This window comes from Amphiura filiformis, chromosome 4, assembly GCF_039555335.1.
Source record: "Amphiura filiformis chromosome 4, Afil_fr2py, whole genome shotgun sequence".
Taxonomy (NCBI): Eukaryota; Metazoa; Echinodermata; class Ophiuroidea; order Amphilepidida; family Amphiuridae; genus Amphiura; species Amphiura filiformis.
The window spans coordinates 58,933,631-58,991,033 of NC_092631.1; the positions used below are offsets into that span (position 1 = coordinate 58,933,631).

General features: G+C 36.0%; 3 protein-coding genes across 3 annotated transcripts in view; all 3 read left to right on the forward strand.

Moving 5' to 3' along the window:
• The window catches only part of LOC140150281 (uncharacterized), a 15,935-nt gene extending 8,709 nt beyond the window's left edge, over positions 1-7,226 (forward strand). Inside the window, exons 3-4 of the mRNA XM_072172286.1 lie at positions 4,955-5,091; positions 5,511-7,226. Of these exons, the coding sequence (XP_072028387.1) occupies positions 4,955-5,091; positions 5,511-6,444 (1,071 nt within the window). The 3' untranslated portion in view covers positions 6,445-7,226. The remainder of the gene's footprint in view (positions 1-4,954; positions 5,092-5,510) is intronic.
• A 5,721-nt stretch (positions 7,227-12,947) lies between these two features.
• Positions 12,948-35,953, forward strand: LOC140151133 (uncharacterized). Its single transcript, XM_072173355.1, is given in 2 exon segments — positions 12,948-13,493; positions 33,078-35,953. A coding segment is annotated over 1 exon segment (2,328 nt). The 5' UTR covers positions 12,948-13,493; positions 33,078-33,535; the 3' UTR covers positions 35,864-35,953.
• LOC140150282 (uncharacterized) lies at positions 35,876-47,108 on the forward strand (the record flags this gene model as incomplete). Its single annotated transcript, XM_072172287.1, is given in 4 exon segments — positions 35,876-36,608; positions 37,202-37,275; positions 46,006-46,480; positions 46,483-47,108. Coding segments are annotated over 4 exon segments (1,908 nt in total), but the record flags the coding sequence as incomplete, so codon positions are not given.
• Positions 47,109-57,403: the final 10,295 nt, after the last annotated feature.

Here is a 57,403-nt window from a genome sequence, read left to right on the forward strand (position 1 = left end):
TAGCATATCCCGCTTTTATATTCTCATTTTAAACAGCAACATGCAAATTATACTTTCATATTTTCAGACTTTCAGATTTTCAGATTTCTTTCAGATACCAATTCACAATTGCATTAAATAAACATGATCCCTTCTGACAATGCTTGTGAACCGGATATGGAAGTGATGCATGATCGATTTTTATTATCTAATATTGAATAAAAATCCCTTTAAAAGGGATGTACCGGCAAAAGGATGAAATGCAATGAGTAACATTAGATTTCGTTTTTAAAATATAAAATAATAGTCAGTAAAAATAATTTTTAAGTGTAAAGATTATGGTTGTATTTTGAGCCAAATTCCATTTGTTGCTATTCTCTCAACATCAGTATACGTTGTTACATAAATTTGAAATAAGATGAAATAAATTCCAAACATTTAATAACATTTAGCACCAAATGTGATCATTTGGTATAGTACCAAATGTGATCATTTTGATGTAATCCCTTCTACATCCTTAAGAATTTCGGAAGCGGTTTTGCCCAATAGTTTATGTATTCTTCTCTCACTTACGTCAAAACTGTCTATATAGTATAATTGTGATTGCACAAATGAAACTTGTCAAAGCAAACAACATTCGCATCTTTTAGTATAGATTAATTCATAACAATCTAGTTTTGTTGAAAATTTAAACACACAGAATATTTTAAAAACACTATATATCAAGAATTTTTGGAATATACCGTATATGATATAAACAACAAATATATTATAGGCCTACACATACTGAAACCCAAAGCTATTGTATTAATTATGTTAGCATGGTTAAAGATTAGTGATATACGTATAGGAACATAATTCGTTACATCTGCATTAAAGCTCCGTTTTTCTGATTTATATCATCATTATTATAGACCAAAATATGAAGTTAATCAACTTATCCAAAAGAAGGTATAGTAATTGTTAATCATGTGTGCGAATAGGTTTTGATAGCAGACTTTTGTTTAAGGGCATAACATTACACCCTCTTCTATCATAACATCTAATTATTATCCTATGAAACTCCTATTAAAATGTAGAACCAATTGTCCTGCCAATTATTCTCTCCCACCAATTACCAATTAATTTTCATGTGTAAGTTTTCTGGAATAGATGTGTAATGACATCAAAACATTTTCATTAACTTATAGCAAGATCGCTGCTAGATAACCTTGACCCTGCTTGAAAAGCACTATGACCACAGACTGACACACAGATATTGGAACTTGTACTGAGTATTATATTGTCCCCTGTGCTTTATACTTTAATAAGGTCAATGTGCATGGTAACAGGACCAGCGAATTTGCCAAATTTTTAATTTAGAAAGAAAGTTCCTAAAATATATACTGATTTTACCTTAGTAATGCAAAATCAACACAAAACTTCGGTTGTCTTCACACACCAATTTTGGTATTTCTATTTGCCTTGACAACTTGATAATTTTTTGACAATATTTTCTGTTTTATTCTTACCCTATCTAATAGAAAGTTAGAAACAACAACAAACTTGAGCCAATTAATAAGTACCGGCCAGCTGTGGCTGGCTGGTACAAAAATAACTCTTTGATGTTTTGCAAAACTTCATTCTACAAATCACATACTTTGTAAACTTGCTTGATTTATTGTTTTAATGAATTATGTAGGCCTACTGATGAACGTTTTATAAAAGTGTTTTTGTTACAGCCTTCTTTACAACATAACTCAAGAACCACAGGACCTACAAAAGTATATCTGAGATATTTGAATTCTTCTACATACTCAGCACTACTTCATTAGATAAATTGGTGGATGTTATAATCTAAGTGCGGTTAGGTTTGCGCCAGGTTTCATTCCTAGCTCCAGGTTTGGCTGCAACCAGCCTAGTTGATGCGATCTGGTTGTGATGATTCACCATGGCAGCGAAATTACAGCGCTTTGATCCCTCCGAGATCTGGGAAAGGCGCTATATACACCGAAATTTATTTATTTATTTATTTATTTATTTATTTATTTTATTTTTTTAATTTAATTATTTATTTATTTATTTATTTATTTATTTATTTATTTATTTATTTATTTATTTATTTATTTATTTATTTATTTATTTATTTATTTATTCATTCATTCATTCATTTATTTATTTATTTATTTATTTATTTATTTATTTATTTATTTATTTATTTATTTATTTATTTATTTATTTATTTATTTATTTATTTATTTATTTTTTAATTATTATTATTATTATTATTATTATTATTATTATTATTATTATTATTATTATTATTATTATTATTATGGAATATCACCTCTTTTAAAAGATCTCCAAAATAGACAGGTTCAAAAGTTTGTCATAGATCGATCAATCATCGATCGTGATAGATAGTTTATCCTTCATCAATTATTGATCATGTTATTTAAATAACAATAATAGTTGTCATGAAAGTCAAGTGGGATATGAATCTAAACATGCTGTTGTCAAGCGGTAAATAACAGCTCAAGCTGTCCCTGTCTTTTTGTACCGGTAGTAACCCGGGTCCCGTATACGGAACTGAACTTCAACTGAGCTGTCCGAGTGTCAGACTGAACTCTACTGCTTTGCGGTATATGATTAATGATTTGCGGACATGCGTTGATCGTGATTGGTAGAATATAGGTCAAGATAATTTTGATTATTCGGACTAGGTGCGGTGAGCATGGTGAGTAACTAATACATTGGCTTTAAAACCAAACTGAGCATAAAACCCGAACTACCTGTAGTTGTAGTAACTACAAATTTCGAACATTTGAGGACTTGTTTGAGGTCGGAGCCGTGAGTTCCAATTATTGGAACTAGAAATACCTGTGTTTCGGACCGTATCCACTGTCTATGATGTTTTTGGTTTTGCTATCACTGCTGATGATGATGATGGTGATGCTGCTGATGATGATGATTAGATCATCTATCAAGCCAGAGCTAATTAACTTAAAGGAGCCTATTTCGTGATCCTAGCATCCTTGTTTTATGACATTTTTCAGTAGATATCCACGAAAAAAGCACATTCTCAAAATTTCAGTTGATTCCGGTTTTGCGTTTGCGAGTTATCCATGATTATGTGTATAACACTGCTCCAGACAATGTGTTGTACCAGAACGAAATTCAAATTTCACGATATCTTTGCTAAACGAATTAATCTGCAAGAATTTTTTTGTATGTAAACATTTATGTAGCCAGAGATTTCCAGTGATACTTTTTTTTAGAAAGGTGGGGGGATGATGCTGTGGATCATGAAATGCCCTTTTAAGGTCCCTTTTGCATGTGTCATAGCTTTTCAAACCAGATGATGTTGTGTTTCTGCCAGTGACACACATTTTGGGACTACCTTTTAATTTATCTTCGTCTTTTTCCTGAAATTCCTGTATACATGCTGTGCAGTATAATGTATGAGCATTAGTCTGGTATCTACGGGAAGTTAATGATGACCCCCCAGGACTCTAACAAACCAACTCTTTTGCTTCCTTTTATGGTCCTAGAAGGTGTTAACAAAACAAAAAATTCCCGGTACTCCGGCCATATTCAAGGTTAAATGTCAACACAGTGATCGAATTTCAAAGTTGCTCAAATTTGGTTAACAAGCACACCAACTTATTCCTCTCATTGCAAGGATTCAGAAAAAGTATAGTTTGACCTACCTGTGACGGCGTGACGACAAAATGACGACATCTCATGTGTACTCGCAATTTGCGAGTCGCAAAGGCTTATGGGATAAAAGGTCAATTATTTTACGTGCCGTGATATCCCATTGAGGGTACATACCACTAAATCCGACTGTGAAGCGGTTTTCGGCAAAAGTTTATCATGTTAACTTTGCGTAAACATTGTGGTAAATTGGTACAATATTAACAATTTTAGTGTTGAAAATCGTGTTTTACTAGAACTTGTGAATGTGACCTCTACAAATTTAAATTGGTAAAGAAAACGGGGAAATTTGAGTGATGTTTACGATTATGTGCGCATGAACACACGAGGTCAAAACGCGGTTAGCAGTCGGATGTAAACACGGGAATATCTGGCCTTTTTTTTCATAGCGCTAATTTTCTCAAAAAGTAGACGGAAATGTTGAGTCATTTTCAGATATGTTATGATAGAAAGATTTATTATTATCTTTTCACTCATTACAAGATACAATTTGAAGGCCTAGAAACTTTGTGCTGGTGACTCTTTCAAGAGGAGTGACTTCACTTTCATTTGAGTCAAGACAAAGACGTAGAAGGTAGTCAGAGCTTACCACTGCCAAGTAACATGTAGTTGGTTTTTTTGGCGTCCACGGATAGTTTGTTTACTTTAAACCATCTGTCTATATGAGTAAGCTCTTTATTCATTACTGACCTCCTCAAGTTGGCTGTGTGAGAAAAACAAGTTAGTATCATCTGTAAAGGATATACATGATATAACATCGAGAAAATTTGTAACGAGATGGATATCATTAACATACAAAATAAAGAACAGTGGCCCCAATATTGACCCCTGAGGCACGCCACAAGTGATATTTTTGCTCTGTGATGAAACACCGTTGTAAGTTACAAACTGTTTTCTGTTGCACAGATAGTCTTTGAACCAGTCATAACATACACCTCTGAAGCCATAATGCTACAGTTTACTATACATGCTATAGTTTACTAAGAATGCATAATTCTGTTCTGATTTAAAGATGATATCAAATATATATATATTTCAAAGTTCAAGGTAACTCGACTTATGGCCTACAACGCGACCCCTACTTTGCACGCAAAGTCTATGGAAAGCTATTTTATGGTATGTGTCAGCTATAACGCAGAACACGCTCAACTTCAAAGCTTGTGCCGCCACAGATATTGGAAGTTCCAATATCTGTGGTGCCGGAGACTGGAAGTAGATATAAAAGACTATAGTATTAACTATAATCGTGTGCATTTTTACTTTTGTTTCCATCGTACAGACAATGGCAAATAGACGTCCACATGAGAGGGACTACTTAATGCCGCATAAATGCAAATATTGCGGGAGATTTTACTACCAAGTGCTAAAATATTTGTCTCATAAAAGACGCCATGAAATGGGGATTCGTCCTTACTGGTATAACTACAAGAGCAACATGAGCAAAGCGAGAAAAGCCACATCCATATTCAAGGTTCAGAAGACGAAAAGTAGTTCATGCAATATGCAAAACTTGGTAGAAAAAAAGATAAATAAACAGCAGAAGAGAAGAAACAAGGCAGAACTTGACAAAACGACAAAAACGAGTGAAGTTGAACCATTCCAACAGCTTAAAAGGAAGTCACAAGATGGAAAGAAAACTTTAAATAAGAATGCAAAGGAAGGAGTCCATATTTCTAAACTCAAGAGGAGATGTGGAAAACGGGATCGGAAGGGTACACCCATTCATCCCGGTAAACGTACCGACCGGCCAGGGAATTACGAGAAAAATTCAAAGTCTTCTGTCTCACCAAGGAAATCGTCCATGAGTCGAGAAAGAAGCTTCTCAATGGATAAAGGATTAAACAAAAAAAACATTTCAAATGTACATTTTGTAACAAATGTTTCACAATCTCAAGTGATTTAAAAAGACATGAACGTATCCATACCAAAGAGAAACCTTTTAAATGTACATTCTGTAACAAAGGTTTCACAACGTCAGGTAGTGTGAAGATACATGAACGTGTTCATACTAAAGAGAAGCCTTATATGTGTACCATTTGTAACAAAGGCTTCACAAGCTCAAGTGATTTAAAAAAACATGAACGTATTCATACTAAAGAGAAACCTTTTAAGTGTACATTCTGTAACAAAGGTTTCACAACGTCAGGTAGTGTGAAGATACATGAACGTGTTCATTCTAAAGAGAAGCCTTTTATGTGTACCATTTGTAACAAAGGCTTCACACAGTCCGGTAATTTGCAGACGCATGAACGTACTCATTCTAAAGAGAAACCTTTCAAATGTACATTTTGCAATAAATGCTTTACACGGCTAGATCACTTGAAGCAGCATGAACGCATACATACTAAGGAGAAGCCTTTTAAGTGTACATTTTGTAACAAAGGCTTCGCACGTTCAGAGAGTTTGAAGATACATGAACGAACTCATACTAAACAGAAGCCATATATATGTTCATTTTGTAACAAAGGCTTCACTCAATTAGCGCAATTGCAAAGCCATGAACGTATTCATACTAAAGAGAAACCATTTAGTTGTACATTTTGTAACAAGGGATTTAAACAGTTAGGTAATTTGAAGATACATAAACGCATTCATACCGGAGAGAAACCATATAAGTGTACATTTTGTAACAAAGGCTTCACAACGTCAGGTAGTTTGAAGATACATGAAAGTATTCACACTAAACAGAAGCCTTATATGTGTCCCATTTGTAACAAAGGCTTCGCAACACCAAGTTGTTTAAAGAGACATGAGCGTATTCATACTTAAGAGATACCTTTTCAATGTACATTTTGTAACAAAGGTTTCACACGGTCAGGTAGTTTGAAAATACATGGATGTATTCATTCAGTAATCATTCTAAAGAAAAGCCTTATATGTGCCCATTTGTAACAAAGGCTTTGCACTACCAAGTTGGTTAAAGAGACATGAACGTACTTAAGAGATACCTTTTCAATGTTCAAGGTTTCACATCGGCAGGTAGTTTGAAGATGCATGAACGAATTCATACTAAAGAGACGCCCGTATGTATAGTGTATATGTGTACCATTTGTAACAAAAGCTTTACACAGTCAGGTACCTTGAAGATACATGAACGTATACATACTAAATTCTTGTGTACAATACATTTTGCAATAACATGATAAAAGCTTTACACGGTCATGAACGTGTACATACAGGGTGTCCCTGAAAGAACTGTATCGTCGGGAACTGATTTTTTTGGGTACTTTAACGCATAAACCAAACGTAACTAAACAATTGATACTGTTAAGGAATATATTATCAGCTATCACATACTTTTTAAATTTTGACAATCGACCGCTCCGTTTTTGAAATAAAAGAATCTTACGAAACTACCTAATTTTCAATCCATTCCACGGAGTCAAATATCTATCAATGACAATAGACGCATCAAGCGCTGATGATGCACAGTGAGCATCATCAGCGCATTAATTAAAATTAATAGTTCGTCTAAAAGCCCTTCCCAAGTTAAAAACCTAATATGGAATGCGGTTTTTTTTTAAATTATTTTATTTATTTATTTATCATTTTATCTATGACAAGAATATACCACATTTTCATCTCCCAAGGAGGTTGCACTGTGGTCAAGATGAATTATTTTTATTGAGATTCTTTAGGCTATTTTTTGTGTGGTGGATCGACTAAAAAAAAGAAAAAAAATGAAATTTACTCAATCCAGCGGTAATAACGCAAAAAACAACAACAAAAAAACAAAAAACGGGCGATTTTACTAATGCGCGCGGGGCTTTGAGATGGACTGTCCTTAGCAATCTGAATATACATGTAGATCATCGATTGATATTTGAATCCGTGGAAAGGCTTGAAAATGAGAGTTTCGTAAAATACTTTGGCCTATATTTCAAGAACGGTATAGTCAATTGTCAAAATTCAAAAAGTATATGGTAGCTGATTTATTCCTTAACCACACCAAGTGTATAGTTATGTTTAGTTGTGGCGTTAAATTACCCAAACAATTAAGGTTCCGACGATACAGTTCTTTCAGGGACACCCTGTATCAAGGAGAAGCCTTTTCGGGTAACATGAGCGTATTCATACAAGAGAGAAGCCTTTTAAATTTACGATATTTTTTAACAAGGGCTTCAAGGTTTCCAGTTATTTGAAGATACATGACCATATTCACGCTAAGGAGGGGCCCTTCAAATGTACATTTTGTAACAAAGGCTTTGCGCATTCAGGTAATTTGAAGGAGACATGAAAGTATTCATACTTAGGATTGTATATAATAGTTCATTTTGTAACAAAGGCTTCACTTCGTCAACGCAGTGTTAAGGTACATGAGCTTTATCATACTGGAGAGAAGCATTTTAAATTCACCATTATGTAACAAAGGCTTCACACAGTCAAGTGATTTGAAGATACATGAACGTATTCACATTAATAAGAACCTTTTTAAATGTAAATGTTGCAACAAGGGCTTCACAAAGTCGAGTAGTTTAAAGCAATGAGCGTATCCTACCAGATACACATGTATATCTGTCTAAAAAGCACTGTAGTTATAAAAAAAAAGGGGCTGAAATTAATAACCAATAAATAGAATACATGGTATGTAACGTTCAATCTGTATCCACCAGAATTGTGTTTGTAAGCATTCTGCTCAAGTAACATAAGTATGAAAATCAACATTACTTTATACGTTTGTGAAGATTATCATTCATAGTAAACAATTTCCCACCTCTCAAAAATGGAAGTCCAATTGCCTAGATTGTAGCTCAAATATTATCATTCTTTCTTTCTTTCTTTCTTTCTTTCTTTCTTTCTTTCTTTCTTTCTTTCTTTCTTTCTTTCTTTCTTTCTTTCTTTCTTTCTTTCTTTTTCTTTCTTTCTTTCTTTCTTTCTTTCTTTCTTTCTTTCTTTCTTTCTTTCTTTCTTTCTTTCTTTCTTTCTTTCTTTCTTTCTTTCTTTCTTCCTTCCTTCCTTCCTTCCTTCCTTCCTTCCTTCCTTCCTTCCTTCCTTCCTTCCTTCCTTCCTTCCTTCCTTCCTTCCTTCCTTCCTTCCTTCCTTCCTTCCTTCCTTCCTTCCTTCCTTCTTTCTCTCTTTCTTTCTATCTTTCTTTGGTAAGATACAGGGTGTATCATAATAAGGTGTACAGTTGGAAAATGCATGCCACTAGATTGAAAAGTATGAGGTATATCTTTCTTTCTTTCGTAATATACAAGCAATTAAGATCCGTCAGGCTCCCAGCGTAAAAGTGTTCAAAAAGTTATTAAAAACTCATCTTTTCCCCGAAGAATAGCTTTCTTGGCATATAATTATTTTTAAATATTTTTGCTTTGGTATAATAATGGTTGTAATTAATGCTTGATTCGGTAATATTGAATTGATGTTTTTATTTACCATTTTTTACTATGTCATATTTGCATTGTATTTTATATTCTGTATATTCTTTCGTGTTTTTGAGCAAATAATAATAATCATAATCATAATAAGGTATACAGTTGGGAAAATGCCACTAGATTGAAAAGTTTGAGGTATTTGGTCAAGATGCTTTAGTTGTACCTGAATCAACATCTTGTCCTCCCACAAAATCACTGGCGTGTGACCATTAAGCACTCAGTGGCTATATCTGTAAGCGGTGTAAAAATGCAGCTGTGCTAAGTCAATTAAAATAACATGAAAATCAGTTTCACCACTTTCTCAGTAATTGACAGAACGCCTTGCAAATTGTTTGCCAATCGTGTGATTGCTTTAAAGCTCCAAGTGGAATGGCCTCTAAGATTTTACACCTCTGGATTACTTCTGGTGAGGCCATCTGAAATCTTATTTCAAGTCTTTGAGCATGCACAAATAGGTAATCGTATTATAATTGTGAAAATAATTTCCTGCAATCAATCTAAACTTTAAATGGTGAAAGAATACATGTTTTTTGTTCATTACTTTTTACACCTTTCGACTGTGATTGATCTTTATTATTTTGCGTAACATTGGCCCTGTGTTGTTTACTTTAATAATTACAAGAATTGGCAAAATAAACATTTAATTATAGTTGGAAAATAGGTCAATATAATTCAGGGTTGGCATTATTGGTAATTCTATCATTGATAACTCATTTGGTTCAAAAATGTGCAGAAAATAATTAAAAGTGCGGAAATTTTGACTTCATAAAAGAAGGAATTCGGGCAAAAGAAGGAAAAAGTGGCATCTCTGATACCGGTAATTACTGCATGGGAATACTTGTAAACATTGAAATTACTAGTAAATACCTGGTTTGGCATTATCCTCATCCAAAACAGGTATAATTAAATTTATATTTATTTAATCTGTGAGTGATGTGTGGTGTCTGCAGAAGTTACACAGTAAAAGTCAAAACATTATTTCACTGTAATACCAAATAAAAATATTACCCCCATCTACGTAGTCTTACTGCTTTTTCCTCCCTAAGAGTAATGGTGTGAGTGATAATTAATATAAGATTTTAACTGTCCAAAGTGAAATATAAATATGCAGTATACAATTTTTCTTAAAGGTTGCTACATGAATAGTATAAGATACATTTAGCATGTTTAGGGGGAGAGTAAGGCCAAGGTTCACTTTTACATCAAAGCCAACTTCTACGCAAAAACAGGACTACATTTCCAAAAAATCAAACGCATGGATACCATTAATTAAAGCTGCCCACCCAGTAAATTATTTTCCCTAATTTGACATGTTTGAGGGCAAAAATAAATTAAATTGCCCACCCAGTAAATGATCCTTATTTACCTCCCTGGACCTTTCATAAGACGTGGTGTGAATACCATGTTGATGAGAACCGATATCTGCATACAGCACACTGCGTCATCATCCCTTTATCTTCGTGTCAAAGTACGGCGAATCCTCTCGTTTTTCAAAAGCTACGCATGGCGATTTTGTTCGAGATAGGCCGAGCGACTCAGGCTAAGCATACCATTTACATGATATGAGATACCATAGCCCTGCCATAGAGCCTGCCGCTTAGTTTTTATTCTACGATTTGCGCATGATCAGTACCACATATGGTGTTACTATTATAGAAAATTCGATTTGTTTTCAGGTAAAACGCAGGCTTTGTTTCCAGTAGGGCCTACACTAACTCGAAAAGCAATACACTAATTAGCGGGGCCTTGCTGTTTGCTGTGGATATCTTTAACTGCATTTTATAAGTAAAGATTTTTAAATCCAAAGTAAAAATTGAGATATATTCAACTATTTGAGAAATGAATTATACAAAGGAACCCGTGTAAAATCCAGCTGCTGTATCTATAATACAATGTACATTTATCGACTTTCTTTATCTGCGTCAATAATAGAATATGGATTTCAATCGAATTGAATACATGTCTCCATTTTGAGTTTGTACTACACCTCTGAGCGACAAAGCGATCGATTTCTAGCCAATCAGATACGGTAGGCCTCCTTTTCTTGCGTTCGGTGAAATACCAATCGCCCGTCGAGTATTAAGTTTATATTTATAACACTGGCTGTTGACACTGTGCAGCATATACAGAGGAATGGTGGTGTGGACGACTAAAAGTGGTCAAACGTGTGCTTTTCTTGTTGCTTTGATTTTCATTGACCTCGCGCAACTGCATTTTTACTCGGCTCACAACAATAGTCATTGAGTCCTTATTAATGGCCACACCACAGATAATTATTGTTCTGATATCTGTGGTCACACGCAAGAGAATTTACTGTTGTGGGAGGATAAGATGTTGGCAAGTATAGCATTTTGCGGCAGGTTCGTTTTGCATACCTGCATACTGCATATTTCTAGAGTTTCTTAGTGGCGAGTTGTAAGCATCAAATATTGCAAGTTTGGGCATACGTCGTAAACAAAATATAAACACATATGATATAAATACTTTTGTTTGACCCTGGCCAGACATCTCAAAATTTGCGAGTGATGCTATAAATTAGATTGGATGACTGTGCAATGCTCGAGCTCTGTGTTATGAGTGTAAATCAATTTTCTAGGTGTCTGCATCTCAATTTGGAAAAACATTCAGTCTTAAATGATTCAGTCAGCATCACCTTAACATGAACTATTTCTTGGCAAATATTCTCCAAAACAAAATATACACATTGTTTATGTCAATTATGAGTGTAGATTTGTGACATCATATCCCATAATGCATATCTTTGGATGGTCTATGCTTATACCCCGGTACTACACAGTAAGGTGGAATGTCCCACTGAATGATGGGACATAATATGAAATCCAGATTTGTGAGCTATGACTTGACACCATACAGACATCTAAATATAGTTTGTGTTCAAAATATAGGCCTATAACCTGAACCCTAACATTTGGTGAAGCAGTATTGGGGGAGGGGTATAATTTAAACTTAGTATCATAGGCCTATTAACATGGGGACGAGGTATGGTAATTTTATACATGGATGAGTGTACATGAACTAGGGTTTTTTTTTAATGTAAAATTTGCAATATTAGTATATAGTTTCAATCTTTTCCTAGTCTTTAGGAAAGTCCTTTATTAGGAAGGTCCCTTTTATTTTCCCTTCTCAAACATGTGATTTTTTAAATGAGGGATAAACCCCTTAAAAAAGACTTGGAAGTGATTCTTGTTACTTTAATATTAATAAACTTATTTAGGTCTATGTATGAAGTTTTCCCAAAGCATTCCAAAATATTTGAAAAATTTAGAAACTAAAAACAATCTGACAAATCTCAGAAATTGAGGAGTGAGGGTACGAGAACCAAAACATTGATTTTTTTTAAATCCCAAAATGGTGCCATGCAATTCATACTGAAAAGTAAACATTTTTGTTTTTCAATTCTAAAGGGGCTCATCAGTAAAGTTACTTCCTGTTTTATAGTTGAGAACAAATAATACAATACATTGCTTGTTTGCAATGATACATTTTAATACAAAAACGAAATGGTAGATAAACCATACACATGTGGTTTAGAGGAAAGTGTTTGTAAGTTTGATTAATGATCATATAGCCTTGGGGAAGTCCAGTGAAACTGTTAAGGTGACAGTGCATCTACTACATATCTTGGGTTCTTTTTTCTCCAATTTATATTATTGAAGTTAAAACATAACACTCATTAACCTATCAAAATGAAAAATATCAAGAAATTAAACTGAAGTGCATACACACCCATCCACCCCTCTCCATACACGCCACCACCACAAAGTTCGCACCAACTTCCCCAAAACATGCTCTCCTATGTAGCTTTAATATACTCGCCACTGAGAAACTCTAAAAATATGCAGTATGCAGGTATGCAAAACGAACCTGCCGTAGCATTTTGACCAAATACCTCGTACTTTTATCTAGTGGGGAAGTTTTTCAAACTGTATACTTAATTTTGATACACCCTGTATGTATAAACAGACTGTAGGCTGCAGCACATGATAACAAAATATAATTATAATATGCTCAATTTAAGGTTACTGACCGGAAGTGATGATCCTACGATTTCAGTTCAGTATTCCCATGCACAGGTGTTCCCTGTTTGATGTTTATGTTGCGCAATTGGAAATTGTTTATTTCCGGTCCGATTGATATCAGCCTACGAATCGGTAACCGGGATCGGTAACAGCTAATAAAGCCATGCAGGACATCACCATGCCAGTATAGGATTTATAGGTCTATGTAGGCTACATGTATTTTAGTCATACGCATTACTCTTAGGCTATGCTCTGATCTGAAGTGGTATGCTGGTAGGGCATGAGTAGGCTGAACTTGAATCTACACATCATATAACCAGAAGGGAACGGAGTTGTCGTGACTACAAGTTTGGAACGAACTGTGTCCTACAAAGTTTTGTAATTTCGACATCGACAAACAGCGGTAAGTCACGTTGTTTCAAACACATCAGGGCTATTATTTGTATTGTTGTTGCCATCTCGGTGCATAGGAATAAAGTGACAGTCTTAAATAATTCATAAAATTAGATAATTCAAAGGAGTATTTCGTGATCCTAGCCCCGGATCCTAGCATCCTCCTTTTATGACATTTTTCAGTAGATATCCATTACACCACAGAGAGGCCTATTGGAACAACAATATCTGTGATTACACTGCTCCATAGACAATGATTTCACGATATTTTTGCTAAACGACTTTATCTGCAAGAAGTTTTTTGTACATACAAATTATGTAGCCAGAGGTTTCCAGTGGTATAAAAATCTCAACTTTTTTTGAGAAAAGTGGGGGGGGGGGTGATGCTGTGGATCACGAAAAGCCCTTTTAAAACATGAAAACAATTAATGCAAACAATACCCTAAAAAGGTTCTTTCAGGCAACTGCGCGTATAGTATAGATTTAAAAAATTTGCATTTACTTATAGGTACTGGATCGGATGTTTCGGGTGCAATAAAGGAATAAAAAATTAAAAATGGCGTACTCTTTGCCATCCCCTCCCCCCCAATTTATATATAAGACAACCCTTTGCCTAATGTGAAACGAACATAATTTCAATGTTTTGGGAGAGTTTTATATCGCAAGACAGGTAAAACAAATCTTAATATAACACCCCAGCAAACACAAAAAGTTTTTCGACATCATTCGCAAAAGGTTATAAAAGGTTGTCAGAAAACATTTAAATGTCGGGTTATATAAATGGTATATTAAGGGTATATTAAGAGGAAGACCAAGGAAGAGGTGGGCAGATGGAGTAAAGGAAGTACTCTCAAGTCATGGGATTACCATGAGTGAGGCTACCCGAATCGCCCAGGAAAGAAAGTTACATTTCCCCACGACGATGAAAGGCAAAAGTGGTGGATTAAAGTAAAGTAAGTAAGTAAGTATTAAGGGTATAAAACGTTTTCATAACATTAAAAACATTTTTGATAATCTACTGCCCAGCAAACACAAAATGTTTTACAGAAAACGTTTAAATGTCGGGTTATATAAAGGGTATAAAAACGTTAAAATAACATTCCAAAAACATTTTTAAAAACTTGATACAAAACATTCTAAACAGAATGTTATTTTGGGGCTGAAAAATTATTTTGCGAAAAATGTTTGCCCACAATATTTGCAATAACGTTTTTAAAACATTTTCATGACCTTTATATAACCCAACATTTATTAAAACGTTTTGAAAAAAAAAAATGTTAAGGACATTTCTGTGTTTGCTGGGTGCAAACATTTTAACATAATGTTATTTAAGTGTTGACAAAATATTTGGCAGAAAATGTTTGCAAAAATAGTTAAAAATAATATTTTGAAAAATTGTTAAAAATATTGTTGTAGTGTGTTTTCATACAAAACGTTTTAAAACGTTTTCATGACCTTTATATAACCCGACATTTTAATGTTATTAAAACGTTTTTACCTAAACCAAAAGCCAAAATAAAACTTATATAAAACGTTTTAAAAACGTTTTTGTGTTTGTTGGGACGTAACTCGCCTTTTCGTGCTTGAGCTGCCGAACTAATAAACGTGATATATAAATATCTACCAAAAAGTAATTACCCCCTTTAAAATGACCCAATGGGCCCTATTCCAAAACGGTTGATCGCATATGCAAAATGTGGGATATGCATGCATTCGAAGCAGAATTTATCTGGGCGTTATGACACCTCATTTGTTGCAATGGTCCTAATATTCAATGATATTGATGTCGTAGCGTACATTTAAGTGAAGGTACCCCAAGATTTGAAAGTTTTTTTAAATAGTAAAATCCTATTGCCTTGTATTCAGTATCATTAAAGGAAATCTGCTCAGCTCTCATTATATTATCTCTTTTTGAATGCTCTTGGAGGGGATCAAAACCTACATGATAATCAATAACAATTGTCATTTTTCTGACTAACAAGGTCCTAAATCATGGAATGGCCTACTAAGGCTAGCTTCAGACTCCGTATTGTACGTACAATATTGTATGTACAATACTTTTCGTGACGTCAAAAAGTATATTACACGTGCAATAAATATACGTGCCACGACGAGTTGAATCATATTAAATAACGCGCTATAACCCTGACGGTTCATTGTTTGCTAAATCCAAGCGAGGTCACCAGAAAATCTATGCAAGAGAAATTTCTACTGCTGCTGAAGAAAAATCCTAGAGTGCGTTTGGAAGTTTTTTCTGCGCTTTACCAGTAGGCCTAATAAATTCATAAAAAAATAAAAATCAAATAAAGATTTAGGGCGAATGTTTTTACTCACTGCTCATCTGATCCACTTTCCCAGGAAACTAAACACCGATACTCCTTAGTTTTTCCCTGACTTTCCAGACATAATTATGAGTAAACATCAAATTAAATGTTTACAAAACAATCAAATATAAATGTATATACATTCGTTTGCATTTTGTGCATAAATATTAATATTAATAATGTACAAACATTAAAAAAGGGGCCTAAGAGTATGTCTATTTTTAATCATATACTAATTCCGCCATAACATGCCCAAACATATTTTGTATTATATGAAATCGTGTATGGAACCCAAATTCCAATCAAAAATAAAAACAAATTTGTTATCAAATACACTAGGCCTATACATTGTATTACAGGAATTTAATAGTTGGTGCATTTTAATAAATCAATAGATTAACACGGGTAATTGACGAGAAATATTTGGCAATACCGGATTTAAGACAGAGCCAGTGGATAAAGAAATTAATTAAAATTAAAACAAATTAAATGAGAAAATGAAAGCAAGGACATTTGGTGAAGTATTGTTTTAGAATGCGAAGGAGTCCTAAATGTTATCCTGGCCCAGGACACTGATTACTGTAAATTCGATCCATAGTTATAGCATTCAACATTTTCAATGTGATTTATGCCTATTTTTAATAAAATACCGAAATCCGATGTATCAACGTTGTATCGTGCACAAATTATGATTCGAGACTATTTCATTTGACACGGTTGTATGGATTTCAAAAGATCGGTCCTATAATAGATATCGATTAGAGAATTACAGCAAGAGGCTTTGAGGATGCCGTAATCCTCTTGACAATCAACCAATCAGAGAGACATATTTCAGAAATATATTCGTAGAATTGAAACTCTTTCAACTCTGAAATATATATTTCAAGTAATCTCGTTTCACATTTAGCAGCACTTTGGCTTGCAATAAAGCCACGAAGGGGCGGTAATGCTAATATGCGATTTCAGTCAAATATTGGTGCAAATATACGATTTCGGTCAACTATTTGGCTATCCTTTGCCCAAAATTATGATATGTTTATTAGTAACAACAACTCTTAGGAGGGTTTTCGAGTAATTTTAGCGAAATAATGAGGTAAAATAAAAGAAAACCCTCTTACAATTTTGGACGCTTAACTGTGGTGTTCTAGGTGAATTAAAATATCACAATTAACAAGTTTAATTCAAAATCGTTGTCCTACAAGCACATGTTAAATGGCTCGATTCATATTAGGTATAAGTTGGGACATTGTCAGATTGTGTGAACATTACAAATACAAACAATAAGGTTGAAAAAAAATAGCCATTTAAAAATGATTTTAAAAGATCGTCTATTTTGTAGCTTTATGACACTGAATAGACCAAATATCTGCCTCTGACGAAAAAAAAATGTTTTCCATGCTGATTTGTTTTTGTAACAAGTACCGTATGTCATTTCAAAAGAAAGAAAAAAGGCGGATATTACTTTTAAAACTCAACGCATTACTATTAATACGCCTATAATTAATGAAAAAGTATAGAAGGCGTTGCATCCGGTTCTGATGAGGGGAGGGCACAAGCCGTTTTCGGCAGTTTTATGGGATTTTCTAAAATTTCAGATCAATGGGGGGCTTCCGTGCCCCTATAACGCTACGGTTACTGCATTAACACGTGTATGGATGTATTGTGATGATCATAAGTAGGCCTATAACATACACCATCATAACATGCCTCAACGATATCAATATGTAAAAAGGTGTTGCAAATTCATAACACAGCGTGTTATAATGTAACGAATGCTATGCCAAAACTTTTTTTTTTAAATATATCAGTATCAATAAAATCAGAACCAGAATAAATACATAGGCCTACAAATAATACTTTTAAACTGACTAAATCAATATATGACTAAATATCAGTATAAATGAATCTCTAAATCAATTAATCAATCAGTAATCAATCAATCAATCAATCAATAAATAAATAAATACATAAATAAATAAATACATAAATAAATAAACAAATAGGCCTAAATAGATAAATCTATAAATAAATAAATAAATAAGAACTGATTGTGCCATTTATATTATTATTACAATTTTAATATTATTAATATTAGTATTAATATTATTAACTTTAAAAAGGTGCCCATTGATTATATAATAACTCAAGTACAGTTGAATACAAGAAGACATAAAAAGATGTTCATCATTCCGTGCACTCACTAAATTTACCACTCTTAGAAATTTGGCAACTCCGTATCAATTAAGCAACAAATGATTGTAGCAAAATATATATTTTCCCGGTACATACTATTTATTGCCTGTGCAATACTTTTTGACGTCACGAAAAGTATTGTACATACAATATTGTACGTACAATACGGAGTCTGAAGCGCGCTTTATTGCAAGTTGTCCTTAGTTGGATTAACAACTTCCTGATTGGGAGGTGTTGTGATCTTCTTGATGTTGGTCCAAAAAAAAACACATTGATGTCATGTTTTAATATGGGATTAAGTACATGGTCAATTCCAAGCGTTGCGGAATGATGCAAAATGCCTTCGTATAAATTTCTTTTTAATGTAGCAGCCAAACATGCATTAACAGCACAAGGTCAATAGCATAATGGCAAACTATTTTTAGTAGGTGAATGATTTAGGTCATGTAGGTAGGAGAAACTTTTCCAAACCACCCTAATTTCCTAATTTGCATATGCGATCTTCGCGTTGCGGAATGATGCCCACGGGAGCAGTATTTTTTGAACGAATACCATTTTGGGCAAATTCTGTGAGTTTAGTAATCTGAGAATTAAATTTGCCATTTAATGTAAAGCTTAGGATGTAAACTAACAATTGTCAGTATCCATTTGAAAAAAATCGTGGGCATCGTCTCTTTATGCCTAATAGGTCATATTGCGGAATGATGCAAGGAGCGTTGCGGAATGATGCTGTGTATAAAATCCCATCGAAAATGTTTGATAAATAAAAATAAAAATATCATCAACAGATCAATACATTTGAGTAAATTGTGTTTTATATACTTACTTAGCTAATTATGTTAGCTGACAAATATCAATATTTATCCAAACATTATATTACCGTGTTGTTTTTATCCGATAATCTGTGTTGCAAGGTCACATTCCGAAATTAACATTATGTCCACATTCTGCTAGTCTAAAATTCTTGGCAGTGAAATTTGTTACTGGATGTTCGCCCCCGGGGGGGGGGGCACTCAACTTTGGAAGTGACGGGTATGTGCCTACCGGAGTCGCGAAGTAGGGGCCTATCGGGTACAAAGCGTTATTTTAAAAAGGGGTCATTGGGTACAAACAAAATAAAAAGGGGGTCATTGGGTACAATATTTTGAAAAAAGGGGTCATCGAGTATAAGATTTTTTTAAAGGGTCATCGGGTAGAAAATTTTGAAAAAATGGAGCAAAATTTTGAAAATTTCGGCATAATTTTGAAAAAAATGGAGCAAAATTTGACAGTTTCGTCATTTTTTTCTTGCATTTTGATGATGCTATTCTAGAAAAAAGGGGGTCATTGGGTAGCCGCAACCAAAAAAAGGGGGTCATTGGGTAGCCGCAACTAAAAAAAAGGGGGGTCATCGGGTATAGTCGACTTCAAAAGAGGGGGCCTATTGACAGGCACATACCGTCACTTCCAAAGTTGAGTGCCCCCCCCCCCGGGTGTTCGCCACAGAATGTAACATAACAACTATCACCATCTATCAAGAAATATTCATCACCGTTTTTATTTTATCGTAAATTTACAACAAAATCCTTGCAAACCATGAATCCTTATCGTGTTGCGGCTGACTGCAAGGGTTTTGCGGGGGAAATGTCACTTACATTTATGGGTTCAGGCAGTGCTGAAACACCAGATACTGTAAAGATAGTTCTGTGCAATGCATTATAGAATGTTTTAGCACAAAATTGTGTTTAATTTTTTTCAAACTGGTACATTATGAATTATGCATCATTCCGCAACGTTGCGGAATGATGCAATTTTAATTGGTCGTTACCACCGCAAATTAGACTTTTTGAAAATTATTTTTGTTTCATTGGATTGGGATGAATAAATTTGCTTTGCATTCTAGTTTTAATGAAAATCAACCTTATTTTAAAATTGCAGTGCTAATGAATGATACTTTTGCGTTGCGGAATGATGATTTTAATCCTAAAATTAGTACTCAAACAATGCTGACGAAGATTCACGTTATAAATATGAAAATTTCTGGGTGTTTATCAGGGGCGGACTGGTGGTTTTAGGCGGCCGTGGCAAATTTATTAAGACCGGCCCTATTACTCAAATAGAGCGCAGGGAGCGAAGCGAGCGTAGCGACTAGTGCATGGGGTCCAGGGGCCCGCGTAAGGGCCCTGGTAGGGTCCAGGGGCAAAGCCCCTGGTGAGGGTCTAAGGGTTTTAGCTATTCTAGGGGGTCAGGAAGCCCGGATTTGACAATGATTTCTGAAGCCAAATTCCATTTGTACAGACTTGAAATATTCTTTATCCATTGTCACTCACTTGCAATAATCAAGATCAAACCAACAGTTATTCAATTTATAAGTAGTGCATGTTTTATGTTTTGACTCATTTGCACACATATAGAATTGCATCTTTGCAGAACTGTGTTATCATATCGTGAGTATATATTCAATCATTAAAAGACAAATGCTAAAAATTGTTTAAGCCTACTGGGTAAAGGTAAATAGCAACTTTTTTAAACTATTGCGATTTCAGCATCTAGCGAATGGTAGTGAGCTTTGGCAAAAATTGCATTGATCATTTCATAGCAAGCGTGATAAAACTCCACAGTGGCGTAGATTTGTTTTTGACATTGGGGTTGGAAAAAAAATATTCTTGAAATAGCACCTTTTGGCGACATAAGTTTATTGTACAAATGCGCGCGAAGCGCACAGACATTTTTGGCATATTGAAGCTAAACTGGTGATGATGCAGTGGAATAAATTCGCGCGAAGCGCGAAAAAATTGACACTTTTTAGGCTAAAATAGCCAAATATGAGATTGATTTGGTCAGAAACTCACATAGGCCTACAGGTGTCATCATGGGAAGCTTGTATGGACCATCCCTTTTAAAATATTGGGGGATTTATCCCCATCCCCGGGATCTACGCCTATGAGTTGAAACATCAAAAGGGAAAGAAATTGGTTTGAGTATTGAACTGAGTAATGTGGCTGTAAGTATTATGTAATGTAATCCCTGCATTACAAGGAGCACCCCAGCCCAGAGGTTTTCGAATGATGGTCTAGCCGTGCTAGTTTTGACAGCTGATGGTGGTCCAAAGGCTGGGAGGGGTGGCACTCACTAAAAATGAGTGAAGCGATGTGCGTGCAGTGCGGCCACAACCCACATTAACCCCCATTTTTCAACTCCCTCTCACTCAATGACCACTTTTTTTTTTTTTATTTTACTGAATTACTGAACTCCTCACTCAATGACCCCTATTTTTTCTTTTCCTGTCACAATAAGACCTCCCTTTGTAAAGAATTTTTGACAAATTTCTGGTAGTCTTTCACCGTTGTTTCTCAAAAAAAAATCACATTTTTATGACTTTTGAAAAACAATTATCAAAAATTTGTCAACTTTTATATTTTGACCCAAGTTTTGTCCCAGTCTCACTGAAAGAACCCCCTTTTGAGGCCTCCTTACTGAATGACCCCCTTGGTCATATGGCGTCGAAGCTCTCACCAAAAGACCACTATGATAGCATGTATAGTTTCAAACTGGTGTCCCATGTCCGCACATCCCCGTCACTTCGAAAGTCGAGTGCCTGTAGGCCTATCAGCCCCTATTTCTACAGGCCTTAGGCCCTATCACTATGCAGACAAACAGCGGGCACACTGTGTAGGCCCTTATATTACTCACCCCTCCCCCCTCAATGATCCCCTCTTTTCTTCTCTTTTCCTTTCTTTCTCCTATGTCTGCCTAATACCAAATGCTCATACCGGCCCTAGCCTCATTCCGCAGCCGCAATGAAATACAAATATTCCATTGACAGCCAGCCCAATATTTTGCTGTTGGCTTAAAATTTAAAAATTTTGCTGTATCGCATCTAGAGTATTGGCCTTTTGCTGTGTTTACGGTCTAGAGAATTGATTCAAAAGGCCATTTGTAGGTGATACCGCGACGGTGTACTAGTGGCCGGCCTATAATAGCTTAGTGTTAGGGCCTATACCTTAAGCCCTAGGGCCTATGTCTTGGGCCTTACGCCTTCGGCTCTCGGACCTATGCCTCAGGCCTAGGGCCTATGTCTTAAGATACTCCTTCCCCATTCTCTCCCCTTTTCTTCTATTTTCCCTTTCTTTCTCCTCTTTTTCCTTTTCTCTCTTTCTCTTTTTTCTCCCCTTCTCCTTTCTTTTCCTTTTTCTTTCTTTTTTTTTTTTTTTTGAGCAACCGGCCCTGAGCGGCCCAGAACCAAGCGGCCCATGTGGCGATCGCCACAACGCCACAGTGGCCAGTCCGCCCCTGGTGTTTATATTTTGAGTTACTTATATTCTTTATATTCACATGCATAATTTGTTCCCAAAATGTTACAGTGCAGAGCAGCTGCAGTATTTTAAGTTTTGCTGCTTTTACCAGTCCAGAATATGCAAATTTATGCAAATTAGGATGTTTTTCTAACAATGAACACCTTTCCCTCAGAAAAAAGTATGTTTTCAGAAAAATATGGCCTTTTAGCTACAATATGAGACCAAAATCACATATTTGACATGATTTTTAAACTTTGACAATTTGGGCGAGCTTGCTTGGAATTGATCAAATAATGACCACTGATGTGAATACCCAGCAAACACAAAAACGTTTTTAAAACGTTTCAAATAAGTTATATTTTGGATTTTGGTTTAGGTAAAAACGTTTTAATAACATTAAAATGTCGGGTTATATAAAGGTCATGAAATCGTTTTAAAACGTTTTGTAAAACACACTACAACAATATTTTTAAAATGTTTTCGAAATGTCATTGTAAACTATTTTTGCAAACATATTTGGCCAAATATTTTGTCAACACTTAAATAACATTATGTTAAAATATTTGCACCTAGTAAACACAGAAATGTTCTTAAAATGTTTTTTACAAAACGTTTTAATAACATTTAAATGTCGGGTTATATAAAGGTCGTGAAAACTTTTTAAAAACGTTATTGTAAATATTTTGGGCAAACATTTTTTGCAAAATATTTTTTCAACCCCAAAATAACATTCTGTTTAGAATGATTTGTAGCAAGTTTTCAAAATGTTTTTGGAATGTTATTAAAACGTTTTTATACCCTTTATATAACCCGACATTTAAATGTTTTCTGTAAAACATTTGTGTTTGCTGTGCAGTAAATTACCAACAAATGTTATTTAATGTTATGTAAACGTTTTATACCATTAATGTACCCTTTATATAACCCGACATTTAAACGTTTTCTGACAACCTTTTATAACCTTTTGCGAATGATGTCGAAAACGTTTTGTGTTTGCTGGGTAATGATTATTTATTGATTATCACATATTTTGACCTCCTACAAATTCACGGAACAAGAAGACTAATCCAATGAGAGCTGAAAATATTTCCTTCCATGGACAGCGAATACAAGGCAATAGCATTTTGCTGCAACTTTCAAATATTGGGTTACTTTCATTTAAGGGGGTACTACACCCCTGTCCAATTTTGTGCCTATTTTTGCATTTTTCTCAAAAATTATAGCACGTTGGTGACAAGTAAGATATGTATATTATAGGGGCAAGGACTACAACTACTGTACTGAAAATTCAGCGACTCAAAGCAAGTAGTTATTGATTTATTGATCAAATATTGGTTTTCCCTCATTTTTGACTGTAACTCCACAACTAATGTCTGTGCTGAAATAAAATTTCCAGTGCAGTAGTTGTAGTTCTTGCCCCTATAATATACATATCTTACTTGTCCCCAATGCGCTATAATTTTTGAGAAAAATGCAAAAATGGGGACAAAATTGGGCAGGGGTGTAGTACCCCCTTAAATGTACTCTGTGACATCAATATTGGGACCATTCCAATAAATGAGGTGTCATAATCATGATAATGCGCAGAAATAAATTCTGCTTCGAATGCGTATTAATTGTTTTGGAATAATGGTCATTTACTTTTTGGTAGATGTTTATTTTATTCGGTTTCCCTTAACTTCCAAAAAGTTACAAAAGTTTGAAAAATTCTTCTTAAATCGACGAGTAGAAGATGGTAAGGTGGGATTAGATGTAATGTTAGAAGAATAAAATAATAATAAGATAATGACAGCTCTTTGGAACATGATAGTTGGCGGAAGCGGGTCATTACTCGTTGACTGCCGATAAAACGCCCAATAAAGACTTAGTCACCGGACCGCGCCGGCCAGTTAAAGTACATGCCCTATCACACCACTCCACACCATACAGAAATTCTCCCAGTCACATTTCCCAAATATGAAATTAAAAAAAGTCAAATTTTAATTTAGTTCTTTTAAAGTTTGGCAGAGGCGGGGTTCGAACTCACGGCGCAACGCTTAGTACTCTATGAGCCTAGCGCCTTAGACCACTCGACCACTTGTCTTGTTGTTATTCATCTGAAACTTATTTAAAAATATAATCGCAACTTCAACATAGGCCTACCACGTGACAAGCAAAGGCAGAAAACGTATTATATTTTGGAATTTTATCTGCTTAAAACATTAATGTGTATTATAATAGAGCTACCGTTATTTATATTGTTGAATTCTCAAGCGCATCATTTCGAATTGGGTTTGGAAGATACATTCTCCTAAAGCCCGATACTGACTCCACCTGTACATTTTAATTTCATCGCGCGATGCTGAGATGTTTGAAAAGCATCGCAGCATCGCATACCGCTGCGAAGTGGAGTCAGGATCGGGCTTAATTCGAACCACCAACATCCATGGTTCGATGTAGAGAGTCTTTCCTATTCAGAGGAAATACACACCTTATTGCCTTTTAACAATAACCAATGACACTAGCACGTAATTCCAGTCAAGCGCCAATCTTTAATCCTATTGTTGAAGAGGATAATAAGCTTATACTTATGTATAGTATTATTAAAAAGCTGAAGTCTTTGTTTGGCTAAATCCTGTTCAAGTGTGGCTAAATCCTGTACGAATGTCAGCGGCGAATGTCAGGTTATTATTTCCCAGTCTTGAAAAAAAATTGCAGGCAGAGGTGGGAATCGATCTCGGTACCACCCTGTTAAAAAGCACTGTGCAAAACCACTAACCCAACTAAATATCTGTTGTGAGATGCTTGACATTAATCTTAATGGAACAAATCGCGGAATTAAATCAGTAATAAAAGAAGTAGATTCTTATTTAGCGGCCAAATTGGATAAAAGGGGAAATATTTGTCCCTGCTCTAAAGAAAACATAGGTTAGAAAATTATCAAATAAATTTAAATTAAAATTGAGATTTTATATTTATTTATTTCACGAGGCGGCATTTTCACAGACAAACACTGTATACGCTAAAAACTCGACCCTCATTACTAGATGATGGCATAGCTCAGTGTTAGAGCATCAGACTGGTAATGTCAATATCGTTGGTTCGAATCCGCCCGTCAGCAATGGTTATTATGATTTTAATGCTACGCTACAATTTGTTCAATTTGTTCAATTTTTTTCATTTATTTATTTATTTATTTATTTATTTATTTATTTATTTATTTATTTATTTATTTATTTATTTATTTATTTATTTAAATAATTTGATATATTTGAAAGGGGTATTTGAGCAATTTGAAATTTTTACCCCGTATAATCCTATGGGGTCATTTTGAACACACCCCCTCCCAAATTGCCAAACTTAACGCACAACACCTATGAGTTTAAATCATACATAATGATCAGTACGTCCATCATGAATGAGTGGTCACTGCATTCATTTGGGAATGTGTAGGGACTGCAGCTTGATTCACCATCCACAACATGATAATGTGTGCACATGCTACATTATATACACTTGTAGGCCTATGTTGTTGTTGGTGTATAAGTAATGAGCCTTGCAATTGAAATGCCTCAAGCTTTTAATCCAATATTCAGATTATCTATTTGTTTTCATGAATTGGAAGACATTCTTTGATGTATTACTGAGCTCAATGATCTGAAATTACTGGAGTGTGAGGTCAGCATAGTATTTTATTAACAGAAAGTATAGAGGCCCTGCATGAAATTATCGATTGGCTCCAAACAAAGGATTTGAGCCGGTGTCCTTCACCGTAGTTATGGCGGAGTGCAGTCCATTCAATCAAATGTTGTCATCAACCTATTTGATTGCAATCATGCTTTTGTTGAATGCATTTGAGTAGTCCGCCATATTTACGGGATGATATGTCACATGCAAGGCCTCTATTCTCCAAATTCATTTCCTAATGTATGTGAGAATGATACAATAATGACATGATGAACATAGTCATTGATGCATCAGTTTTAAAATAGACTAGGCGGTTACCATATTTGGCGGTTCTCGGCTGGGCGCGATTACCAGGCTGATGGTGACATGCCCATACGACAGTTTTTACTCATTTGACCTCACATGACCCCTGGCGACCCCAAAATGACCTTCCAAAAATTTGGCTCTAAATGTTGACTGTACCCACCAAGTTTCATGCCCATACGACAGTTTTTAGTAATTTGACCTCAGATGACCCCTGGGTGACCTTGGATGACCCCAAAATGACCTAAACTTATAACTCTAAATGTTGACTGTACCCACCAAGTTTCATGTCCATATATGAGTTTTTACTAATTTGACCTCAGATGACCCGTGGTGACCTTGGATGACCCCAAAATGACCTTCAAAAATGTTGTTTTAAATGTTGACTGTACCTACCAAGTTTCATGCCCATATGACAGTTTTTAGTAATTTGAACTAAAATGACCCCTGGGAGGGGGCCCCGGGTCGGATGACTTAACGAACATAAACTTCTTCTTGCCAGGACAGAACTACACCCACCCACCGAGTTTGAGCCTCGTACGACCTAGTTTCATGCCCATATGACAGTTTTTAGTCATTTGACCTCAAATGACCCCTGGGAGGGGGCCCCGGGGTCGGATGACTTAACGAACATGAACATCTTCTTGCCAGGACAGAACTACACCCACCCACCGAGTTTGAGCCCGCCCCGTAGGACCTAGTTTCATGCCCATATGACAGTTTTTAGTCATTTGACCTCAAATGACCCCTTGGAGGGGGGGCCCTGGGTCGGATGACTTAACGAACATAAACTTCTTCTTGCCAGGACAGAACTACACCCATCCGCCGAGTTTGAGCCCCGTACGACCTACGACGGCCTCACATTAGCAGTCACAGACAAAACCTAGCTCAAAATAAATAACTTAGAAAATTTTCTTGATGTCCTTTAACATGTTTCCATAGTTAACCATCGTTAGCCATGGATATCTATGCTGTAGAACTGACCGGTGACTAAGTCCGATTTATTGGGACGTCTATCGACCACTCGACGAGTAATGGGGGGCATAGCGCCGGGGGGCACTCACTAAAAATGAGTGACGGGGATGTGCGGCCACATTGACCCCATTTTTCAACTCGCTCTCACCCAATGACCCCCTTTTTTGTTTTACTGAACTCCCTCTCACCCAATGACCCCCTTGTTTGTTTTCCTATCACCAAAAGACCCCCTTTTTAAAAAAATTGTGAGTAAAATTATGATAATCTCTCACTGAATGACCCCATTTTTTCATTACTTTTCTTCAAATTTTTCAATTGTTTTTTCAAATTTTGAAAAATTTTTCAATTTTTTAATCAACTTTTATTATCTGGACCCAAAATTTTTCCCAGTCTCACTGAATGACCCCTTTTTTAGTCAGATTTCCCCAGTCTCACAGAAAGACCCCTTTTTTTGGAACCTTCTCACTGAAAGACCCCCCTTTTTCGGTGTCTAGGCTCAGTTTCGAACTGCTGTCCGCACATCCCCGGCCCCGTCACTTCCAAAGTCAAGTGCCCCCCCCCCCGGCATAGCGTATGGGACACTTTCCCCTAAATTAGACCATGCCGCAAATATACTGAGCGGAATAGTCTTTCTTATATTTGAGTAGAAAGCAGATATACCACACATTATTTTAATTTCCAAAATCCCATCTCATTTTTGATTTTAAACGAATCAAAAGGAGGTTGCATTGTACCATTCATGCTTAAATATCGTATGCGATTGCAGAAAATAAGTGCACACCCCTATAGAGGAGTAGATGTTTAATGACAGCAAAAAACTCAGATTTCCAAGTTAGTCTATCAGCAAATGTCTGGATTTCTGAACTATTTTTTGTCATAAATACAGGGTGTCCCAAAAAAAAAAGAGGCCCCTCATTGCGCCCTCTTTTTCCCCTATTTCTGAAAAGTTGATCAAATATATTTTGGTATGTAAAGAAACCTTAAGTCGTTAGCTTTTATAAACCAAAACAATTATATCAATCGGCTCACAACTTTTGAAGATATACTCTTTTAAAGAAATGTACCCGTTTTTCACTCTGTCCACGGAGAAGGTTTGGCTACTTCAAAGATTGAAAAGGAGTACACATACCATGCATGAATATCAAACATTCCTCAATGATAACTTTATAAAATAACTTTAATTATGGAATGGGCTTTAGCGGTGGGTTTATGGGCAATGGATTTTGTTAATAGTGTCATTAATTTGTGGGTAAAATGGATGCCGAATGGGACTTCTTTTGCTTTACTTGCAATTACTTAATTTTTCTTACGTTATTTATGCCTTTTTTTAAATTATGTTTCTTACTTTCTTACTTTGTTGTTTCTTGCTTTTTTTAAATTTATTTACAACATAAGTCATTTCTCTTTTAGGATAAAAGGTAGCCATAAAAGGCTGTTTGGTTTGTCTTTGGTTCTTCTGAAGTGAGTTTACTGTGCTGCTCTGCCCTCTACCTGGTTGCCTCCTTCGCGAATACAGGTTTCAGCCCTGGTCCTCATTGCATCAATTGCGTTGCGTACCATCCTTGTGCGCCGGATACTTGCAAATGCATTCAGTAATACCTTTGCGAAGATCTTGGATTTTGCCACAAAGGAATAAAATCAAGTGGTGTGAGGTCTGGTGATCGTGCAGGCCCTCCATCCCAACCATTCTGTTTGCTATCCGTGAACAGAGTGAAAAACGGGTACTTTTATTTAAAAGGGCATATCTTCCAAAGTTGTGGGCCGATTGAAATAATTGTTGCGGTTTATTAAAGCTAACGATTAAAGGTTTCTTTACATACCAAAATATATTTAATCAACTTATCAAAAATAGGAGAAAATGAGGGCGCAATGAGGGGCCTCTTATTTTTGGGACACCCTGTACCAACGAAAACCCCGGAAATCAAACACCTGTGCAAAATTTCCCGGATATTTTTAACAATTTCATCTCGATATTACGGAATTCCAACCACATATTGCACAGAAGAGTATATAGAGGAGTGGCCAGTGCCGCCGAGAGCCATGATGAAAAAACCCGGATTTTTTAATTGCAAAAAGAACTAGTGGCAAATGGTGGTCATAGACCACAAACCTAGCTGGGGCGTGTTAGTGTTGTGGAGGTATCTGACTCCTGCAAATGTTCCAAAAATTTACCCCTGGTCATGAGGTTTGTTGTCACCGAGATTGAGTCCCGTACTCTTTACAGATGTCCGGAAAATGACATTCTAAGATTTGACCCCAGATGACCTTTGACCTTACCCCTGTAAAATGTTCCAACATGTTCCCCTGGTCACGAGGTTTGAAGTCACCGAGATTGAGCCCTGTACCCCTTACAGATGTCCAGATATTGAAATTCTAAGATTTGACCCCAGCTGACCTTTGACCTGACCCCTGCAAAACGTTCCGAAATATTACCCTGGTTATCAAGTTTATTGTCACCGAGTTTGAGCCCCGTACCCCTTACAGATGTCCAGAAAATGCATTTCTAGGATTTGACCTCTGCGCGACCTTTGACCCGACCCCCTGCAAAATGTACCCCTGGTCGTGAGATTTGTTGTCAATGAGTTTGAGCCCCATACTCCTTACAGATGTCCAGATAATGCAATTGTAAGATTTTACCCCCTTAATGACCTTTGACCCCAATTCTGTGCACAGGTTATGGGCACTGGGTATAGCTGATGCATATGTACGTGCAAGTGACGTCATTGTGCTATGCTATTTGTGGTAGAAGAAGCATTTTGAAGGTATTTTGTTATATTCCGGTAATGCCCCTTTAATGACATTTGACCCCAATTATGTGCACATATTATGGGCACTGGGTATATGCATATGTGCAAGTGACGTCATTGTGCTATGTAATTTGTGGTAGAAGAAGCATTTTGATGAATACTTCAGGTACAGAATGTTGACGGATATTATTGAATCCGTTGAAAGGATTCAAAATGGAGTATCTTATTATTGTTAGAACTTTATTTTCAAAATTAAAAAGTGTAAGAAGCTGTCTTATTATACAATTGCACTTTAGTAGAGCAACGATTTGCCATGCTAAGTACCTGTGCCTACAGGAGTACAAAGCTAGGGTATATCGGTGGCGATTTTTGCCGAAAAGGGGGGGGGGGTCATTCAGTGGCGAAATGCTAAAAATTGGGCGTCATTGACCGTCAAAAAGTAACGTTCTGGGCAAAAATTTGCAAAAAATTAGCAATTTTGCAGGTAAATGGCTACAAAAATGTAAAAAATTTGTTCAAAATGCGCAATTGTTCAAAAATTTGCAGGTTTGGTGTAAAGTTGATAAAAAAATGATAAGGCACATGACGCGTACCAACATACCGTAAAACCCCGTCTACAAGGATATACCTAAGAAACGCCCTCAATAAAATTGGTTGCTTGTTGTATTTGGAGTTTGAGCAAATATATACTGGCACTGGGTGGCTATGCATTCCATCTAAGTATGTTGTAACACCAATCAATTGTATTGACATAATAACGACTGTTTCGTATATCAGGATCGTATAGCTCAATTGATAGAGCGTCAGACTTTGGAACTGAAGACATGCTGAAGAGAGCATGGTCCGGGCACCGGTTCCGTTTTTTCATTCTCGTTTAATTTTAACTTTTTGACATGTTCTTTTATCTTTCTTCAAATCTACCTTTCTACTTTTAATTTTAGGTGCGGTTTTTTTTTTTTTTTTTTTTTAGTTTTTTTATAGTTTTTTTAGTAATTTTGTGGTTTTATAGAAACTAGTAAAAGCATTTATTCTAAATAATAGCGAAACCCACGGTTAGACAGATGTGTTGTAACTACTTGTCTGTCCTCGTCTTTGCAATAAAAACCTATGTTGCACCTTTGTGCCATCCCAATTCTTGAGGTAGGGTGCGTTTTTGGCTTAAGCACGATTTTGTTTCTACTTGAAATGAAATCAAAATAAATATTGTTCTGTTGCCACAATTGCAGTTTTTTCAATAAAAAAAAATAGATGAGGAATAATAATTATTCCATATTTGAATCTATTGCCCATCAAGAATAGAGTGTCTTCAAAAACTTCAATCAATTCATCTGACAAAGGAAACTATTCTGGTCATTCAATTTTGTTTCGCTTGCACCTGTTATATCACAGGCGTTGGTAGAGAAGGCACACTTCTCTTGTCTTCACCGAAGTAGTGATGTAAACACTAACATGATTAATTACCATAGCTAGCAATGGACATACACTATTTTTGTTCCACTTGAACCCATACTATAGGCTATTCGCTGTCGATGTGACGTAATTAATCGGATTAACTACCATAGCAATTGATGAATACAATTTCGAATATATAGTCCTGCACTTCATCGTTCACGTGGCACCTATGCATTAAACCATAGTTGTCAAAGAAATGCTAATCACTCGCCATGTAAGATTAGTATTTATGAAAAGAGTGGTATTCAATCTATGTTTGGTGACATACGCGGGTGATTAGTGCAATCTGCTTGATGGTAGTTATTGCGATTATTACGTCACTTCGACAGCGAATTGTAGTATAGACGAATCCAACAAGCCAAGTGATGGTCAGAATTTATTCGGCCATTATACGCTGGTGAAGTTGCGTAATTAATCGGATTAATTACCATAGCAATAGGTGAAAACAATTTTGAACATATCGCGCTGCGCTACAAGCAGGTTACACTCATCACCTGTACTGTGTAAGTCTGCAATCATAGATTGAATACAATACTGGTCTTTTCAAAGATCTTACAGGTGCAGCATGATATGGTTCAATGAAGAGGTACCGCCTGAACGTATCAGTGTATAACGCGGTATATTCAAAATTGTTTTCACCTATTGCTATGGTAGTTAATCCGATTATTACGTAACTTCGCCAGCGTATTGAATAAAACAGGAGGATGTGAGTTCATAAGGGCAATGTCGGGGATAGGTCACAATCGATGTGGAGAGATGAGAGGTCCGACCAACAGCCATAGCGATTCAACTAATTCCAGCGGACGGTCTGTGGCTAGTAAGGAATCGTCTTTGACCACATGCGCAGATCTGTCTCGTCAGGAAGATATTTAATATCCCGAATTTATAATAGGCCTATGCCTACCAGTTCCATCGTATAACCGATCTGCTAGAGAATATTTGTTACCATGTTTAATAAATTCGTATTTATCGTATAATAAAATGTAGCCAAATGTATATTATGTGTCACACGGTTTTCTGCTGAACCACTAGCAGGCTATGTTACCACATCTATGACAATGACAAAGGTGAATTTTGATGATTTTTACGATCGTCCGGATGAGCAAATCACTGAATGGGTCTTTAGTTCCCTCCTCTCCTTATCCTGCCAATATTATATGAATCAAAGAAAAAGAAAGAAAAATAAAATTAAACAAGAAAAAAAGACAAAGAAAAGAAACAATAAAAGAAAAACAATAGAATAAATTAAACTAAATATGAAAAAAAAATGATCACGAAAGGAGTCTTTAGAAAATGCAAGAAAATATAAATGAAAAGTTTGAACAATATTTTGTTTATAAAAGTTTGTGTGACCGTGATGAGGCTCGAACTCACCATCTTCCGATCTAAAGAACCAAAGTCTTATGCCTTGCCAAGTGAGCTATGCTCGTGAGATGCGAAATAAAGATAAAATAATACATTGTATACCTGCTTGTGTCGGTAAATGATTTGCTCAAATTCCATAATGATATAATATTGTGGAGGGCGCTAGCGTGAAATATGCTATCATCACAGTCGCTTCTATTCCTTATAGACGGGTTTCTACGGTATGGGAGTGTCTCCCGAGTACGGTGTCAGACACATTTAAATACCGGTATTTTGTTTATTTTCATTGCAGACAATGTCAAATAGATGTCCACATAAGAGGGACTACTTAATGCCGCATGTGTGCAAGTATTGCGGGAGAATTTACTACCAAGTGCTACAATATTTGTCTCATAAAGAACACCATGAAATGGGAATTCGTCCTTACTGGTATGACTACAAGAGCAAAGCGAGATACAAGACGAAAAGCAGTGCGTTCGATATGCAAGAGTCGAGAAACAAACAGCAGAAGAGAAACAAGGCAGAACTTGAAAAGACGGCCACGAGTGAACCATTCCAACATCTTAACAGGACGCCACAAGATGGAACGAATAAGAATGCAAAGGAAGCTGTCACTATTTCTAAACTCAAAGCGAGTTGCAAAAAACAGGTACAGGATAGGCAGGGTAAATTGATTCATGGTAAACGTATCGATCGGCCAAGGAATTACTGTGACAACAAAGATTCAAAGTCTTCATCAGGGAATCACCCATGAGTCGAGGAAAAAAATACCCGATGGACATGATGAATAAAGGATTAAACAAGGCAAAACATTTTATATGTTCATTTTGTAACAAATGTTTCACAACCTCGGGTAATTTGAAGAAACATGGACGAATTCATATGGGAGAAAAACCTTTTATATGTACATTTTGCAATAAAAGCTTTACACAAGCAGGACACTTGAAAGAGCATGAACGCATACATACCAAGGAGAAGCCTTTTAAATGTACATTTTGTAACAAAGGCTTCACATCGTCAGGTAATTTGAAGCAACATAAACGAATTCATGCTGAAGAGAAGCCTTTTAAGTGTACATCTTGTAACAAAGGCTTTATACAATCAGGAACTTTGAAGATTCATGAGCGCATGCATACTGGAGAGAAACCCTTTAAATGTACATTTTGTAAAAAAGGTTTCACAACATCAGGTAGTGTGAAGAGACATGAACGTATTCATTCTACAGAGAAGCCTTTTAGGTGTACATTATGTAGCAAAGGCTTCATATCGTCAGATAGATTGAAGAAACATGAACGTATTCATACTAAAGACAAGCCTTTTAAATGTACTTTTTGCAATAAAGGCTTCACATAGTTAGGTAGTGTAAAGATACATGAACGTATTCATTCTAAAGAGAAGCCCTTTAAATGTACTTTTTGTAACAAAGGTTTCACAACGTCAGGTAGTGTGAAGATACATGAACGTAATCATACTGGAGAGAAGCCTTTTAGGTGCACATTATGTAGCAAAGGCTTCATATCGTCATGTAGTTTGAAGAAACATGAACTTTTGCATACGGGAGAGAAACCTTTTAGGTGTATATTTTGTAACAAGTGCTTTACAGAAGCAGGAACTTTGAAGATTCATGAGCGCATACATACTGGAGAGAAACCCTTTAAATGTACATTTTGTAACAAAGGTTTCAAAGCGTCAGGTAGTTTGAAAATACATGAACGAATTCATACTATAAAAGACACGCCTTTTAAATGTACATTTTGTAGCAAAGGCTTTACACAAGCAGGACATTTCAAGGAGCATGAACGTATACATACTAAGGAGAAGCCTTTTAAATGTACATTTTGTAACAAAGGTTTCACAACGTCAGGTAATGTGAAGATACATGAACGTATTCATTCTAAAGAGAAGCCCTTTAAATGTACTTTTTGTAACAAAGGTTTCACAACGTTAGGTAATGTGGAGATACATGAACGTATTCATTCTAAAGAGAAGCCCTTTAAATGTACTTTTTGTAACATAGGTTTCACAACGTCAGGTAGTGTGAAGATACATGAACGTGTTCATACTGGAGAGAAGCCTTTTAGGTGTGCATTATGTAGCAAAGGCTTCATATCGTCATGTAGTTTGAAGAAACATGAACTTTTGCATACGGGAGAGAAACCTTTTAGGTGTACATTTTGCAACAAGTGCTTTACAGAAGCAGGAACTTTGAAGATTCATGAGCGCATGCATACTGGAGAAAAACCCTTTAAATGTACATTTTGTAACAAAGGTTTTACAGCGTCAGGTAGATTGAAGAGACATGAACGTATTCATTCTACAGAGAAGCCTTTTAGGTGTACATTATGTAGCAAAGGCTTCATATCGTCAGATAGATTGAAGAAACATGAACGTATTCATACTAAAGACAAGCCTTTTAAATGTACATTTTGCAATAAAGGCTTCACACAGTTAGGTAGTGTAAAGATACATGAACGTATTCATTCTAAAGAGAAGCCCTTTAAATGTACTTTTTGTAACAAAGGTTTCACAACGTCAGGTAGTGTGAAGATACATGAACGTAATCATACTGGAGAGAAGCCTTTTAGGTGTGCATTATGTAGCAAAGGCTTCATATCGTCATGTAGTTTGAAGAAACATGAACTTTTGCATACGGGAGAGAAACCTTTTAGGTGTACATTTTGTAATAAGTGCTTTACACAAGCAGGAACTTTGAAGATTCATGAGCGCATACATACTGGAGAGAAACCCTTTAAATGTACATTTTGTAACAAAGGTTTCAAAGCGTCAGGTAGTTTGAAGATACATGAACGAATTCATACTATAAAAGACACGCCTTTTAAATGTACATTTTGTAGCAAAGCCTTTACACAAGCAGGACATTTCAAGGAGCATGAACGTATACATACTAAGGAGAAGCCTTTTAAATGTACATATTGTAACAAAGGCTTTACACAAGCAGGACATGTGAAGATACATGAACGTATTCATTCTAAAGAGAAGCCTTTTAGTTGTACATTTTGTAACAAAGGCTTCATATCGTCAGGTAATTTGAAGCGACATGAACGTATTCATTCTTAAGAGAAACCTTTTAAATGCATATTTTGCAATAAATGCTTTACACGGCTAGATCACTTGAAGGCGCATGAACGCACCCATACTAGGGAGAAGCCTTTTAAGTGTACATTTTGCAATAAAGGCTTCACAACATCAGGTAGTGTAAAGATACATGAACGTATTCATTCTAAAGAGAAGCCCTTTAAATGTACTTTTTGTAACAAAGGTTTCACAACGTCAGGTAGTGTGGAGATACATGAACGTAATCATACTGGAGAGAAGCCTTTTAGGTGCACATTATGTAGCAAAGGCTTCATATCGTCATGTAGTTTGAAGAAACATGAACTTTTGCATACGGGAGAGAAACCTTTTAGGTGTATATTTTGTAACAAGTGCTTTATACAAGCAGGAACTTTGAAGATTCATGAGCGCATACATACTGGAGAGAAACCCTTTAAATGTACATTTTGTAACAAAGGTTTCAAAGCGTCAGGTAGTTTGAAGATACATGAACGAATTCATACTATAAAAGACACGCCTTTTAAATGTACATTTTGTAGCAAAGGCTTTACACAAGCAGGACATTTCAAGGAGCATGAACGTATACATACTAAGGAGAAGCCTTTTAAATGTACCTTTTGCAACAAAGGTTTCACACAGTCAGGTCACTTGAAGATACATGAACGTATTCATTCTAAAGAGAAGCCTTTTAGTTGTACATTTTGTAGCAAAGGCTTCATATCGTCAGGTAATTTGAAGCGACATGAACGTATTCATTCTTAAGAGAAACCTTTTAAATGCATATTTTGCAATACATGCTTTACACGGCCATATCACTTGAAGCAGCATGAACGCATCCATACTACAGCCTTTTAAGTGTACATTTTGTAACAAAGGCTTCGTCCGGTCATTTGAAGGAGCATGAACGTATACATACTAAAGAGGCACCTTTTAAATGTACATTTTGTAACAAAGGCTTCACACAGTCAAGGTAATTTAAAGAAACATGAACGTATTCACACTAAGAAGACGCCTTATAAATGTTGATTTTGTAATAAAAGCTCTACCATGTCTACACACTCAGTATGCTCAGGCAATTTGTAGGCACATGAACGTATTCATACTAACCATGCTAACGAAAGGCCCTTCAGTTTATAATAATTGGTATCAAAATTTCACACGTTCAGGTATCTTGAAAGCGTATGACCGTTTTCATACCAACAAGAAGCATTTGCAGGAACACGAACGTATCCACACGAACGATAAGCCTTATCATATAACATTTTGTAATAATGGCTTCAAAAAGTCGAGTCATTTGAAGAAGCATAACCGTATTCTGTGCTGAGCACTCTCTGGATACAGTTACTGTTGAAGTAGCTCTGACCACAGGTACTAATGAGCTACCTCTGATCACAGATACTATTGCACTTCCTGTGGTTAGTGGTTACCGTTATTCTTAAGTGTTGCCTTACCTCTAATCAAAGTTACTGAATTTACTGTTGACCTACCTCTGATCGCGGTTACTGATTAGAGGTTAATGACTGCGCATCAGTTGTTTTGAGGGTATTGTGAAATATCTAAACATTGTGCTTTAGAACCGAGGAATGCGGGAGTCCCTCATTTCAAATCTTTAGTTTTGGTTTCTCTTTTGTTCAGAAACCAAAAATCAAGGGATTAAAAAGTAGAGCTGATCTGGTCTGCAATCATAACACTATTATGCTGGGAGGACACAGTATAGGGTATATAACCAGAAGTATACAATAGCCTATTAGATCCTATTGTGCTAACATAATTATTATCATGATTGATATCGGAAATCTATCCCACGGACGACAGTTGATGCTCTCTGTCGAAGGTAGGTGGCATATTACACTCACGAGTTCTAGGCCTAGAAATCATAGACATGCGCGTATATTGAAGGATAGGGCGGGGTGGGGGATTTGTTTGTTTGTATGAAACATAAACGATGCATGGAGATTATTTGATTATGAATTAGTTTATTATCCCCAGGAAGCACAACCCATACCTCTTTAAGAGGGGCTCCCCTCCTATATATAACCACATCTTCCCTAAATTACCCCTTTCCCTCTCCTCCTCCCCTACATTCGATATCTTCATCTCGAGCTCTCCTCCCCTTCTCTTTCACTTCCAATGCTCTCTCTCATCTGTTTCTCTCTCTCCCGGCCCATAGCCCCCTTGCCCTCCAACCACCACCCCCCACACACACACACACACACACACACAAATCTCTTCTCCCCTCTATCTTCTACTTTTTGCAGTAAAAATTTTGTTCAGTAAAAGTCATTAGGTTATTAGAGGTCATATAATGGCCTTCCATCGATTCTGGTACATGGGATTAAGGACATGAATCGAGTTTGTTTATAGCACCTAGTACCTATACAATTACAATAGTGGCCCCTTTTGAAATGTCGAATGCAAATATTTCGATGGTCTATATTTTTTCACAGGTGAATTAGCCTAGGCTTATTCGGTTTTGTAAACCACGTCTTTCAATGTAGATTACCAGGCTCGATTTCTCTCCTCGTGAATATTGCACTGCGAAATTTAAACATTTCTTTTGTATACTTAGAGTAGGTAACTTCAAATCAAATAATTTTACGATTCACACCACTTATAAGAAACTGAAACCAAAACCGAAACTGACTGACACAAATGTTCGGTTTTAAACAAAAGGTAGAAACAATGAGTTCGATATCTTATGATTCAAGTGGTTAGGCAGGACAATAGGAAACCACGTGACCAAAACCAAAACCAAAACTAAAACTAAACATTTGAAATGAGGCAATGAGTTCGATATCTTATGATTCAAGTGGTTAGGCAGGACAATAGCAAACCACGTGACCAAAACCAAAACCAAAACTAAAACTAAACATTTGAAATGAGGCAATGCTTTGTTCCAGTGTACAAGACAGCACAGATCCCGGACCTGTGAAGACAGTGACTGATTTGATAAAGCATTAAATGCGCTCCAGGCAAATTGTAAACTGTCGAAATTGCAACTTTTTCATGTTTCCTATGTTTTGTTATATTAACTCTAGATAACTTAGATGTCTGTTATTTTTTTCAAACATTTTGGACGAACAAAAATTGTAAGGTCACATCATTCAACGTTCTTAAAAGAACAATGTGTATCTGGCCAATGTCATTAAAAAATAAAATAAGCCTATAAGTTTAATCTACGTCATACTTCTCATTTGTGATTTAAAAAAAATATTATTTACCCTGGGATATTTACCAGCATACTGTTGAATTTTAAAAATATATGTCGCAAATTAAAACCTGTTTCAGGCATAATGGGCTATTCCAGAAAATAGAAGCACATGCACTCACTATAGAGAAGTTCGGATTTCCGGACATTTTGTCCAGTCGTGATTGTTGGAAATCCAGACTTTAAAGTGTCCAAAGGCGAAAAAAAATCTAGCAGAAAATAGTTCAAAATCAGAAATCCTCCATTTGAGAGCTCCTTTTGGTTATTTCGGTGCTTTTCCTTCAGTTAATAGGATTTCCAAGCTTTTTCAAGTGACTGGAATTCCAGTCGTTTTCAGAAAGCAGACTTGGAAATCCAGACATTTCTTTGATTGAAAAGTTATCCTCTGTAGGGGGTGCGCACTTATTTTCTGGAATAGCATAATGTTGAATTAATATTGCGGCAACAATTTATTTCGAATTATGAAAAATGAATAATAATCGACAATTATTTACGTTTAACACTTTTTTTTTTTTTCAATAACGAAGCCATTTGAAGCAAAACTCGCCAGCAATAATATAATTATCTAGGCTTTTGTGTGGCAGTTTTTGACTTAATGTTTTTACCCGATTCCCCCATTAATTAGGTACAGAATCAATCTCTCATTCAATAGTAATATCAAGGGAGGGGGTCTTCGCGGGGTTGTTTTTTGTACGGGGTGGTGTTGTCACTCACTTGTCCGCTTGAAACAAGTTGAGTCTTGATAATGGCCACCAATATAAATGTTTTTTGAACCATTCAAGTGTATAGGGATCCAGCATAAAACATCTAACCAGGAATATGTTGGTCCTTTGGTTAAATTAATCAATGAACACAAGATTTATCATTGAAGTTACAGTTGTTCCTTCCTAATAAATTTAATTAGAATGAAAAACTTATTAAATTTGCACATTTTAGTGCATACAAAAAGCCAATTTAGAAAAGTGCAACTTTTGTTGCTGAATAAAATTTCAAAAATGGCTATATGATTACTCACTGAACCATTAAACATGTTTGAAATGTGTACAAATTAATTCATGAAAATCTTAACTTATGTTATTTTAACAAATTTTATTCAAGTGATAGAGGTCTGAAACCAATAGTCATTCATAAAAAGCCTATGTAGAAAAGTGCAGCTTTTTTTTGGCCGAAAATTTTATAAATGGCTATGTTTCTTAGTAAAGATGATAAAAGATAACAATAAAACCCCGTTCACTTGATGCATAACTAATCAGCCTATGTTCCAAACTTTAAAACAAGAGAATTGATCAAGCCGTTTTGGATTATACCAAAAATTCTTAGGGGGGGGGACTTATTTTTTTGGAACCGTTTAGTTTTGTGTCAGTTCCTGATGATATCGATATCAATTTAAGGCTGTTCCAGTTAAATTACATACCCATTGGCATTTTGGCTGTTCCATTTAATTTACATACCCCCTCTGAAATAATGGCCCCAAAATAGCTGTTCCATTTAATTTACATACTCCCTCTGAAAAAAATGGTTGTTCCATTTAATTTACATACTCCCTCTGAAATAATGGCCCCAAAATAGCTGTTCCATTTAATTTACATGCTCCCTCTGAAAAAAATGGTTGTTCCATTTAATTTACATACTCCCTCTGGAATAGCTTTCCCCTAATCAAATGTGACAAATCGAATCTGTGACGTCAATATTGATATCGACAACGCACTGAATGGTCTATTGTTCTATTGTGTCCGATTTGAGCGCTGACATATTGGAAATTGTTGCCAATCAATATTCATGAGAGTGTACATTCAACGTCCAATTTTCGAAATTGGGTGACTTGTGCTTGGCAGGTGTAAAATACATCTGACCTCTCACAGAAGAGCTCCCCCCCCTTCAGTACGCCACTGTTTATGACATTCTCCTTCTTAAAATAAAATAAAATGTAAATTTGTGAAACAACTTTTATATAGGCTTAAACCGGTATACTTATTATATGTTACATGTATACGTAGCTATTACCATTATACAGTACTATGGACATACAGACATGGCAGCCTTAATGTGTAAATGAAGCACCTAAATTCAGCAGGGTGACAACGAACTGTACATCAGCGGCTAATGTGTGCCTTTTGTGCTTACGGCTACTCAATCACACCCTTGAGTGGTATGACAACAAAGGGTACTTTTCGTTATAGTAGGCGCTTTCACGCGACTTTCGTTTGATCACTTATTGACAGTAGTCTGCTAGGTAAAGCGTTAATACACTGTCGGGTCAGCTTACCGATTTAATGGCGGAAGCCCTTTGTCCCAAACAAAAGGTACCTTTGGATGAATAGCTTGTCAGATTTCAAATCGGCACAAGTTTACAATGCGTTACATAATCTATTGCCTCTCCATCTTTAATAGCTCCATGGATATCGATATCAATTAGGCTGATCCAGTGAAATACCCATTGGCTGTTCCATTTAATTTACATACTCCCTCTGAAATGGCCCCAAAATAGCTGTTCCATTTAATTTACTTACTCCTCTGAAATGGCTGTTCCATTTGATTTACATACTCCCTCTGGAATAGCTTTCCCCTAATCAAATTGCATATTGTGAATTTCAATCCATCAAATTGCATAGCTTCACTGTGAATAAGAGAGAATTTTTTTTTAATTAATTAATTTATTTATTTTTTATTTAAAAAGTTGTAAATTTTTTTGGGGGTTACTCAGTGTTATAATGTTGTAATTACTGGTATTTCCAGATAAAGTATAAGATAAAGTATAAACATTTCAGTTGAACTAAGGTTAAATAAGAAATTAAATAAAAAGAAATGAATGCAAACCAGCCCTTCAATACAAATTCTGCAATACATGTATTTTCATTAAAAGTCTGCTTGTTATCTCACGCAATTGAATAATAATAATAACCGTGTCCCATTGAACTGACACCACACCACTCTTCGCCGTACATACATTCTCCCAGCCACATTTCCCTAACATAATATGAAATTTAAAAAAAGGAAATTTAGTTCGGCAGAGGCGCCGGCGGGGCTCGAACCCAAGCTGCAACGCTTTTATGTAGGCCTATACAGTATCGCCAAATCACCAGCGCCTTAGACCGCTCGGCCACAAGGACTTGATGATGTCATCGTGAAAATTTAAACATATAATTGCAACTTCATTACTTCAACATACCACGTGACAAGCAAAGACAGAAAACGTACCATATTTTGGAATTGTATTTGTTTAAAAACATTAATGTGTATTAATAGCGCTCAATTGTTGATAACTACGTGTTTTACATACAGAAATCCGACAATGGGTAGCGACACATGCACAATACATTCTCGATTTGAACTCGCTGGGCCGCTCGGCTACACATGCTATTATACTCCTATAGACGAATCCAACGAGCCAAGTCATGGTCAGGATTTGGTCGGCCATCTTTGGGTAGCCGTAGCACCAACTTGGTGTTTTGAGCGCCCCATTGTGCAAATAAAAGCCGCCTAACACCTAGAGAAGATGCAAGGACGAGGAAGGTTAATAGAATAATATATACATTCCGTCGCATCTATTCCTACATAGTCCTTTTGTTTGCAAGTACATTACATCCATTTGTAGCGTTTGATATGGTGTAGTTAATCCGATTATTATGTCACTTCAACAGCGAATAGACCATGTATATGGCCTATCGTGTTGTAAACTTTAATCATTCTTTTGTCTACCTGTGTTTTCGCGGAAGATGTAAAACGGGTGATGGAATGCAGTTTAAAATTTCCGCCAAGGCCAAATCATTTCACATTTTGGGTGCATTGTAGCCGACGGCTACCCAACTAAAGGCTGCTAGTTAGGTGTAGGAATGCGTGGATTTGGATTCGTCTATATTATACCGGGTATGTACATGTGCTTCAGTATACACGATCTGGATTTTTGCAATTCATAGGATAATTCCACGCAGGTCCCCAAAAGTTTCTTCCAGATATTGGAGATTATATTCCCATCATGATAAAGACGAAACAGTAATCTTTAGTCGGGACCTATACGTAAAATTTACATAAAATTTTTAACATCAATTGAGTGTTAATTTTGGCTAAAATAATTCAGAAAATATTTTGGAGTATATAAAATTGAAATAAAATTCTCTGCCTCCTAAACCACGTAAATTTTAGCACGATTGGGTATCACGAATCGTTGACACCAATGTCTTTCAGGAATATCTTGTTTATGTTACGCCAATCAATGTTATGGAACCAATTTTTCATAGATATTCCAAAAATGATCCTCAAATACTAAGTATTTAGTAAGTTTTTCATCGATTGATCGATCGATCGAACGAACGTGATAGATAGTTCATCCTTATTCAATTGATCATGTCATTTAAATAACAATTGGCGTGCATCGTTGTCGTCATGAAAGTAGGATCATTCATGCTGCTGCCTGCTGTTTACTGAACTTGGAAACTACTACCAGTCTACCACTACCAGTGTGTCAGTCAGCTCTTCTGCTCTTTAGCTCTTGTTGTCTGTGTTATTATTTGCGGAGTGTTGATCGGGACTACTGAGTAGAACAGTCAGGACATTCTTGAATTTTTTTAAGACGGTGCGGTTAGCTGGTGAGTATAATTAAAAATTATAACTTACATTGGCTTTAAAAACCAAAGATGATAAAAAGATATTACACTTGTATAGGCCTATATCATGTATATAAGATCCATGTTTTGGACCTTATTCATGCTCGATGGTGAATTGGGTTTTTTTTTTGGGAGGTGGGGGTGGGGGTGATGAAGTGGGGTTTTTTCTTGCTATTTCTGTTTTTAGTTTACGGATAATGTGAAATTTAAGATGTATCAATTGATACTGACAAATTAATGATGATGAATAAGATCATCTGCCAAGCCAAGTTTTTATGTTCGATGTTGTTTCTGGAAATTCTGGTTTGTAATCCCGAACACCTTTCCATTTAAGCCTATTACTAGGCCTACACATTAAACAACGTAAGATAAAATAACCCATACCAATATTAAGAGTGGGTAATACTTTAATTATAAGCACATTCTCATTAACTCAACCTTAATTAGTTAGAAGATATGATGAAACAAAGAAAAATGTGGCGTCGTGCGGGATTACCCTGCGATCTGGGGTAATCCCGAACGGTACTGGAAAATTCATTGAAGAATCGATTTGGGGTGTTAAAAAGAATGGAAGTTTTGATTATTTCTAGAACCACTGAATGATTCATATCCAGCTCATTATACATATAGCACTGTTAGATCAATGCAGATAAAAAAAACATCACACTCATGACGCATAGTGTCATCGCCCCGATATCTTCATGGCAGAAATCGCCATGGTAGGTTAAATCCACCGCCACGCATATCCATTTTATATCGACCTGTTTAATAGTTTTGTGTCGCATAAGAGCCGAAGGACATCTGACTAAGGCTACTGACAATAGCCCCGATTAGTCCGGTTACTGTCCTCGCTGTGTGTTAGTCAAGCATGGTACACCAGTAGGTCATATGGTTTTGGACTATCTTCACGATTGACCTATACACTGCGCTATATAATTCGGCACATATAAATCAAAATTATTGTCAGTTTTTGACTCAAGACGCAAGCTAGTATCTCAAAGCGCAAGCCAGCGACTATCATATCTGTTAAAAATATATATTCAAGTGCAAGGAACCACATCTGGTTTCTTTATACGAAATCATTTACGGGAGATTTTCATCATTTTCAAACCCGGTATCCAAAGATTTATCGTCTGAATATCAATCGTGCATAGCACATCCACGTGTATCGATTCCGTGTATTCATTTCAGTGTCTCTTGCTGTATAGTGTAATTATTAACCGGGCGATGTCGGTGTGTGACGTGCGTTCGCGATTACCCCGCACACGGTATCATTACTGTTTTCTATAGCCGTTCGGGATTACCCCACCACTCATGTACATGTATTACTTTTTCTTACTTGTACTGATAAGCTATTTATATCAACACGATATGGTCACGTCATATCTTTAAGCAATCGTCCTAATGTCTTATTAATTGTACAATCCATCCTTTTTCATTACTACAATATTTCCTACACATCCGAAAACCGACCTGACGATAAAAAGTCAAAAGTGTCTAATTTCGTTTTGAATATTTTGTGAGAAGAACCCCCAACCTCTTGACCCAAATGTGCATTGTGTGAATGTATCTTTGTAGTAGCATTTACTGCAGAGTAGTGTGATAGCTTCACCTTTCTCAGGTTAGCTCAACAGCACCTAACCGTTCGGGATTACCCCGCGTTCGGGATTACCCGCCTTCCCCTATGTCATGTATGTGGGTTTCTGACCAAATTATCCTCATTAGCCCCCAAAGTGCCCATTTTTACGCGCATTTATTCCGCTTTTTGCACCATTTTCCCCAGTCTGAGCTTCAATGTGGCAAATTTTTTCGCGCGCTTCGCGCGCATTTGTACCATTAACTGCTCAAGAAGCATCCTCCAGGCTAAATTGAATGCATGAAATAAAACCAGCTTATTTGACATTTTCGAAGACGTGTTATAATATAGTGTTTCTTTCGCTAATCGTATGCATTTTGTTTGCTCCTTTCCATTACAGAAAATGGCAAAAAGACGTCCACGTGAGTGGGACTACTTAATGCCGCAAGTATGCAAATATTGCGGGCAGAGATTTTACAACAAAGTGCTACGATATTTGTCTCATAAAAGACACCATGAAATGGGAATTCGTCCTTACTGGTATGACTACAAGAGCAAAGCGAGATACACTACATCCATGGTTCAGAAGCCGAAAAGTGAATGCAATATACAACAGTCCAGAAACAAACAGAAGAGAAACAAGTCAGAACTTGAAAACACGCATGAACCATTCCATCAGTTTAAAAGGAAACACGAAGGTGGAAAGAAAACTTCAAATAAGAATGCTAAGGAAGGTGTCACTATTTCTAAACGCAAGACGAGGTGTGGAAAACAGGTACATGATAGGCAGGGTAAACTGATTCATGGTAAACGCATTGATCGACCAAGGAATTACGACAAAGGTTCAAAGTCTTCTGTCGCATCACTGGAATCATCCACGAGTCGAAAAAGACACTACAAAATGGGAAAAGGATTAAACAAGGAAAAGCATTTTGAATGTACATTTTGTAACAAATGTTTCAAAACCTCAAGAAATTTGAAGAAACATGAACGAATACACACTAAAGATACACCTTATAAATGTACATTTTGCAATAAAGGCTTTACACAAGCAGGACACTTGAAGGAGCATGAACGTATACATACTAAGGAGAAGCCTTTTAAATGTACATTTTGTAACACAGGCTTCACAACGTCAAGCACTTTGAAAGTACACGAACGTATTCATACTGGAGAGACACCATTTAGGTGTACATTTTGTAACAAAAGCTTCAAATCGTCAAGTAATATGAGAACCATGAACGTAATCATACTGGGGAGAAACCTTTTAGATGCACATTTTGCAATAAAGGCTTTACATATTTAGGTCACTTGAAGGAGCATGAACGCACACACACTAAACAGAAGCCGTTTACATGTAAATTTTGTAACAAAGGCTTCACAACGTCCGGTAGTTTGAAGATTCATGAACGAATTCATACTGGAGAGACACCATTTAGGTGCACATTTTGTAGCAAAGGTTTCACATCGTCAGGTAATTTGAAGAAACATGAACGTATTCATACTAAAGAGAAGCCTTTTAGATGTAATTTTTGTAACAAAAGCTTTACAACGTCAAGTAATTTGAAGGTACATGAACGAATTCATACTGAAGAGAAGCCTTTCAGGTGTACATTACGTAGCAAAGGCTTTACACGAGCAGGACATTTGAAGGAACATGAACGTATACATACTGGAGAGAGACCTTTTAGGTGTTCATTTTGTAGCAAAGGTTTTACAACGTCCGGTAGTTTGAAGATTCATGAACGAATTCATACTGGAGAGACACCATTTAGGTGCACATTTTGTAGCAAAGGTTTCATATCGTCAGGTCATTTGAAGGAACATGAGCGTATCCATACTAAAGAGAAGCCCTTTTAATGTACATTTTGCAACAAGGGCTTCTTACATTCAGGTCAATTAGGCATACATAATCGTATCCATACTAAGTAGAAGCCTTTTTTTTTCACACCATGAAGTAGTTTAAAGATACATGAACGTATTCATAGTGAACAGGCGCCTTTTATGTGTACCATTTGTAACAAAGGCTTCAAACAATCAAGTTGTTTGAAGATACATGAGCGTATTCATACTAGAGAGAAGCCTTTAAAATGTACACTTTGTAACAAAGGCTTCAAGTAATTTGTAGAGACATGATTAACATGAACGTATTCACGCTAAGGAGAAGCTCTTTAAATGTACACTTTGTAACAAAGGCTTCAAGGTTTCAAATAATCTGTAGATACATGAACGTATTCACGCTAAGGAGAAGCTCTTTAAATGTACACTTTGTAACAAAGGCTTCAAGGTTTCAAGTAATTTGTAGATACATGAACGTATTCACGCTAAGGAGAAGCTCTTCAAATGTACATTTTGTAACAAAGGCTTTGCGCATTCAGGTAATTTGAAGATACATGAACGTCGAACGCATTCATACTTAGGATTGTATGTGTTCATTTTGTAACAAAGGCTTCACTTCGTCAACGCAGTGTTAAGGTACATGAGCATTTTCATACTGGAGAGAAGCATTTTAAATTCACCATTATGTAACAAAGGCTTCACACAGTCAAGTGATTTGAAGATACATGAACCTATTCACATTAATGAGAACCTTTTTATGTAAATGTTGCAACAAGGGCTTCACAGAGTCGAGTAGTTTAAAGCAATGAGCGTATCCTACCAGATACATGTATCTAAAAAGCACTGAAGTTATAAAAAAAGGGGCTGAAATTAATATACCAATGAATAGAATACATGGTATAGGTAACATTCATTCTGTATCCAACAGAATCTGTTTGTAAGCATTCTGCTCAAGTAGCATAAGTATGAAAATCATCATTACTTTTACGTTTGTGAAGATTATCATTCATCCAACACCTTAATACAAATTTTATGACAAATTCTTAAAATTTGATATTTTTCACATTTTTGATATATAACATGTCCTCGAAGTAAATTTTATAAATCTAATGATATATTCTTAAAGTGTATGTAGCTGGGAGGAAAAGTTGACGATCAATTGAAAATTTTGACCTTTCGTATTGAAGATATGGATTTTTTTCCCCAAAAGACCTATTTTTTTGTGTTTTGGGGAAAAAATCCATATCTTCAATACGAAAGGTCAAATGTTCAATTGATCGTCGGCTTTTCATCCCACCTACATAGGCCTACACTTCAAGTATAAATCATCAGATTTATAAAGTTTACTTCGAGTACTGTTAAATATCAAAAATATCAATTTTTAATCATTTGCCATAAACATGATAAACGGTACTACATTGCGAATTTCAAAATAATCAAAATTATTTGATATCAGAAGGACATTCTTCGTATTCAGAATGCAATTCGATATGTTTGATGTGCTCTAATGTCCCACAATAAATACTGTCCAAACGTTCATATCCCTGTTCATACCCCATCCCTTAACAAAGGAAAATACCAAATTTTGCAAGATTTTTACCATTGACATAAATTTAGGATTTTATTCAAAGTTTAAGTTTCAACATGTTCACCTCGGGAATTTAGCACTTTCAAAGCCTGTATGCTTGTTTATTTGTTGCTCAGGAGTCAGGAATATCTCTTCCAGCTACTACAGCGCAGGCAGGCTTTATACATGATGTGTCCGACTGGAGCTGCAACAGATTATTCACTTTTCCTGCCTCTGTGCATGAAGGTCAAGTGGTGATAAAACAAAAAGGTCATTCTGTTAAATGCGACTTTATACAACAACTTTCATGCTTTCTTCAAATAATAAATGTCAGTATTTAAACTTGGCCTGCCCTAATACGACGTACCATTAATTTGTATTGTTGTTGCCATCTCGGTCCACAGAAATAAAAGCGAGCCAAATTGACGTCAATTCGGTTTTAAAGCCATGTTATAACATTTGCTGAGGAGGACGCCCTCAATAGTTGTCAAAATTCTGTTTTTTACACGATTGTTATGTACTTTAGTAAACTAACATACCCTGCAAAAATCAAGACTCTAGGTACTGTAGTTTTTTCAAAATCCGAGATTTTGAATAAACCGTCGTTTTATTAATACGATGGAAATATTAGTAGAACACGTACGCGATATCCATAACACAGTACGTACATGGCGTGCGAGCAGACGTGACATATCAAAAGATCCGACATGACTCGCGTTCGAATGAGTGGTTCACATTGGCGACATATGAGCTGGAATTAAATAGCTATTTTCTTTGTATTGCCTCGTCTGTTTAGGCCCAAATTAAAAGAGGACATATCTGACAGTGAACACTAACATTTTATAACAAAACAACTTACAATTCAATTTCTTATGGAAATGTTATAATATGGCTTAATTTAGTCCGGTGGCAGACCAAGGTAGGTTGGTTTTGCCAGTGGGCATGGTGAGTACAAAATCAGATTTCGAGGGGTGTAAAATGGCCACTCCTGGGGAATTCACCCAAGGCCAGGGCAAAGTTTACAGGGGTCAGAATTAAAAGCTGGGGAATTCGCCGAAGGCCAATGTTTATACAGGGGTCAGAATTAAAAGCTGGACCAATTTTGTCCATCATTATGTTTTTCTGAATCCAAGTGTGTGAAAATATTGGCTCAAAACATAAGATTGGATGTCTTATGTCCAATAGTTATTGGTCTCTCTATGAGTTTTAAAATATTGGACTCGAGAGTCCAATATTTTAAAACTCATAGCTCGACCAATAAATATAGGTTCAATCGATCTGATGACCTACCTCTGCTCACATGTACTGTTGAACTACCTCTTATCACATGCACAGGTACTGATGAACAACCTCTGATCACAGTTATTGTTGACTTACCTCTGATCACAATTACTATTGAACAACCTTTAATCACAATTATTGTTCAACTACCTCTGATCAAGTTCACAGTTACTGTTGACCTGCCTCTCTGATCACAGGTACTGTTGAACTATCACTGATCTCAAGTACTGTTGAACTACCTCTGATCACAATTACTGATGAACAACCTCTGATCACAGGTACTGTTGAACTACCTCTGATCACAGGTACTGTTGAACTACCTCTGATCACAGGTACTGTTGAACTACCTCTGATCACATTTGCTGTTAAACTACCTGTTGTAATTTCATTTATTCAATCATTCACAATTAAAAAAAAACAATGTTTATCTGGCCCATGTCATTAAAAAAGTAAAACAAGCCTAAAAGTTTACTCTGAGTCATACTTTCCATTTCTAATTTAAAATTTAAAAAAATAATATATTTACCAGTATTCTGTTGGACATTTAAAATATGTGTCACAAATTAAAAGCTGTTTCGGGCTTTATGTTGAGGTTAATATTGCGGCAACAATTCATTCGAATAATAATAATAACAAAAGTGACAATTCGCCGTAGAAGTGACGTAATAATCGGATTAACTACCATAGCAATAGATGAATACAATTTTTGAACAGATCGCCCTGCACTTGAAGCAAATTGCACTCTAACAGGTGCGAGTGATCAGCATAATATGCATATTCTATAGAATTACGATACAGGCAGGTCTGGTTAAATGCATAGGTACCGAGTGAACGTTGTAGTGCAGGGCGATATATTCAAAATTGTCTTCATCTATTGCTATGGCAGTTAATTCGATTAATTACGTCACTTCTACGGCGAATAGTGAATAGTTGTCACATTCTGCCTTCGTCAATGTGAAAATCTAGATGAATTGTGTAAGCAGATAATTCAATACAGTAAGCACTATACTATATTACTAAATTTATTATAGTTTTTCAATATTATTTTGTACACAACATAGTACTGAGTAACATGACGTCACCTGTCAGATAGACCCATATCTTTTACTTGATAATGACCCGGCCACTTCTGTTATTTACTTACAGAGACAAGCACGATATTGATGATGGATAGATATCCAAATACTAGTATTATTGACATTTTAAATTATCTGCTGCTGATACAAGACCAGCGTTTATTATTATTCATAGAGCATTCAATTGTGCCTGTTACTATACCCAGCGTTTGCTCTACTTGCCTTAGTCTGGAATTCTGGAATATGGTAGCATCACCTTCCATCCATTAAATGTCATTTTAACCAATTATTCAGCTTGGAGTCCACCCAGAGATTTGCTTGCAGAGTCATTCTCCAATCCTGAAATCTCTCTAATGCAAACCTTCTCTGTAAATGCGATGTTCCTGTCAAAGTGTCGTGACATTGCTGCCCAAAGCCATCTTTTCAAGATTTTCAACCACCTCTGCTCTTCTCCCAACCCATTCAAGCCCCACCCCATCAGACCACTCTCCGCAATCTCAATAGCCTCTCTCTTGATATACCTTTCCGAAGGCTCACGATCTGCCAAAGGTCTTTTACCCATATGTTCCCACCTTGTGGAACTACCTGCTTGAGGATGTTGTTAAATGCACCTCCTTGTGATAAAAATAGAAACACTCCAACACGTTTATATCACAGATATAAACATATTAAAGTGTTACTAATTCATCAATAAATCCTTCTATAAACGCGTTATTGTGTTACCGTATTCGTATGTAAATCATCCTATACTTTTACGTGTATAGAATATAAATGTAAACGAGTTTTAGTGTTTATTGAGTGTTATCCGTTGTTTTTAACAGTATTATGTAATTAATCTCGTTAACTACTTCAGGGCGAATTGAGAAGGACGGTCATGCATTTGGCTGTTCTATTTTTACCATTCAGTGATCCCAGCGCAAGTGTAAAAAAATTAGAATTGTTTAGAATTTGCTTCAAAGTGAAGGATAAGTCATTCAAATTGTCATTTGGTATTTTTGAAATGACAAATTTGGCAAAAAACAAAGAAAACAGCAGTACTGACGAAGTTGAAGCGCCATTCAAATACATGTAGCTAATTTAGATACTGTCAGTATCTAAATTACAGATTCATGTCTTATATTGTCTTAAATACACGGCTTTTGGCTGAACCACTCACAGGCTATGTTAGCACATCTATGACGATGACAAAGGTACCAAAATCTGAATTTTGATGATTTTTACGATCGTCCGGATGAGCAAATCACTGAATGGGCCTTTAAGTCGGGTTACGCCAATCAAACAATTTTTTAGGCTTTATCGTAGACGTCAGTGCCAATGTATAACAGCTGGGTTTATCATATTTAATATGAACAACGGTTATTATGACATTAAAAATGCAGATAAGCCTTTAATTATATGCATCTGTTATATATAATTATGTTGTTTTGAAATGCATTGGAGATATTCATTTCAGTATTTTAATATTATCAATTTGACACAAAATCATTTCAAAAATAGAAAAGTGTTTGTTCCAAAATAAATGGAGATTCCATAAAACATTTCAAAGGTTAAATAATGACCATCAAAATTCCACATGTAAGGCCACAATCTATGGTAAGACACGCGTGTTACACCATCGTGACTATATCTATACATCATAGTCATGATAGTATGGTTTTATGCTGATCATCATTTTTGTATCACAATTTTATAAGCAAATAATGACAGAAAGATAAACCTTTATAAATGATAATTTACGATCGTGTATTCCTGAAATATTGTTTGCTCATTCCGATATGATATAGAATCCATGTTATAAATAATGGTAATAAAGAATGAACAAAAATTGCAGTGAGTCTTTTTAATAAAGATTCATGAGAATTTTTAGTTGGAAGAATGGGCTTTAAGTTCCCGCACCCTCAATTACGCTACTGGGCATGTCATTTACGATTGATTGTAGATTGATATTATAAATTTAGGATATTTGTACACATTTACTCAGTTATTTACCACCCTTCGTATGTGATTTATGTGATTTTAATTGTATAGTACTGTGTATGACATTTGAAAAGACACATAAAATACTAATATACAAAGTAAATTTTTCAAATTTATATAATATATATATACCGTATATATACTTAGTATATATAGACCTACTATACTACTCCTCTTATCCAAAAACATAAATATAATTTCTTATGGAGGCAAGAGTTGGAGTTTCAAAGGGAGCTGCACTTCTTAACAGAATAAACTTTATTTATAGTTTTGATGTTGATGCGTCTAATGCACGAACCCCGCAGGGCGAGTGCATTAGACGCTTGCGGGCTTGTGCATTAGACGCATCATCAACATCTCGGTACAAGTACATTATTTTGTACAATTTCTCGAGCAACAAATGATGAACGCATTTATTAACCTATTTCATACAAATAGATAGACACGCATTTGTTAACATATTTCATACAAAATGTTGGAAATATAAATGCATCATCAACCCGCAAGAAAAATGAACGCGTCCGAAAGCACTGCGAATACTGGACGGAGTGCTCGCACGTGCAATTATAAAATATTTATGCACACTTCGTATTTTAGTAACGTTTGCGCTGACTGGTTCTTACTATCTAGGAGTGTATGAAATATCATATGTATGAAATAGGTTAATAAATGCAGATCCCTTGTTGCTTGAGAGATTGGATATAATAATGTATGTTGTAGCAATTGATGTTGATGCGTCCAATGCACTCTACCCTGCCCTGCGGGGCTCATGCATTGAACGCATCAACATATCAGCGTAAGTGCATTATGATTATTGAGTCGAATTTCTCTCAACAATTGATACACATTTATTAATCTACAATTAAATTCATTTAAAAATTATAAGAATAAATTATAGTCTATATATTTTTCATTACTATTTTTAGTGAATCAGATGTTTTATATTCTACATGTACGTGCACCATTGTGGTTCTTTAGTCATTCTGTATACATTTTACTCATACAAATATACATAAATCTGAAACAATACATTTTCCTTAGTAAGAATTTAACTTAAAGCCATATTATAACATTTTCATACAAAATAGATTAGCATTGCTTTGCCATAAAATGTTAGTTTTTATTGTCAGATATATCCCCTTTTATTTTTGAGCCGAACAACTACGGCAAAGCAAAGAAAATTGGAATTTACTACCAGCGCATATGTCGCCAATACGTACCACTCCTTCGGTCATGTTATGGTACGACCCTTTGTTGTGTAGATCACCGTCCCGCACGCCGTGTACGTACTGCGTGTTATGAACATCGTGTATGCGTTCGACTAATAATTCCATCGTAATAATAAAACGCCGGTTCCATCGTTTTATTCAAAATCTCGGATTTTGACAAAACTACAGCACCTAGAGTCTTGAATTTTGCAGGGTATATTGGTTCAATAAAGTACACTATAATCGTGTAAAAAATGAATTTAAAAAAAAATCATTAAGGGCGTCCTCCTCAGCAAATGTTATAATATGGCTTTAAGTGAAATAAAAATGTGCTACATACAAGTAAAGAGATTAGACTAACCTCTTTGTAACCCATTGATATGGCAAGCCATTGGGACCATTACGCGTTCAACCCGCTGTGATGAGGAACATGAATGGATGTTTTGGTATAGCGCGTTGCTTAGTGAAAGAACGCGTTGCTTTAATATTGAAAGCAAGACGTGATGTTTGTCACATACTGGGTGTATGGGCTACTGTAGCAGTGGCTCTTCAGGTTAGCGTCAACTATGATCATGAGATACTGAAATAGACATACTGCCAAACCCTCATTTCTATCGGTTGTGTTCACAACGCGTTGTTGTCGAAACTTGAAGCTACACGTTATTTGTTGAAGTAACGCGTAATAGCCAGATGCCTTGCCATACAATGGATCTGTAATAAATTATGTCCGGTTGCAGTTGCACTTTCGGTCAATCCTAATTACATATTTGGCCCAAGAAATTTGGGAAAATTGGGAGTTTTCAATTTCCACGCCGGATGGTTCTGTGACGGTAAAACACTAAACCTTGTCGTCGTCGACTTTGTAATGCGTTGTAGTCCATTCTACAACACGCGAAGGGTCTGACAACCGCCGTGGCGATGGCGACTACGTTTGGCGTTTTACCGTCGCAGAACTATCCGTCGTGAATATCGAAAACTCCCGAATATCACAACTCGATGATACTGCCATTGATTACGTCTGGCTCTGGATGTCTGGGGTGTCAATTACCAGTAGTGCGTGACCAATTGACCTTTTCGGTAAATCCCATAAGCCTTTGCGAGTACACCTGAGAGCTAGTTATTTTACGTCACGTCGACTTGCAACGACGTGCGCATCAGCGCAGATCGACGTGACGTAAAATGATGAGTTCTCAGGTGTACTCGCAAAGGCTTATGGGATTGACCGAAAAGGTCAATCTATTTGCGCATCTCATTTGCGTCTACATGTATGTGCGTGTTTATTATGGAAGCAGATGCACAGTACTTTGGCGTACAAAGTATGTGCGGTCACAATAATTTATCTGCAAACTCTTCACTAGCCATGTCAGGAATGTAATGTAATTTACATAGCCTCGATCCCAGCCGGCTTGTGCTCCTTCGCCATTATGTTAGTGACGACGGAGCTCGTCGGCTGGGAACGAGACAAGTGTATTATAAGCATTTTTTTCATGTGCTCAATCCTCGGTCTATACGGTGTATTTACTATAAACATGTGAAGTGTGACATTCCAGCAAAACCACGGCCAAATTTTAAGGCATAAATTTACATATTAATAATTAGAAACAAAGCATCATTGAACACACTTGTTGCATATTCATGTAATAACGGTGCCAATTGATTGACTTAAAATAAATTGGCGATATCAGTTTCCATTTCTCTACAATCTCATACCGGATGCAAAGTTTCATCTTGTTGGTAGGTACAAAATAGACCTGTATTAGCATTGCTACAAACACTTCAAGATGGTATAGCAACCTCAGACGTCTAGCGACCAAAACGGAGTACCAATACCGAATCCATCACAATGGTACACATTTTGAAGATATTGAGTAGGAATTCTTCAATGGTCTTAACTCAATGTCTACGCTATAATTCGACTATTAAAGGATAAGTTCAGCCTACACAGTCAGCTACCTGCACAACCGATTCTTTTGTTCTGCAAGGCTCACTCAGTCATTTAATGAGGCAATACAAACGATCGAAATTGGTGTTGAAATGAGTAAAATTTTGAGTTACACCTTTTCAGTGTAAAAATTTTTTTCTCAGCCAAATGAAAAGCAATAATTTTCATTTTTTCAGTAAATGGCTGGAAAAACTATAATGCTTGATACTGATTTTTTTTTAATCCTGGTGTTAAACTTAGGCCTGAAATTCAGTCATTTAGTGTAAGATATTCGATTTTTATAGGCTTCAGCTCGGCCCGCGAGCTTTTTCTTGGATCAACCTTTTAGCTTTTCAAAGTAATATAGTTCGCTAATGAAGGATTTTCCCCAACTTTCTAAAGCACATCACCGTGAGCTATATATCATAGTTTTGTCAGAATTTCCGTTTTGATTTCACCATCTTTCACTGTCGGCTGAAAAAATATCTAAATCAACACGTGAAATCTAAAGGCTAGTACTAGCATTGTGGATCGCTATCCCTGGGTTTAATAGGAATACCGGCATGGCTATAGTGTTGCCAGAACTTCAATATAGCAAAGAAATTCCCAGACCTATAGCGCTCCTACTGATCATGTTTAACCAGAACACCCAATTGGGGATTTAATCGCTGGTCGGGCAATTTGCTTTCAATGAAAAATTGACCTGGATAACAACAAAGGAAATATCGACTATTTCTGCTGGTTGCTCTCGAGATAAAAGTACTCACCATTGCCTACTTTTACTTAGTTTGACATTTTCGGATCATGAATGGAAAAAGGGTAAAACAAAACGGAAATTCTGACAAAACTATAACATATAGACCCACACGATGTGCTTTACAGAGGTGGGAAATATCTTTCTTTAGCAAACTATGTTAGTTTGAGACGCTAAAACATGAATTCCGTAAAAAGCTCGCAGGCGAATTCAAGGCCTATAAAAATCAAAAATATCACACTAAAAGACACAATTTGATGCTTAATTTTAACACCAGGATTTAAAAAAATGTATATCCAAGCACCAAGTTTTTAACTGACATTACTGAAGAAAAAAAAATATTGCTTTATATTTGACCGAGAAAATTAATTTCATAGCACAAAGGTGTATCTCTGAATTGTGCTGATTTGTACATGTATCGATCGACTTTTAGCGCGACTAAGCATTTCTAAAGAATTGGTTGTCCAGGCGGCAGACTGTACAATCCCGGCCAAAATGTGGGAACACTTTAACATGGTACTTCAATTATGCC